This window comes from Puma concolor, chromosome D1 (genome assembly GCF_028749965.1).
Source record: "Puma concolor isolate L17-30 chromosome D1, mPumCon1.1.hap2, whole genome shotgun sequence".
NCBI lineage: Eukaryota > Metazoa > Chordata > Mammalia > Carnivora > Felidae > Puma > Puma concolor.
The window spans coordinates 3,621,111-3,690,826 of record NC_141676.1 but is presented as its reverse complement, the minus strand read 5'-3'; the positions used below and the strand labels follow the sequence as shown (position 1 = coordinate 3,690,826).

General features: G+C 59.7%; 2 long non-coding RNA genes across 5 annotated transcripts; one reads left to right on the top strand and one right to left on the bottom strand.

Moving 5' to 3' along the window:
* Positions 1 to 12,068: 12,068 nt before the first annotated feature.
* Positions 12,069 to 23,333, bottom strand: LOC147576318 (uncharacterized). The gene is made up of 3 exons (XR_015240662.1): positions 23,225 to 23,333; positions 20,837 to 20,995; positions 12,069 to 12,738 (listed from the first exon to the last, which is right to left on the bottom strand). It is a non-coding gene; the product is annotated as an uncharacterized LOC147576318 (long non-coding RNA).
* LOC147576317 (uncharacterized) lies at positions 18,695 to 24,273 on the top strand. 4 transcript variants are annotated; one of them, XR_015240659.1, is made up of 6 exons: positions 18,695 to 19,021; positions 19,118 to 19,275; positions 19,440 to 19,534; positions 19,886 to 20,058; positions 20,180 to 23,531; positions 24,148 to 24,273. It is a non-coding gene; the product is annotated as an uncharacterized LOC147576317 (long non-coding RNA). The 4 variants fall into 4 exon arrangements; XR_015240660.1 differs by having other exon boundaries at positions 18,695 to 18,977; positions 19,118 to 19,534; XR_015240661.1 differs by having other exon boundaries at positions 19,146 to 19,534.
* The last annotated feature ends 45,443 nt before the right edge of the window (positions 24,274 to 69,716 follow it).

The following is a 69,716-nucleotide window of genomic DNA, read 5'->3' as shown; positions in this document are numbered from 1 at the left end:
AGGCTCTGAGTTGCATTCTCTTCCTAGAGATGTCGGGGTTTTTATTAGAACGAGTTCCATTTGTATGGCCTTGACTGCCCGTAAAGCTGACACGTTAAAAGAACAGAGCTTGCGTTGACCTCGGCAGGGCCCCCGGAGGGTCCGGGTGCTGGGTGGCCCCTCTTACCTCGCTCCACACCGCCCCTTCCCTGGGGCCGGGCATCCCCGGGCATGCACTGTCTCACGCGGGAGACGGGCTTGAGAAAAAATAGACTGAATCCCCTCACAGGTGACGGATAGGACCCGTGCCCACTGGGTGGTAATGATTCGAGAGGCTTCACTAAACCCGAGCTCAGCTGCTTTATCTACACTCGCACGTGGGACAGGCCACCTCGAGCCTGGTCGCCATCCCCCTCTGGGGCCCGGACGAAAGGCTGCTCAGTCATGTACATACTCTCCCATGTGTGAGCAGCTACTGGAAACTTCCCCCTGATGATTGCGAACTTCGGACTTAGAACTTAGGAGAAGGAGCTTTGGGAGACATTGCCGGTGGCTGGCCCACGAGGCAGGCCTTTCGCAAGGAGCTGCTGGGTGGCGTGTCCCCAGGCCTGCCTGCAGACCAGGGCAGGAAAGGGGTCCAGGCAGGGCCAGGCCACAGGGCAATGGCCAGATGTGGGAGGCTCTGTGCGAGCCATCTACTGTGTGGGTTTGGGGGGGGTGGGGCACAGATACATCCCATGCCCGGGCCCTGGTGGCACTCTCTCAGGGACATCCTGGGAGAGAGGTCCCTGCCCACCCCTGGGTGCCTGGGTCACTCTCACTTCTGCCCAGGAGAGGAGCTGGGGATGTGGAAACTTTCTCACCCAGGTCAGGAAGCGGTCGCCTCTCCTCGCTGCGGGCCCGGGGACGCTCCGGGCCTGTGTGCCCCGGTAGAGCCACGGCTGGCCGTGTGTGACCGCGGGGCCCCTGGAATGTGACTGGTCCACTCTGAGACGAGGTAGGAAAATGCAGGTGTAGCAGGAGAAAGAGAAAGTAAAACGTTTTGTTACTAATCACCATAGTGATTACGCGCTGTGATAATTGTAAGGATACGTTGGCTACGTCGGGTTCCATACGATGTGTGATTAAAATGTATTTAATCGCAGTGTGGCCCTTGGAAGGGTTGAAATTACCTATGAGGCCGGCACCATCTTCCCGGCACCAGGCTGGGGTCCCCGTCTGTACCCCCACGCTGGCGTCCAGGGCAGGCCCAGCTCCCCCGGGGCCCGTCCGCCACAGGGAGCGAGGGGCAAGGAAAGGCTGGCCCGCTGTGAGCCCTGCTGCGTGCGGGGCACTGGGCTGCACGCTTCGCCTGCGTGGCCTCACTCGGGCCGCACAGCAATATCACGAACGGTCCCCACCTCACAGACGAGGAGGCCGGGGCTCGGTGGGGTCAGTAGGCTCACCCAAGGGCACAGTGTCTCCACCCACACAGTGGCCTCTCCCAATACCACCTGCCTCACACGGGGTGGGTGGGGGGCTGAAGCGTGGAGGGGCAGCGGTGGGCATCTTTTGAGAGCGTCCTGCCCCTGGTGTCCAAGTAGAATCCCCTCTGTGGCTCGCTGAGAAGGATTGCCTACTCTGGGTTTGCTGATCAGACACTTCCACAACCAGCCATTTTGGGCTGGAGGCAATGTTGTGCCCTCACTCACCGCCCCGCACGCAGTAGGCCCTCAGCTAATATGCCCTGAAGGCCCGACCCTCACGGCCCCGCACACAGTAGGGTTCTGGCTGATCCAGCATGAAGGACTGACTGACCCTCACAGCCACACACACAGTAGGGCTTCAGCTAATATGCCCTGAAGGACCGACTCTCACAGCCCCGCACACAGTAGGGCTCTGGCTGATCCAGCATGAAGGACTGACCCTCACTCGCCGGCCTGCATGCAGTAGGGCTCTGGCTCATCCAGCATGAAGGACTGACCCTCACTCACCGCCCTGCACACAGTAGGGCTCTGGCTCATCCAGCATGAAGGACTGACTGACCCTCACAGCCACACACACAGTAGGGCTTCAGCTAATATGCCCTGAAGGACCGACTCTCACAGCCCCGCACACAGTAGGGCTCTGGCTCATCCAGCATGAAGGACTGACTGACCCTCACAGCCACACACACAGTAGGGCTTCAGCTAATATGCCCTGAAGGACCGACTCTCACAGCCCCGCACACAGTAGGGCTCTGGCTCATCCAGCATGAAGGACTGACCCTCACTCACCGCCCTGCACACAGTAGGGCTCTGGCTCATCCAGCATGAAGGACTGACCCTCACTCGCCGGCCTGCACGCAGTAGGCCCTCAGCTAATATGCCCTGAAGGACCGACCCTCACCGCCCCGCACACAGTAGGGCTCTGGCTCATCCAGCATGAAGGACTGACCCTCACTCGCCGGCCTGCACGCAGTAGGCCCTCAGCTAATATGCCCTGAAGGACCGACCCTCACCGCCCCGCACACAGTAGGGCTCTGGCTCATCCAGCATGAAGGACTGACCCTCACTCGCCGGCCTGCACGCAGTAGGCCCTCAGCTAATATGCCCTGAAGGACCGACCCTCACCGCCCCGCACACAGTAGGGCTCTGGCTCATCCAGCATGAAGGACTGACCCTCACTCACCGCCCCGCACGCAGTAGGCCCTCAGCTAATATGCCCTGAAGGCCCGACCCTCACAGCCCCGCACACAGTAGGGTTCTGGCTGATCCAGCATGAAGGACTGACTGACCCTCACAGCCACACACACAGTAGGGCTTCAGCTAATATGCCCTGAAGGACCGACTCTCACAGCCCCGCACACAGTAGGGCTCTGGCTCATCCAGCATGAAGGACTGACCCTCACTCGCCGGCCTGCACGCAGTAGGCCCTCAGCTAATATGCCCTGAAGGACCGACCCTCACCGCCCCGCACACAGTAGGGCTCTGGCTCATCCAGCATGAAGGACTGACCCTCACTCACCGCCCTGCACACAGTAGGGCTCTGGCTCATCCAGCATGAAGGACTGACCCTCACTCGCCGGCCTGCACGCAGTAGGCCCTCAGCTAATATGCCCTGAAGGACCGACCCTCACCGCCCCGCACACAGCAGGGCTCTGGCTCATCCAGCATGAAGGACTGACCCTCACAGCCACACACACAGTAGGGCTTCAGCTAATATGCCCTGAAGGATCGACCCTCACTGCCCCGCACACAGTAGGGCTCTGGCTGATCCAGCATGAAGGACTGACCCTCACTCACCGCCCTGCACACAGTAGGGCTCTGGCTCATCCAGCATGAAGGACTGACCCTCACAGCCACACATGCAGTAGGCCCTCAGCCAATATGCCCTGAAGGACCGACCCTCACCGCCCAGCACACAGCAGGGCTCTGGCTCATCCAGCATGAAGGACTGACCCTCACTCACTGCCCCGCACACAGTAGGGCTCTGGCTCATCCAGCATGAAAGCCCAGAGTGAGGCTAGAGCTCTCCTTTGTACTAAGCCCGAGCCAGGCTCCCTCAGCGACGTCAGCCGGCGTTACGCCGGGGGGAGCCGGCTCCCAGGCCAGCACCCCCGTTCCTGACCTTCACAGGGCCCCTTGCCGGCTGGAGGGGGCAAACGAGGTCGCGGAGGGGACCGGGCCGGTTTTCAGGCTCCCGGTGAGGAGTCAAGAGCCAGAGCACAGCCCCAGGACACGTGTCTGTCTGCCCTGGGCTCTGCCTAAAGGACGCGGCCCCAGTTTCCGCCTGACGAGAAAGCCCACGCTTTTCGTAGCTGAGCTGGGTCACTGTAGAGCAGACACTCTGATGTTCCTTCCGCGTTCAGGGATTTCAACGCACGTCCCTCCTAATCCGTGGGCTTCGACCCGTCCCTAAACTGTCGGCCGGGTGTCCACGGGCTGGGACACGCTCCGGGTCGGGCAAGTTCATCTCGGAACGTCCAGAGAAAGTCTGTTCCTCGTCAACAGCAGGCAGTGGTCCAGTCTGGGGCCCTCAGAGCTCCTGTCCTGTCAGGAGCCGGGACACCTGGACGTTTGGGGGGTGGGGGTGGGGGTGGGGTCTCTGGGATTGTGCAGCACAGACTTCCTGAGCCCCCCTCCGTGCGGGCGCTGCCGGCCCTCACGCTGGACCCACACTCTCACTGCCTCTCACAGTGACCCTGGGTGTGGCACTGGCTTTACCCCCGCTTCACAGACGGGGACACTGAGGCATGGAGGGGTCAAGGCGGTGTGTGTCCATGACGGCGGTAAGGACGGGCAGCCTGGCTCCAAGCCGTCCATCCCCGGGGACTCGGGTCCCAGTGACAAGGACCCTCTTCCAGGGAAGGAGCCCTGCCCCCCTCTGGGGGGTCGTGAGGGCCTTGGAGACGTTTCTCAAGCACCTGCTTCACGTTTTGCCAAAAGACGTTCTCCAGCAGCCTCCTTCTCTTGGCCACCCAAACTGGCAGCACTTTCCAGAACCTAATTTGCTTTCGGAGGACAAAGATATGCTTCCTTTCGGATGCAAGAATGTATATGCTTATGTACCCATACGAGTATTTATGTGTGGATGTACGCGTGCGTCTATCTGTGCGCGTCTACGGATGTCTCTGCCTATACGTGCGGGTAATTTGCTTGTCTACACGTCAAATATCTGCCTGGGTGTTCAGGAAACTGATAACATTGGGTTCCCTTCGGGAGGAAATGGTGGGGGGCTGGGGACTGGGCTAGGAGACGTTTTTGTTTTTTTTAAATCATAGATTCTTTTACGCTTTTTGCATTTTAACCCACGCCAATCAACTGTTGCAATGAAAATGGTTTTTTTCATTATTCTTCTTTGAGAAAACTCACAAGCAGGCACAAAGGCAGCTCTGAGCACCTCTTCAGTCTTGGGCCCCTCGTGTCTGAAGTCCTGCTGTAGGCTGGGACCCCAGCTGGCATGACATCCCCCTACGAGGGCAGGTCCCACCAGAAAGGCAGCAGGAAGTGGCCGACCGGGAGGGATGGACGCTGTCCCCCCGCCTCCCAGCCTAGCCCCAGGGACCCTCCCAGTTCTGCAAGGCTGTGATTCTGGGCCGGGTGAGGCCAGACCTGCCGCAAGGCCAAAGCCAACCTCTGCTGAGCCAGACCTGGAATCTCAAAAATGTCCTGTGGTCAGGCCTGAGCTTCGTTAGTGACTCAGCAGAAAGACCCGGCCCCCGCCCCGTGCAGGGCAGGCCGGCCCCGCCCAGGGGTGCAGCTTGAGGCTTTCAGCACCCAGAGCCAAGGCCTGTGGGAATGTGGGCCCAGTGGGCCGGCGGCCACGGCCCAGCCCCGCGTCCCTGCCAGGCAGTGAAGACCGACCGGCCTAGCCGTTGGGGGGTGGGGGGGAGTGGGAGGCTCCTGGTACAACCCGATGGCGGAGGGCTGACCTCGGGCAGGTCCCTTCCCCTCTGGGCCTCAGTTTCTCCTTCCCTTAGAAGGAAGTTCCTGGAACTGACCCCCAGGAACCCCGACACTTGTGGGGTAGCCTCAGGCTCTTTCTACACCTGTATGTGCCATCGAAACACCTGCCCTGTTACAGACCTGATGGTTCCCACGTGCTGATTTGCCTAAGTGGATATGTTTTTACTTTTTTAAATTTTGTAATGTTTATTTATTTTTGAGAGAGAGAGAGAGAGAGAGACAGAGCGTGAGCAGGGGAGGGACAGAGAGAGAGAGAGAGAGAGAGGGAGACACAGAATCGGAAGCGGGCTCCAGGCTCCGAGCTGTCGGCACAGAGCCCGACGCGGGACTCGAACTCACGAACAGTGAGATCGTGACCGGAGCCGAAGTCGGACGCTCAACCGACGGAGCCACCCAGGTGCCCCTAAGTTGATACGTTTTCAAAGGCTGTTTTGGAGCAATGCTGTGCACGGCCCCGTCGAAGTCATTTGCCAAAACCAGATGACGCGGTACAGTTCATGCTTCACGATTCATCTGCGTTCACCTGAGATCAGCCCACACACATCTGGCTCCGGGGACCCATGAGGTGGGACGTCAGGAACAGGTGGGGCAGGTGCGGGGCAGGCGAGCCCCGTGCGTGGAGGGCGACAGGTGCTGGAATCTTGAGGCCGGGCCGTTCTGCGGCTGGTCAGTAACCCCTCTTCTCCTGCACGTATCAATGTCCTGGGGCAGCTGCAGCTTAACAACCACACACCGGGCAGCTAATCACACCAGAAATGTGTTCTCTCCCAGTTGTGGAGCCCAGAAGCCTGAAATCAAGGTGTGTGCAGAGCTGTGCTCTTTCAGAGGCCCTGGGAGAGGACCCTCCTCCAGCCTCCCCTCCGTGGTCACATGGCCTCCTCTCTGTGCGCCTCGTATCTCCTTTTCTTATAAGGACGTGTCTTTGGGGGGCCACCTGGGTGGCTCAGTCGGTTAAGCCGCTGACTCTTGATTTCGGCTCGGGTCATGATCTCACAGTTCATGAGTTCGAGCCCCTCATCTGTCTCCGCGCCGACAGCACAGAGCTTGCTTGGGATTCTCTCTCTCCCTCTCCCTCTCTGCCCGTCCTTGGCGCTCTCTCTCTCTCTCCCTCAAAATAAATAAATAAACAGAAAAAAAGACACGGCTTTGGACAACCTAGGATGAACCCCCCCCGTCTCAAGACCCTTCACTTACATCTCAAAGACCCTTGGTCCAGATAAGACCACGTTCGCAGGTTCTGAAGGTTAAGAGATGGGCATATCTTGGGGGGGGCATTATTCAACCCCCTATCGTCAGGCAGGGCAAGGATTGGGGTGGGGGCAGATGTACAGAAAGGGAAAAGCGCCGGGGATGGCTGTTAGCTCGGGCCGCTGTGACAGAAGGCCACAGGAGGGGCAGTTTATAAACGACAGAAGCTGGGGGGTCGGAGATCAGGGTGCCAGCTCTGTAAGGTGCTGCTGAGAGCCCTTTGGGGTGTGGGGGGTGGGGGTGGGCTGCTGACGTTTCCCGATGTCCCGTGTGGCAGAAAGAGAGCAAGCTAGCTGTCTGGAGTCCCTCCTATAAGGGCACTATCCCATCATTAAGGACGTAATCGCCTCCTAATGTCACGACACAGGGCGTCAGCTTTCAACGTATGAATTTCAGGGGGCCCATAGCGAGCACGACCGGAGCTGTGCCACGTACGAACTGGGGCGTCTCCTGCCCCGGGGTCCAAATCTGGGCAGAGGAAGGAGTCCCCACCTCCCCGAACCCCCACAGACGCAGAAAGACCATCGATTATTCATAGGATGCAAGGAGGCATCCCAGGGGCACCAGCCCGGGGGAGGAGCGGGGGGCCACCTCCCCCGGCCAGTCCATTCTCCCTCCTGACCCCGCGGGCCTGTCTCAGGCCACTTTGGGTCTGAGTTGTCTGACAGGGACACCTCCAGGGCTGCATTAGCCTTAAAAGGGATATTTAAAGCCAAAGAAGAGGCCGCAGAGACCTCCAGGTCATGGAGCCAGGGTGGCAGAAAGGCAGTCGGAAAGGGCACCTGCCCCTTCGACTGTGCCAAACTGGGCGTTTCGGTTTCCTTTCTTAGCGTGTAATTTTCAGAATTCCAGTGGAAATAAGCAAGGGCCATAAGGAGTTGTTACGGTGTCCCTGTTAAAGGGGCAAAATACGTTTTACGATGAGAAAATCAGATGCTGGCGCGGTTGAGGTGAGGCCGGCACTCGCCGCTCCTGCGTTAGACAAGCGCCTACGTGTAAGGCACACAGCAGGTGCCAGCTGGCGTCAGGACCTGAGGACAGGATGCCAGCGGGTGCGAACTAGGAGGGGCCGTGTGGAGAGCGGTCCAGAGATGCGTCCCCACGAGCACACACAGTCCCGGAGCCCGTGATTCGACGCTGACACACTGACCCCGAGGACACAGAACCGCCTGCCCCCGAGCGGCGTAGAGACCCCTGCTGGGGCTTGGCCATCAGCACCCCTGTCCTGTCCCTGCGAGGTCCATCTGTGTCCACCCTGCCCGGCCCGCCGAATCCCACACGGCTCGGGGGCTTTGTGCTTTCTTGGGGCGTCTCCCCGCCGACCTTGGCATCCACCTGCCTCCCCCTAGCATCCTCCCATCTCTGCTGGGATGCCCCCCCCAAAAGGCTGTCCCTGGTCCCTCCATCTGAAGCCCCCACCCCCACCCCAGCACCCCGTCTCCTTTGCCTGAATTACTTCTCTCCAGGGACGGGCTGCACCGAACATCCGTGTAATTTTTTGGTTGTTGTTTATCTCCCTGAACCACAGAATGTCAGCTCCCCGGGAGAGGGGGCTGTTTTGTTCATGTTACGTCCCCAGCACCTGAGAGTATCCTAGGGGGGCGCCCGGGGGGGCTCAGTCAGGTAAGCATCCGGCTCTTGACTTCAGCTCAGGTCACGATCTCAAGGTTTCGAGAGGTCAAGCCCAGAGTCGGGCTCTGTGCTGACGGCTCGGAGCCCACTTGAGCTTCTCCCTCGCTCTCTGCCCCTCCCCCGCTCGCACTCTCTCTGTCTCTCTCAAAATAAATAGACTTTAAAACAAAAAAAATAAAAGAGGGGCGCCTGGGTGGCTCAGTCGGTTGAGCGTCCGACTTCGGTTCTGGTCACGATCTCACAGTCCGTGAGTTCGAGCCCCGCGTCGGACTCTGGGCTGATGGCTCGGAGCCTGGAGCCTGCTTCTGATTCTGTGTCTCCTTCTCTCTGCCTCTGCTCCTCCCCCACTTGTGCTCTCTCTCTCTCTCTCTCTCAGAAATGAATAAACATTAAAAATTTTTTTTTAGGGGCGCCTGGGTGGCGCAGTCGGTTAAGCGTCCGACTTCAGCCAGGTCACGATCTCACGGTCCGTGAGTTCGAGCCCCGCGTCGGGCTCTGGGCTGATGGCTCAGAGCCTGGAGCCTGTTTCCGATTCTGAGTCTCCCTCTCTCTCTGCCCCTCTCCCGTTCATGCTCTGTCTCTCTCTGTCCCAAAAATAAATAAACGTTGAAAAAAAAAATTTTTTTTTTAAAAATGAGAGCGTCCTGGGGCGCCTGGGTGGCGCAGTCGGTTAAGCGTCCGACTTCAGCCAGGTCACAATCTCGCGGTCCGTGAGTTCGAGCCCCGCGTCGGGCTCTGGGCTGACGGCTCAGAGCCTGGAGCCTGCTTCCCATTCTGTGTCTACCTCTCTCTCTGCCCCTCGCCCGTTCATGCTCTGTCTCTCTCTGTCCCAAAAATAAATTAAAAAAAAAAAAAAAACGTTGAAAAAAAAAAAAATGAGAGCGTCCTGGTACACAGGGAATGCTCAGTCAACATTCGTGGAATGAATAAATGAACCTAGCGACAAATGATGCTAAAAACAACAACAGTCCAAACGTGTGGACCAAGTTAGGGTGCAGACCCTCGACCCCCAGAGGACGGATTACTCCAAACACCGCGGGAAGGTGGCCAGTCGCAGAGAGAAAACCGGGTACAAAACCACACTCGTGGTGATGATTCCGAACCGCGTCAACGTGTTTGTGGACGGGAGCCGGCTCGGAGCAGAGGCCGAGGGCAGCAGCTTCATCCGTGGGCGCGTGAGGAGAGTGGGCACATTTTCCCTGCCTCTCGGGACAACCTGCAAAGGCTAAGGGGAGCCGCTCAGACGGCAGAGCCGGGAAACAAAACCTAGCCGCCCAGATGCTGCTTCTACGCTGGAAGAGGGCCCGGGCCCGCGTCTGGTCGGCCACTGTCGGCAAAACCCTGCCAGCGGCCCAGCGCGCAGCTCCCTGCTCCCGGTGACGACCACGTGTGCCTGCGTGGGCGCGGGCCATGCGACGCCCCAGTCTCTCCGCGCGGGACGGGATGCCGTCCAAATAAAGTGCTTTCCGTGCCCAACCGGGTCCATCAGGCTTGGCACCTTCCCGGGGTGGGGAGTGAGGCGGCCAGGGCGGGACGGAGGCGGTGGCGTGGGGCCGACCGGGTCCCTCTGCCAGCTGGACGCCGAGGGGACCCCGGCCCAGCCCTGGCGTCACTCCTCGAACGGAGACACCCCACGGGCCGGGCTCCCCCAGGGATCGTGTCTGGAGACAGCTGACCTGGGGCCGGAGCGGGGACAGAGGGGGGGAGGCGGGGGGGAGGGGGGATCCGGCTGGAGACAGGGGCCGGAGCGGGGATGGGGTGGGGGTGGGGGGTCGTGCCTGGAACAGGAGGCAGGCCACCGTTGGGGGGGTCTGGGCGGCAACCTTGGGAAGCCACGCCCACTTTGGAATGGCGTGCTGAGGCCCGAGCAAAGCGGACCGCGGGGGGCGGGCAGCGCCACACTGGGGACTCGCCCGACGCTCTGGGACCATCAGATCGCCGTGCTTGCGCCATCACCACCTCTGAGCCACCCTGGCCCCGCCGGACACCCCTTTAGGTGCTGGGGACGTAGCACGAGCAGACCTCTTAATCTGGTGGTGGGATGTGGGCCGGAAGGGAAGAATGGGGTGGTCCCTTCCGGGGGCACTTCTCCAGAGAGGGGCACAGGGGCGTCTCCCTGTGGCTCCTTCTCGGGCCCGGGGCACGGCCGGGCTCCGCAGCAACGTGCCAAGGGCGAGAGCAGCCCGTTAGGGCCTGTGCACCTGACTTCAGGGTTCTCCCGCCTCCTCGGAGGTGAGGACACGCACTGACACACACACGGAAGCCTCCCAAACTGCAAACGAGCCACGTGGCCTTGCGCCGGGCGATGGGTGAGTGGATGGCGTCCACTCAATGAAACGCTACCCGACCGTCAAAAGAAACAGACCCTGACACGGACGGCTGCAGGGCTGAGCCTGACATGCGTCGTAGGGGCCAGCCTCCGAGTCGACATCCCATCGCGTGATGTTCCAGAAAAAAAAAAATTTTTTTAACGTTTATTTTTGACAGACAGAGAGAGACAGAGAGCAAGCAGGGGAGGAACAGAGAGAGGGAGGGAGACCCAGAATCCGAAGCAGGCGCCAGGCTCCGGGCCGTCGGCACAGAGCCCGACGCGGAGCTGGAACTCACGAGCTGTGAGATCATGACCTGAGCCGAAGTCGGACGCCCGACCGACGGAGCCACCCAGGCGCCCCGTGGTTCATGTGGAAGGTGGCGAGTTGCTATGCAACCGTAGAAAATCGACACGACAAATAATTTTCCTGACCCAGGTGCAGAGTTTGCTCCAGAAAAGCTCGCAATCTAGAGGTGCGGAAAGAAGCTGTGCTCACTGCTTCCGTCATTGGCCCGTTTGCCGTTGGTCCAGCACGTGGTGCTGGGGGCGGGGTGGGCACCTGCCATGTGCTGGGCACGGGGGGGGGGGGGGGGGCCTCTGAAATGCATCAGCGCAGCACGTGAAGTGGGGACTCGGGCAGATCCCCAAGGACGCCCCCGCAGAGCCCGGGCTGTGTCTCCCGGCCGAGGCCCCGCGGGACTGGCCGCCAGCGGAGAGGGCCCGGGGGGGAGGGGGCTGGGCCCGGCTGGCCCTGGGCGAGGCGCTTGCCCTCCTCCCCGAGCTCTGTGGCAGGCTTTGGGCTCCCCCCTACCCCGATCATCCCCACCCCCCTGGGGGCCGGTGCTACCTCTCTGTCCTCTCAAACTGCCCCTGTGTGACCAGTCAGGTGAGTGACCAGGGCCTTGTTATTCTGTCCCAGGACCATCCAAAGGACCGCCCGCCCACGCCGTTTGGACAGCTTTGTGGCCAGGAGGCACTGCCCTGGGCTCTCCTGTGGTTAAACATGACCCCTGCCCCTGCCCACTGCGCTCAACACACACAACCCTTCAGGGCCCGGGCCCCGCTGCCTGCTGTGGCCTCCCCGCTTGTCCAGCTGACCCGTACTCAGCGGGCCTCAAGCCCGGAGCCAGCCAGCCTCCCAGGCTCCCTCCCGCCTTCCTGGGCTCAGGGGCCCCAGGGACGCCGAGACCCCGTCACCTGCTGCCTCCCCGCGCTGAGCCCTTCACAGTTGGCCCGGAGCTCCCCACCAGCGATCGCACGCCGACTGTCCAGGGCCTCCTGGGTCAGGCAGACTCAGGACACGGCTCGCAGAGGAGAATCCAAGGCTCCGATGGGGATGCCACTGGCCCAAGGGCACTCCGGGAAACAGTGGAAGGGGCAGATCAGAACCCGGGTGCCAGGCATGGTTCTTTCTCCAACAGCTGAAAAACACACCACCCCGCCCCCCACCCCCCGACCCCCACTCCCAAATGTCAAGGCCTTTCCTTGCCATTTCCCTGCCGGAAGGCACCGGGTCATTTCCGGTTTGGGGCTGTTACAAATAAAGCTGCCACAAACGTTTGTGCACAAGGCTTTAGGAGGCCGTCTCCTTCCATGTCCCTTCGGTAAATTCCCGGGAAGGGTGGCCGGGTCACATGGCAGACGCACGTACGCTTAGCTTTAGGAGAATCCGCCGGAAGGTTTTCCAGAGCGGACGGACGCTCTGACCCGCTCCCCCACACCGTGGGGGAGTGCCGGTCGCCCGCACCCTCACCGGCACGGAGAGTGGGGAGTCTTTTCCATTTTAGATCTTCTAAAGGGCAAGTGGTGACATCTCGTGCGGTTCGCCAGGGACCCCGACCGCACGCGTGTCGGGCAGCCCGATGTTGTGCCAGAACGCGCCGGCGCTCGGTGCTCCCTCACCTGCCTTCTGTTCCTCCTCTTTTGCATTTTGGAGAATTTCTACCGCTATGTCTTCAGGTTCATATTCTTTTTTTCTGTAATATCTAATCTGCCACGAGTCCCCGCAGGGTTGTTTTTGGCTTAGACCTGGTTTTCCTTGCTGGAGGCTCATTGCGTGTGTTTGGTTCTTCTGTCTCGTCCTGCCTGGGCAGGTGCCACGGCCTCTCCTTCTACTCACGTCCCCTTTCCAGTCCATTCTCCCTACAGAAGACAGATTTTTGTTGGCTTGTTTTTTAATCTCAGGGGAATCCCTATAAGGACTCCTTTGCATTTTGTTTTTTTTTATTAAATTTTTTTTAACGTTTATTTATTTTTGAGAGAGAGACAGAGTGTGAGCAGAGGAGGGGCAGAGAGAGAGGGAGACACAGAATCCGAAGTGGGCTCCAGGCTCTGAGCCGTCAGCCCAGAGCCTGACGCGGGGCTTGAACTCACAGACCGCGAGATCGTGACCCGAGCCGAAGTCGGACGCTCAAGCGACTGAGCCACCCAGGCGCCCCTCCTTTGCATTTTAAATAAAGCCAAGCTCTTTATCGTGCTCACAGCATTTCACAGCCTGGCCTCAACTTGCCTCTTCCTCCTCCTCAAGCCCCAATGCCCCCATCTTGTTTTTGCCCGTAGAGCACATCCCCCCAACGTTCTCCTGCCTCAGAGCTTCTGCTCACACTTGTCCCTCTGCTGGGAATGTACACACACACACACACTCACACACACACACACACACACACACCCTCCCTCATACACACAAGCATGCACGTACACACACAGATACCCAAACACACACACAGTCACATGCACATTCACACGGACACATGTGCACATGCATGCACTCACACGTGCACAGGAACACACAGAGACACAAACACATATACACAGGAACACACGTGTGCATATGCCCCTTTACATGCCAGCTACTTCTCTTCCAGGTGACCCCTGATCATTTTTGTAATTGTATCATTTACTTGTCTGACTAATCTGGATGTTTTTTCCTTCCTCCCTCCCAGAATGTGACCCTCGTAAAGGCAGAGATTCTTCCTCTTTTGTCCTCTGTTTTACTCCTATCACCTAGCATAGGCCCCAACACTAAGGGCATAGTAGGGGCATAGCAGGTGCTTAGTGAATGGATGAATGAGTAAATGGTTGAATGGATGGATGGATAGGTGGATGGATGGGTAGGTGGATGGATGGATGAGTGGATGGGTGGGTGGATGGATGAATGGATGGGCATGTGGGTAGGTGGATGGATGGATGATGGATGGATAGATGGATGAGTGGATGGATGGTTGGATGGGTAGATGGATGGGTAGGTGGATGGATGGATGGATGAATGGATGATGGATGGATACATGGATGAGTGGGTGGATAGATGGATGGATGGATAGATGGATGGGTAGATGGATGGTTGGATGGGTAGGTGGATGGATGGGTGGATGGCTGAATGGATGGATGAATGGATGGATAGGTGGATGGGTGGGTGGATAGATGGATGGGTGGATGAATGGGCATGTGGGTAGGTGGATGGATGGATGAATGGATGGGTGGGTGGATAGATGAATGGGTGGATGAATGGGCATGTGGGTAGGTGGATGGATGGATGGATGGATGGATGGATGGATGGATGGATAGATGGATGGGTAGGTGGATGAGTGAATGGATGCATGGACAGCTGGATGGATGGACAGAGGGTAAATGGCTTTGAACCCTGGCCCTTCCCCCTTTATTGTGTGACCATCGGCAAGTCAATTACCCTTGTAGAACCTCTGCTTCTCATTGGTAGAATAAATGGGTGCAGTGCAACCCAGCAAGCAGGGCTTTGTTTACTGTCTGTCTTTCCCCTGGACAGCACAGCCTTTAGTCCTGTCAGCATTGCTCCCAGCACCTGGTGTAGGAACCATCTCACAGTAGATGCTCAATAAATATCCTGTTGGAAGAAAGAATACCCTAAAAGTTGAAGTCGTGGCAGGAATGGCCCACTTGTCCAGTTCCCTCCCTCTTGCTCGTACCTTCTCGCTCCTTACTTCAGGTTCTGTTTGCTCCCTTTCTCTGCGAACGAGCTGGAAGCCACCCTCCCCTGCACCCTGGGCTAGAAGACAGCTGTGCTTTGAGTGCCCTGAGAAAGCAGCAGGAGGAAGGTTGGGATGAGGATGTGGTCTGAAGGGTCCCTGGGGGGCTGGACAGCCTCTCACTCCCTGGTAGTGGCTGGGGAAGCCGTGTGAGGCCTGCAGGGCCCTAGCTCTGTGGAGGTGGACCTTGTTGGGTGGTGGTCCCCTGGAGAACTCTGCTGTGTCCCAGGCAGGCCCCCAGGAGGGACAAGGGCAGGACAGAGAGGAAGTGCAGAGCTGGGACGCTCAGGGTCTGTGGATGAATTCCTGAGAGTGGACACGGAAGGGAAGAAGCCAGGAGAGCGTAGAAGCTTCTGGATGCAGCGAGTGGAGGGTTTGCTGAGATGGGGAAGACGGGGTGGATGGGAGTGGCTGGGAAAGAACTGGGGAGAAAATCCAAAAGTCCAGTTCGGCCGTGATCTATCTGACATGCCTGGGAGACCCCAAAGGAGATGCCGAGCGGCCAGCCGGATATGTGGGTCGAAGCTCGTAGAAGAGGTCACAGCTACAGAGACAAATTTGGAAGTCATCAGCTTAAGGATATTTAAATCCATGGGAACTGATGACATCACCAGGAAGAAGGGCAGTGAGAAGAGAAGCAGGCGTGCACCAAACCAGAGGACCGGGCAATCCCACGGGACCAAAAGCCCCAGAGGTCAGGGGCGTGTGTTCCAGACTCCGCGGTATCCCCAGCCCCACCTTGGTACCTGGCTCGAGACAGGCCCCCGCCAAAGCCTTGCCGCCGTGGGGTCTGGAGAGGGCCAGTACGGAAGCAAAAGGAGGAGAGGGGAGCAGGGAGAAGCCAAGAGAAGAATATGCTGGAAGGAGGGAGTGGCCGCCGGGGTGGACTCCCAGCCTCCAGGAAAGTGAGGAACTTGGAAGAGGCCTCTGGATCTGCCAGCATAGAGGCGGCTGTCACCACTGACGAGGGCCCTTCCGGTGGGGCCGGTGGCCCGGGGCTTAGGCTGCAGCGGGGAGGGGAAGCAGTGGTGAGCAGAGAAGCAGGGCAGGTGGAGGGGTGAGGCGGTGAAAAACCGGCTCTCACCCGGGAGGTGACTGGGTGGGTTGTGGGCCAAGGGGGACTGGTCCACAGAGAGTGCGGCCTACAGATGCTGGACAGGTGGGTCCGAGGGGCAGGAAGTGCGTGGGGGGGGGGGGTGCATGGGAAGAGGAGCCCCCTCTCCCCCCCACCCCATGCCAGGTCTGAAACACGGGAGACAGAGGCATAGCGGGGAGGCACAGCCGGGGAGGGGTTGCCCTTTGCACCCTGCTTGGCCTCTAAGACCCCTGTGGGGCTCTGGCAATCCCACACTAGGGTGGGCCTCTCTCCTTTCTGGGTTTTCTACGTTTCCCATTCGGAAACCTCTTGGCCTCTGACGTTCTGATTTGAAAATTAAATGCTCAGATCCGCAAAGAAACGAACCCAGGGCCCATGCCCCCCAACCCAGCACTGCCCCGGTGGACAGCCCCCTGCCCAGACCTTCTACTGCCGCGTCCAGGCCTCTAACATGAGGCCCTGGGGGAGCAGGCCCCAGGATGAATTCCAGAGGGTGGGAATACCCACCTTCTGGGAGGTCACTGGTTCCAGAATTGGAAGGATCCTCCCGGCAAGAGATGAAACCTGAGACCCGCAGAAAAAAGGCCGGGGAGGCCTGTGAAACTCAAGGACAGACAAAGGCGCCCAGCAGGAGGCCTGGGCTCAGGAATGGGGCGAAGGTGGGGGCTCCCAGGAGGGGGGGCCTCTGGCCTCCTGCTTCCTGATCACAAATGCCCAGCCTCCGTGGCAACCCCCCCCCCCACCCCCAGGGCCCAAATACACCCTCCGTGACTCTCCCCGGAGGGAGGGCGCGCAGGGAACCGGAATCAGACCCCACGCCAGAATTCAGGGCCTGGAGGCTGCTGGTCACGGGGTGGGGGGAAGACCCCAGAGGCGGAGAGCCCTGTATTGAATGGGGAGCCCCTGCGGACCAGACCCTCCCAGGCAGGGATCGCCTGCCTGGGATCTCGCAGGAAATACAGGCATCAGGTAGCCCCAGACACTTGAATGGCCGCTGTGTGACCACAGGCAAACGCTCACCCTCCCTGAGTCCCCTGCCTGCCAACCCCAGGTTCCGGGAACGAAGGCACCTGGCAGGGGCCAGGTCCCGCCACCCCCTTGAGAATTCCCATGGGGTGGGCAGCGGGCAGGTGCATTCCTGAGGGTTTTTGTTTTTTTTTACACTTGTCCTTCCCCTTTTGTGTCCATCCCTCTCTTCTGCCTCCAAATTAGCTAAACACTGGGGCAGCGACAGGACAGCGTTTGGAGACTCTTAGGCCGTTAATCTGATCTTCTGAATTCGAAGGAAGAGATAAAGGCTTTGTCCCCTGGGCAGTGCCTCCAGGCCACGTCAGGAGTCCTTAAATAGCCCCAAATTCCCTGGCAAACCCCTTTTCATAAGCCACTGGAGCCTGCCAGACAAAGGCTTTTGGGAAGTAAATTTGGGGAATGGGTAACCGTGAAAGAAGGGGTCCCTGGGAGACGGAAATGGGGCCAAAGCTGTTCATTTGGGCGGGTGTCGTCAGTTTATCTGGTGTCAGCTCTCAGGGCCAAAACATGCAGAGGCTTTACAGGGAATGTGGCCTGGGTGCCCTGCCGCCCTGTGGCCTCTGGGTCTTTGTCGGTGTGGGGTCGTCTGGGCCTCCAGACTGCCTTCCACCCACTCAGAGGGTGGCCAGGGGCTGCGGTGCCCGAGTCACCAAGTGACCAAGGGGCTTTCGAAACCTTGGCCGCCCCACCAGCGTGTGTCTTGCGTCGTGCCTCTGCAGACCATATCATATGCTCGTCGTAGAACATTGAATCCTATCATACGATACAGTTCAGCGACCGTCTGCTAACTCTCTAAAGTGAGCCAGCACCACAGGAATTGCGGAAGCACCTGTCCTCGTGAGGCCGACGTTCTGGCGGGGGAGACGGACCACGAAACCGGACAGATGCACGGATCACGTCAAGTCCAGAAAGCTTTTCTGGAATGTTCTTCCACCATAGCTGTGGGACTGAGGGCCACGGGACCCTCTCTCTGGGTTTTAAACCCAGACGACAATCCTCACGCATCAGCACCCCCGACACGTCCTCCCCGCCCCCCCCCCGCCCCTCCCCCCATCTCTGGGGCTGATAGCCCAGTCTATGGCCCCTGGTGTCCTTAGCCCCTCAACACTAATATTACTGTTATCTGTCTTTCTCTCTTCTGCAGGGCAGAAGTCCTGGGGTTAGCTGGGTTGGACAAGCTCCACAAACTGAGTTGGGGCCAGACACACTTTAGGCCCGACACCACACGGGCCGTGCTCGCCACAGTCCTGGGGCTTCATGGGAGGGCAAAGGACAGACCCTGGCTGCCCTCACAGGCCCTACCTCTAGACCGCACGCGCAGCCGGGGTGGGGGCGGGGGGCTCCACCATCATGACCTCCACTTCCCGGGAAGAAACTGAGGCTCCCGGGGGCGGGGGGCGGGGGGAGTCACTTGAATGAGCCCCATAGGGCCGCACCGGACTCTGGAGGCAGTGCCCACCCCTCCCTCGATCCAGTCACCCGCCTCATGGGGGTGGGGGGGTGGGCAGTGTCACCAGTCCACGACTTGGCCCCAGAGCTGCCTAGTCCCTGGGGCGGTTCTCACAGCCAAGAGGGGCTAACAGGTGTAGACAAATGGCCGCCCAGCCCTCCAGGCCTGGCATCCCAAGAATGTGATAAGCCACCCATGCTGCTGACCCCCACGGTGGGGGGAGGGAGGGGGGCTTGTTATGTTTGCCCCGGGCCCTCCTGCCCTTCCCTCCAGCCCCTCAGCCGCTGGGTTCCCAGGGCCATGGCATTCACTGTTAATTAACCAGGGGAATGAATAAAGCCGCGGCCCAGGTCCCTGCGGAGGGGCCCGTGCTTCCCAGAGCTCCCCATTCAAAGGAACTGGAGGTGGCTGTTCTGCACTCAGAGGCAAAGGGAACATTTGCAGAGACAGGAGGAGAGACGGAAAGCCAGAGGGAGAGGGAGAGAGGCAGAGAGGGAGGGAGAGGGAGGGACGCACAGAGACACAGAGACCGAAAGAGAACTCTGCAGCCCAGACATCCTGTTCCAGTTTCAAGCTCGGCCTGGCGGGCCCCAGGGGCAGCTGTTTCGTTAGTGACAAGCTCCCCAAAGCCGTCCAGAGGACTGTGGGTGCTCTCGGCACCCTGTCTCGCGAGGGCCCGTTGCTAGCGGAACCCTGGCTTTGGGCAGAGGCCTCAGAGGAGAGGAGACAGAGTCAGAGTGAAACAACCCTGACGGGGCCGGAAGCAACCAGGCCTCTTATCACAGGCCCCAGAGGGGCCCTGGTGGTGGGTCTGGGATCTGAGAGCAGGGGCACAGCCTTCCTTTGAAGGTGAGGCCATGCAGGGTGGGAGGCGGGGCCTCACCTGGAAGGAGCCTGCTTCCCTCTGAATACCACGTCCCTCCCCTTCCCCACACTGGGGTCCAGGCGGGCCCCCTTTCCTCGCACAACCCAGAATGTACGGCCTGATCGACCGGAGAGGGCCAGGGAGAGCTTCAAGTGAAGGGTAGTGCTGCAGCCCCACCACGAAGGCAGATGGCCCCGTTCCACCCATGGAAAACCGAGTCAGGGATTCAAGGACTAGGGTAAGGCCAACAGCTTGCAGGGGTGGGCTCAGTCCCCCTCCTCTGTGCACCCCGTCCCTTTGGGGACACTGAATGCAACACTGCGCCTGTGCTGCGAAATCCCCGTGCTGTCCACGCGGGTGTGGCGTGGGGTCAGCTGGCCGTCCCCCTCCGGGGCAACGCAGGTGTGGCCGGCTGTGCAAACCTCAGCCTTTCCAGAGCGAGGAGCTGAAGGCCCCTCTTGTTCCCTGATGCGCCAGAAATTGGCTCCGGAACCAAGGTGAGGTCCTGGCAGCGTCTGGACGGCCCGCGGCCCCGACGGCCCAGTGGTGCTGGGGGGGGGAGAGGGGGCAGGTATTTGGGACCTGGAGGGGTGCCCGCGGGACAGACGAGCTGTGGGGGGCGTGGGAGCCCCAGGGAGGTCCCGGCAGGCCGAGCGCAGCCGGGCCTGGACACAAAGACAAGCGTACAAACGAAATCAGCTTCCATACCCACCGCTGATGCCTGGGCAGACCGGGCACTGACTCGGGGAAGACACGTGTCCCTCGGGGCCGCCTCTTCAGGAGCACAGCGAAGCAGACAAACTGAAATTCATGCTGCATTCTCGGTGGACATTTCAAGCTGCCCCCAGGATCTTCCCAGGGCGCCAGCATCCCTGTCCACTCCCCTTCCGCCCGGCAGCGTGCCTCCCCTCCAGACCCTGCTCGTCACCCTCTCCTCTGGCAAGCCTTCCGGTTGTCCCCGGGCAGTGCCCCTGCCTCTTCCAGTCAAACAGGGGCCTCCTCCCTTCCCCCCTCCGCAAAGGTATGTCCGCCCGGAACCTGGGAACGTGACCTCATTTGGGAAAAGGGTCTTTGCGGATGTGATTAACATAAGGATCTCAAGGTGAGATCATCCAGGATTCGGGCGGGCCCTACGTCCACAGCGACGAGTGTCCTGAGAAGAAGAAGACGGGACGAGGGGAGTCCGGAGACGGCCACGTGAGGACAGACGCGGAGGCTGGAGCTGTGCCTCGGCCGGCAGAGGAAGCCCAGGGTCACTGGCAGCCACCAGCAGCTGCGGGAGGGACCTGGGACCCGCACAGCCTCAGAGGGAACCCACCTTGCCGACACCTTGATCTTGATCTTGGACTTTTGACCTCCCGGAGACAATAAACGGCTGTCGTATTAAGTCACTCAGCGTGTGACGATTTGTTACGGCTGCCCAGGACGCATACGAGCCCTTCTTCCCGCCCCCCTTCCCCCCCTCCCCCCACCAGCTGCCCTCTTTTCCAGAAGTTCAGGCTCAGGAGCAGGAGTGCAGCTTCCTTCAGGACAGTAATATCTCAATAAATGAAAATCAGAGGAGTTCAAGAATGACGGGCCAGGTTCTTCTAGAAACCTCCGCCCTGTGAAGTGGCCGCATGGCGCCCACGACTCACACAAGCTTCCCTCCCCCTCCCGGCCATCCTCGTACCGCGTCACATCTGAAGAAGGAATAGGAAGGCAGCCCGGCTTCTCACGGGCAGAAAGGCCTGCAGGCTTGTTCCTCCATCGAGAGGGACCCAACTCCACCCCTTCTGGGACATGCCTCACCTCCTTACCTGGTCCTTCCTTCTTCCCTAGGTGCCCGTCTGACTTGTGCAGCTCTGGGACCGTCCCCTGAGCGCTGTCTGCTGTCCTGCAGTCTGCCGGGGGGCTGCCGGATGTGTACGACCTGATCCCAGCTCCCAGGAACTTCGGTCCCGGAGGTGAGCAAAAACCTGGTGAGACAAAGAGAGAACCATGCTCGGTTTCCAAGGGGCAGATCCCAAATCCCACTTCAGGCCCTCATTTTGCCGTTCCCACCACCTGGATGGCTCTTTCTCATCATGATCAGATGCCCAGGTCCTGCCCATCCTTCAGGATTCAGATCGGATACTCCCCCCCTCCATGAGCTTGTTTGCAGATTCAAGGTTCCCTTCAGGTCACCCCACCCAGCCTCTTCAAGAGAATACAGATGGCCATTAGCAGAGTCTGATCCTTTCTGCCAAAGGCATCCTGGGCACCCACAGGCCCTCCCAGGGTTTTCTGATATGCTTAAGAGAGGCTTAAGCCTCACATCCCACCCATCCTTCCCCTGCCCTCCTTTGGCAAGAAGGCCGCTAGAAGGCACATTATAGGACCATACTGGTTTTTGTTTATAAAAACCAACTCTTGGGAGCCCTTACTAACTTGCACACTAGTAAATACCTAGCAATTTCCCTTAAAAGTACCGGCTCAGTGGGGCGCCCGGGTGGCTCAGTTGGTTAAGCGTCTGACTCTCGATTTTGGCTCAGGTCATGATCTCCTGGTTTCTGAGACGGAGCCCCAAGTTGGGCTCTGCACTGACAATGCTGAGGCTGCTTCGGGTTCTCTGTCTTCCTCTCTCTTCCCCTTCTTCCCTCCTTTCCTCTTTCTCTCTCTGTCTCTCAAAATAGATAAATAAACTTAAAAAAAAAAAAAAAAGTACCACATCAGCATTCTCTGTGTCCACAAATAACCTGTGTGCTGGTATAGGGTGACTCTGTTCTTCCAGAAACACAAAGGCCATCCATCTGCCAGGCAAACCCCGCTGGTCTGGGGGTTGTATATGTGTACTAGGCCTTGGATCTCTCACCCTGTGACCTGCCGCTTCGGGCTCCCACAGTGTCCCTCAGCCCCAAGAGACAAATGGAACTGTTTCTATTCTGACGTCCAACTGGGCGACAGCCTCTCAGGCTATGGCCTCACCTCCATAAGCCACCCTCCTCGGCCTCTCGCAAACCTCTCGAGGAGAGCAAAGAGTGGGGGAAGTGAGCCCTGGGAAAAAATCAAAGGTGCACCCAGGTCCCTGGCTCCCCACTGAGCCCCAAAGCCAGTTTCATGCAACGGAGCCCGCTGTCGCTGTGGTTCCTTGTTCCACCAACCCGTGCTTCTAGCTCAAGCCCCAAGCCCTCCCGAGGATGTGTTTCCCACCGACAGAAAGCTCATCCACCTGGCAAATATCGTGAAATCAGAAAGCCCAAGGCTCGGGCCCAGATGTGTAAAAATGATCGATGTACCGATCAGGACGCAAATTAGGCTAGTGTGGTAAGAAAGTCCCCAACGCCGTAGCTTACAGCGGGCGGTTGATTTCTCCTTCCCAGAGGAACCCAGGTAAGCCATCTGGGACAAATGGGGAGGTCTGACGGAACTAGTGACCCGGGCTCCCCGACCTCTAAGGGGCTGCCCTTGGTCTACAAGCTCTGAGTTGACCTGCGTCCTTGGCTATATCCCAGCCTGTGGGAGGGGTCACTGCTTTCCTTTCACAGGCGGGACGTGGCCCTTGCTCACAGAGCGATCATGCCGCACTTGTCCAGGCCGCTCTAGTCTCGTGTGCTCCATATGAACGGCACCCCCGAGACACCATGGGGCCGGCTCACAGCCCGCTGGCCAGGCTGTCACAGGGCCAGGCCCAGCCACAAGGAAGCCAGGCAGCCTGGGACTTCTCCCTACAAACCAAAACAGCGGTTCTCCAAATGTGTGTGGGGGAGGTCTGAGAGGTCAACATCATTCTCATGGTAACACTGAGACGTTAGCTGCCTCTTTCCCTCTCATTCTTTCTTGCGCATATAACGGAGTTTCCCAGAGACGGCATGCATTTATGACATCGTCACCATGATGGCTAATGGAGTGTGTGCTTATATACTTTTGTGGTTTTACGTTGTTTTCCTTCATTTTAATTTCTAAGGCAGTAAATATCTGTGGATGAAACCCATACCGACAAAATCGCTTTGGGGTCCTTGAAAACTTTTAAAAATGCAAGTGGACCCGGAGACTAAAAAGTTTAGGAACTGTCCAATAGAAGGTGAAAACAGATGCTTATAATGCAGAACCTGCAAGAATCCCTCGGGCCCGGCCCCGCCTCTCCCCACCCCCGTGGCCTTGTGCAGCCGCCACCTGGGAATTTGGAGTCTGGCTCCTAGAAATGAGGGAACAGACACATCTCTCACCAGGTAGGACCCCAGTCGCTGCAGCCGTGAGTCTGCACCAAGCCTGGAAGCTCAGGGCCCTGCCGGAATTTTGTGGTTCGACGCTCACGTCCGTTCTGTGGCAGTGAGGTTCCCCGTGCTTCCGTGAACAATGGAGGAATGCTTCACCTCCAGCTTGAGGGTTCACGCTCCGGGCTTGCCGCTTCAATTGTGCCCCGCTCTTTGCAGATTACTCTGAACCCGTTTTGTCTTCTTTAAAAATGCAGGCTAGTTCCAAGAAGTTCCAGAAAGCCGTTTGCATAGTTCCAACGCTGCAGCTCCTGAAATGGTGAGCCGCAGCCAGGCACGGGGTAGGTGGTAGGTGGACCGACAGAGAAGCCCCTGGAGAAGGAAGCAGCACCCCCTCTCTGGCTGGCCAACTTTCCAGACCTCCCCAGGACTCACTCTGGCACTCAAGGCCCTCCTTACGTGGCCTCAGCCCACCTCACGAGAGAGTTCCCTGTATCACTTTTGAATTCAGCTGAGTCTGCTTTTCCTGGGCAAGGGGGTCTTTCCATTCAGAGCGCCCGCCCCCTCCGTCAACCAGACAATCCTTCTCTGGGAAGGGGAGGCCGGAAGTGGGCCTGTTCACCAGGCTCTCCCCAATGAGCATTTGTAAACACATGCCTTCTTTCTAACATCAGCAAACAGAACATGTTTTCCTACTTAACAGGAAATGCAGCTAACGGCTGGCTTCCCCAGACGGCCCCAGCCCTCACATGCACGCAGCATATGCAGCTAGGACAGGGCCAGGGACCAAGGGGTGGGGTGGGGTGGGGGGGCTGACCAAGCCCCTCCGGGTTGCAGGAGAAGCTCCCAGCGGTTTGCACGTGCCAGGAACCCCTCGCGCCGGTGGGAAAAGGGGGCCCACCTCTTCCCAACCCCTTGACTTTGTCCCCTGGCAGCCCGCCTTTCCCTGGAAGTGGAGTCAGGCCGGATCCTAGGCAAAGCAATGAATTTCTAACCACCCAAGCCCTTGCCCTGTCACAAGATCTTGGATGACAACCCGGCAGGGAAGCCCGAGGGCTATTGTCAGGAGCGGCGGCCAAGCCTCGGAATGACACAATCGTACCAGAGCCCTGAGCAGTCTGAGGAATTAAAAAAAAAAAAAAAAAAAATCCTCTCCTCCTCCTCCTCTCGCCGCTGGGGGAGGGGGGTCCGCTGGGGAGGCCAGGGGTTGGGGGGAGGCGCGGTGGCCGTGGCAGCCCAGGCAGCTCCATTCACGCTTGCGGGGACCGAGGCCCCAAGCGGAGCCTCCGGCGCTCCGCAGCCGCTGATTGGGCCGCGCTCCCGGCGGCTCAGCCAATCGGCTGTCTGGGAAGCTGAGCCATTCATGAAAGCGGCCGCGGAGAGGAAGCTCGGGGGCGGGGTGCGCCGGGTTATCTCCGAGCCTCGCGGTCCTTGTTGGGGCCACCGCTCTTCCGTCCTGTTCTCGATTCCTGGCCCTCCCGCTGCACGCAGGGGCCTTGCAGGGAAGGCCCGGGTTGGGGGCTGGGGCTGGGGGCTGGGGGGGTGGTGTGTGCTGAGGAGCAGGACGGGGTTTCTGGAAGCGCCTCCCGGGCAGGGCCTGGCCGCCAAACTCTGCCTCCCTCAGTCAACTGTGGCCATGAAGTCATTTTTTTACCCCCGCTGATTGAAATCATCTGTTTTCAGTTCCCCGACAAATTCATTGAGTTCCCTCTGAGGCTGGGGCCCCTCGGCTGCACGGTCTGAATCTGTAGCCGTGGCCCAGACCGGCACGATGTCGTCTCCTTGGATCTGCACGGGCTCCGGTTTCCAGAGCCCCGGTGGAAAACGCATGTGTGTGGGCGAGGCCGGTGGGCTTTTAGCAGGGCCGGCAGGGATGCTTCGAAAGGGCTGTTTGCCGGCCTGGCCGTAGTCCCCCAGCCCTGGCTCTCTGATCGTCAGATTCCGGGGGCCCCAATGGCAGTGTGGCCGAAGAAAGGCACAGAACCCCACACATCTGCTCTCCTAGAGGGGAAATGGCCAAGCAGAATGCTGGCCTCATCTCTGCAGGATAAGCCCCTCATTTCCTCTTGTGATACAGCGAGTGGCTTAAAAAACACACTCCTGGGGCCCATGTGGACTTATATTTTGGGAGTGGCTGTTCAATCAGGAGGAGGGGCGGTGTCTGCTTTTGCAATGACCCATTGCAGAAGCATGCTAATGGGTGCCCTCACTCCACCGCCTTGCCTCCTCTCTGAGCCTCAGTGTCCTCCTCTATAAAATGGGCATAAGGACACCTGGCCCTCAGTCATGTGAGCATCCGCTAAAACGAGGGATTTGAGGCCCAGCCCTCTGCCTGCCACATGGTGAGAACCCTGTCTGACATCGGTTGTTGGTGGTGAGGTCAGCAGCGACGGGCCTAGAGGACAAAAGGGAGGGTCACGTGCCATTTCCGGGCAGCAGGATCACGGCACGCGGCCAGCAGAGAGAGCAGTGGGCTCGGGAGCCTCGGGGACACCCTTTCTCAAGCTGCTGAACGCCCACCCCCTCAGCAACATGCCGGAACCACTGGGGGCATGAGCACCAGGGGAATTTTTCTCAATGGAAAGATTTCTTCATAGCAAGTGTTTCGCAAACCCCTCCTGGGCTGTTGATAATGAACCTTGGCTTCTTGACTTCCAAGTGTGTTACATAAGCCTAAGAGTTTGGTTTTAAAAAAAAAAAAAAGTATGAAGTATGGGACTAGAGATAGCAGGTGGGCGGGTCCAAACCTGTAGCTGTTCAACCTTTGGGCCACCTTCCAGGCTGCAAGGACTCCCTGCTCCCAGGCCTGTCGGAACCACGCCGGGGAAGGCGAGGGTGAAATCCGAGAAGAGGTGCCGAAGAAGCCAGGGCTGCAGAACGGCGGGGTGGGTGCCCCCTCTCACAGCCAGGCAGGACCCCGTTTCCTTCCAGCAGCTTCTGTGTCTGGGTTGGGCAGAGAAGGGTGCCCCCAACCCTGTGCCCATCGTGGTTGGCTCTGCAACACGCACGAGGTAAAAGGGTGCGTGTGCGGAGATGGGGAAACCAAGGCCCAGGTATGGGCAGGGCCACAGTGGCCTTGCACCGCTGCTCCCTCCAGAGGCCGTGGGATCCTGGGAGGTGGGGAGCGTGGGGAGCAAATATAGGAAGCAGAAGAGGAGCAGGCCGAGTAGGGAAGCCAGATGTCACCCCTTCTCACTTCTGCTCTGGGGTGATTGGCCTTCTCTTTTCATTGGTTTTCTTAAAGGTGTTGCCGGGAGGTGGGGGGGAGGGGGGCGTGGGTTTCCTAACGTGGCTCTGTGTGCTACCTTCGGCAATGCAGATACAACTGAAGAATCCTCAGTGCCCCATTTCAATGCGGGGTCGGGGTCCTGCTGAAGCTCTGCAGGTGGCTGCAGACCGGTCACGTGCCTCCCTGGGCCCTCCTTCCCCGCGTGCAGGGCGGAGACGGCAATGGATGCTCAGAAACCAGGAAGTGGAGGCAGGATGCGGTAGCTTTGCACGCTGTGCAAAATATAGGGTCTTGTAAATTGTTAGAGCACATGACACGGCAGTGAGAAGCTGTGAGCATAATTAGAAAGTGTGTCGGTCAGAGCCAGCTAGGTCACGCTACGGTAACAAACAGTCCCCCAGAGCTGGATGCCGTAAAGCAGGGTCAGCAAACGGCTTCTGTGAAAAGCCAGAGAGTAAATGTTTCAGGTTTCACGGGCCACGTGGTGTCTGTTGCAACTCCCCAACGATTACTGTGGCACAAAAGCAGCTTCAGACAGAGCAGAAACGAAGGGGCTGTGTTCCAGTAAAAGTTTATTTACATAAACAGGTGGTGAGCCACATTTGACCCACGGGCTGCGGGTTGTTGGCCCTGAGTCATCTCCAGGGGTGCTCCTACCATCCCGGAGACCAGACCCTTAACACTTCTGCTCACAAGTGAGCTGAGTCCCTCTGCTCCTGTGTCACTGGCCGACGGAGTCGTGCGGCCACGCCCGACTCCAAGAAGGATGAGCAGAACGGCCCGACCTGTTGCCCAGGAAGCGGAAAGCTGGAAATCTTTGTCAACAGTGTGTAGTCTCTGACAAACCCCCGACTGGAAGGTCCCCTCCCTGGCCACCAGCTGACTCTGTGAGCCTAGCAGGTCCTACAACTCCTCTGGCCCCTAGTTCTCCATGTGTAAAAAGAGAGGCATGTCTTCTAGATTCTTCTCGCGTCTGGGAGCAGCATTACTGTCCTGGATCCCACTTTCCCTAGCAAGGGACAATGATTTAATTCCATCGCACATCCGTGGAGCAAAGGCCGGGAGTCACTCAAGGTGTTTCTGTCCCACCCCCACCACCAAATGCCTATGTTGAAGCCCTACCCCCCCAACGCAACAGTGTCAGGACCTGGGCCTCCGGGAGGTGGTTAGGGTCAGGTCCGGTCATGAGAGTGGGCCCCATGGTGTCATCAGTGCCCGTCTAAGAAGAGGAAGGACCAGAACCCTCCCCGTGTGCATGCACTGAGGAAGGCCGTGGGGGGACATGACCAGGAAGAGTCCAACCAAGCTGGCACCTTGATCTTGGACTTACGGCCTCCAGAACCGTGAGAAATAACCACAGCCAAGGGGGCAGTGTGGCAGCAGCCCCGATCGGTTGACGGCAGGATTTAGAATTTCTTCCAGACACCCCGAGTTGGGAGTTTCCACTTTCACCCGTCACTCTAGGGCTGGTGCGGCGGGGTCGCTGGCCACGGGTGACTCTGGGCAGCTGGAGCCAGGCTTGGGTCAGGTTGGGGCCGGGTGACTCGGGGAGGGAGGCGGGAAGCTGGCTTTCCGATGAGGGGTGGCGTGAACCGGGGAAGATAGGCTTACCGTCCGGGCCCACGGGGAGCCTGCTGCACCTCTGGCCACCGCTCAGGGCCACTCGGTCCACCAGGATGGAGAGCGAGGGGACTTCTGCGCTGATTGGGGGTCCACGTCCTTGCCTTTACCGGGACGGCTCAGATGTCCGGTCTCCACGGGGCTTGCGCTGGTTGACCTTCGTGTGCCCGAGCCTCCTCCTTCTGACTTGCGTCCACTCTCACCCCCCAGAGGCCTCCGCTGACCGCCTTTCTGACATCACGGGCCTTGCCCGCCCCCACCGGGCTCCCCTCCCATGCCTCCGGCTCGTTCTCAGCCCACAGCTCTGGTCCTTCCAGAGAACCTCGGCGTTTTGTCTTCTGTCTCCACTTTTAAATATGAGCCCCGCTAGGGCCAGCATTTTTGCCCGCTTTGTTCTCGGCATCACCCTTCCCCCTCACATTTGGACAGGTGCCTGGCACACAGTAGGTCCTCAATATGTGTTTGCCAAGTGGGGGAAGTCATGTCACTGAAGCGAGGCAGCCACACCTGGGGAACAGGAGACCCTCCGGCAGGGTCCCTTTGCCTCCAAAGAAGCATCTTCTGGTTTCGTGGGCTCGCGAAGGCCTCCAGGGTCGCCTGCGCCCTGCGGGCATTGCCATGCAGTCCCCCCCCCCCCCATAGACGGCATCATGGGACATCAACCTGTGGTTCAAAATGGAGGAGAATGATAAAGAAAACGCCTTGTGAGGTTTGAAAAGATTTCTCATTTCCAGGAGGGAAATTTGGACTTGGGAGACAGGGTGCGAGAAGAAACACAAGCACCAATACCTCGGAGGGGCCTTCTTCCCAGATACGCTCTGTCATAAAGAGGAAAGTCTTTGCAAGTGGAAAGTGGCCATGCTAAACATAGAAGCCGGGACGTAGGGAAGTGAAATCTTTCCTCATATCCTTCAGAGCTCGCGGTTTTCTCCCCCAGCTCAACCCCATCCCTTTGGCTCCTGACTTCGGGGGGGCGGGTGTGGAAGGCACAGGAGGCGGGAGAGTGGTCAGAACAATAGAAGCTGAATCGTTTTCAGCATGAACCAAAAATGCAGCCTTATACAGACGGCCCCGAGTTCAGACCCCCGGGGTGGCAGGCAGGTGGCCCAGTGGCCCGGGAGGACTGGGACCTGGCCGGGGTCTGTGCAAAGGCCCGGCTGCCTGTTTCCTCATGTTGGGCTCCCAACAGCCTGGGCCACGATGCCTGAGCCCTATGTGTCACTCTAGACATGGGGAGATGGACTGTCCCCAGCCCAAACCGGGCTTGTGGCCTTCAGGAAGAGTGGGGCTGTCTCGTGATGCCCGTCAGTCTGGCACTGAGGCCCCGGCACACAGGGACACATTCACCGACGGCAGCGGAGGAGACGCCCGAGGCCCGCACGAACGAGGCTGACCCCACAGTTACGACCACGGTGATCTTGTGGTCTCCGTGCCCGGGGCCCCGCCTGCCACCAGAGGCAGAATTCTGCATGCCTCCAAGTCAGGCGTTTCCGACAGTTTTTCCTGCCCGAGTCAGAGGGCAGGATGGGATGGGGTCATCTGAGCCCCAGCTTCTAAGGCTTGCCTCCAAAAATAGGCCTTTCTTCCTGTGTCCAGAGCTCCGCCACGGGCCCTGCAGGAAAACGCACGTTTCCAAGGCGGACATCTGGGAGTTCCAGCCGGCCACACACTCGGGAGCCAGGCCACAGCCAAGTGTCACGGGACCCTGGGTGACACCTGCCCCCCCACCCCCCGCCCCGTGGCTCCCATCCCCTTCCTTGGGTAAACGGTGCACATTTTTAGATCCTGAGTCAGGGAAGAACCTGGGCATGTTGGGACCAGCAGGTGGGTACTCCAGGGATGGCTCCTCCTGCCATGACCCCGGCAAACTTTCCAGAACTTTCTCTTCCCCCCACTCTGGAAACCTGTGGCCACCCAGCCCGGCGATGGAGCCTGGGCCGCTGCCCCGGGAAGGCCGTCCCCGCTGCTGTCCGGCTGCCCGGGCATGAGTCACAGCCTGGTCTCAGCAGCGCCCTGCGGACTCAGAAGCTCGAGCCGCTTCCTGCAGATAAGTGATGATAAGTGTGGGGCAGACCTGGGGGGGCGGGGGGGGGGGCGCACTGGGAGAGAGCCCTTCCTTCAGAACCCCGGAGTGCTAATGAACAATTCCAAGCATTAGCTCCAGCAGCATTTAGGGATTTCCTCATCAGAGTAAACTTCCTCCCGTGTTATCTTCATTTTTGGCATCTGATAGGGTCCTTTTCTGGTCTCGTTTATTTATTTTTTTCCGCTCCAAGACACAGGCTGAGCAGCGCTTAGCCCCTGCGGGTGGATGGGCAGGTGAGGACGCAGGCCTGTTTGAAGCGCGGCCAACCGGCCCCCGAGGCCCACCTTCGCAGGGGCTGCCTCGGTTTCTCTTCCTGCGCCTGTCCCCGGGGCGGTGGCGGGGGCAACGGCTGCGGGGCGCCCACCGGGTTCTGCCGCGAGTCCTCCCGACTCCCGGACCCGGGCTCCCCCCCCCCCCGCCGTCCACCCTGCGAGGCCGAGTTCCCGGGGTTCCCCGAGCCTGAGGCCAAAGCACGAACCACAAGGGCGATCACGGCGCGTGCCCTCTGGGGCCGAGGCCCTGGGCGCACGTCCCCCGAGCGGGGCAGCGAGGCCTGCTTTGTGCACCGCAGCTCCAGGCCTCCCGGCCGCGGCTTCCTGCGGCTCAGCACTGGCCTTGGAAGGCGAATTTTGGCCGCGCTAGGTGATTTCCTGGAGGGCCGACCGCTGCCTGGAGCGGACAGGCCTCTCCCGGCCAGCGATGAAACTAGATAACACAAGTTTTGTTTGGGGCTGGACCATTGGTCAGGAAATGAGGTAGAGGTTGAAGACGGAACTGGTGTCACCGGGTTATTCTGGGGGAAGCTGTCCCTGGAAGGCCCCGTCAGCCCTTGTAAGGACGGCGGAGAGGGCCCAGCGGGACCTCTCACAGGGATAGGCTGCCCGCTGCAGGCGATGCCAGCCAGGGGGCATTTGGGGCCCTCTCTCCAAGGACGGCTGTCCACGCGGGAGCCCTGTGCCCTCAGCGGGGAGCCGGGGAGGCTGTGCCTGCGTCTGTGTGAGCAGAACTGACCCAGCACCTGCCCGAGTGCAGCCCAGAGTCCCAGACCTCACAGCCTGGCAGGTGGCAAATGGGGAAAGATAGAAGAAAGGGCAGACGGACAGACAGACTGAGAGGTGGATGGACAAGCAGAGGAGAGCACGGGTTGGAGGGAGGGAGGAGGGAGGGAGGGGTGAGGGATGGAGGGAGGAAGGGAGGGAGGAGAGAAGGAGGGAGGGAGGAAGGAAGGAGGGAAGGAGGGAGGGAGGGAGGGAGGAGGGATGGAGAAGGGAGGGAGGAGGGAGGGAGGGCAGGCACCAGTGGTTTCGACGGCACAGTTTTGTAGGGCACTTTCTGTCTTTTTTCTGAGAGGAAGAAACCACGTAAAAGTAATTCTAGAGCCCCTTGGGCTGCTGCACTTGGGCCAGCGGTATAGACGGCCGGTTTCTCCGGCAGACAGAGAGGCCAGCCCGTGCCGAGGGGCAGAGGCCTCAGGAGATGTCCACAGGGCTGTGCTCTGTCTCCACCTCCTGGATGGCCTCCTGGCCTGGCCCTGGCTGCTGCCCCGCCCCAGCCTGCCTCCTGGCCCTCGCACAACCCCAACGACACAACAGGAACGACAGCGAGAGCCGGAAGGCTGTCGTGCACCAGACCCTGGGCAGAGCCCCCTCGCTTCCCGAGAGGGGGAGGAATATGGGCCCTGAGGCAGAAATGCAGGCTGCAGGGCCTGGGGAGGGGGAGGGGGCAGCCGTTTGTGGGGAGCAACTTTGAGGGAAAAGGGACCGTCTATGGGACGAACCGCCCACCCGATGTCTCTCCCGTTGAGGACAGAACACAGCTTCAGTCCAGGACGGGCATGGCGACCAGGGGAAACGCTCCACTTCCCAGCTTCTCTGGAAGTCGGAGCGGACAACCAAATGCCAGCGGGTCCTGAGAAGTTCCAGGGGTCCCCCAACCAGGCATCTCCCCCCACCCCTTCCACAATTTCCTTCCCACAGGGAAAGCTGGAATCACAGCTGGAGGCACAGCAGCCGTGTTGCAGCCATGAGGACAAAGCCACGTGCCCAGGGCTGGGAGGCAGGAAGGCAGAAGGAGCTTGGGCCCCTGGAGGCACAGAGGTCCTGCCATGCCAGCCCGAAACTGCCCGCCTGATAGATAAATGGACCACATCTTCAAGTCGCAATGGTATGATTTTCTGTGGCCTGCGTCCAACGATCCCTCTATGGCACGGCCGTCGGTGAGAAGCCACCAGACAACGTTATGATTCCTCCAGATGAACCAGTGTCAGGCCACCCCCAAATCACAAAAGCCTCAGGGGCAGAGGGTCCCTCTCCCCAGCAGCTCCCTGACTGGGGGGCTCCTCAGGGAAGGCCAGAGGCAGCGATCGCCACGCACGGTTGTAGGAATGTTGACATCTGGGCGGCGGGCAGAGCTGAGCTGTTGTCCGCAAGACCACCTGCCCGAGGGGTACAAGAGCGGGGCCCTGAGAGGGGCACCGTCTCCCTCCCCCAGGGGGAAGACCCAGCTCCAAGCACCAGGAATGAGCCTGACACTTAGAGAACATTCCAGAGAGAGAGGACCAGTTCTGTTCCAATAGGTTCATTCTTCCCTCCTGGGTAGTTTTGAGGGACAGCACTTTGGGGAAGGAACCCGAGTCTATGGCTGCCTGCAACCTTGTGTCTTGTGGCCTGCAGAATGCCCACGAGTGCCTTTGCAAAGGCTGGGACAGCTAGGAGGTGCCCCCAGGACACGGCAGAAGCAGATGGAGCTAGGATGCGCTCAGGCCGACCGGATCAGCTTCCCGCAGCCGCGGCTCCGCGGCCCCACGTCCCCACAACCTGGGTTATTTTCTCAGTCTAGAGGCTAGACGTCCAGTCTCACTGGGCCGAGATCAAGGAGTCTGGGGCGCTCCGGTGCTCCTGGGCCGTGGCTCTGTGGTCACGCGACCTCTCCCCTGTCTGTGTCACATCTCACCCATCCCCCTCTGCCTGTCTCTTAAAAGGACACAGGTGATGGAATTCGGGGCCCACGGGATAACCCAGGGAGGCCACCTCATCTCAAAGCCCTGAAGTCAATCACATCCGCAAAGACTGTTCCTTCCAATGAGGTCATGTTGATGGTCTCCAGGGATTCGGAGGCGACTATCTTCGGAGGAGTCATTACTCAGCCGCCCACAGTGACGCTGCCTCTCGGAGGGCTGGGTTGCAGACCCCGAGCGGGGGTGGTGGGCCCAGAGCAGCCCCCTACACCCTGGGCTTCCTGGGGCTCCCCGTGCCCAGCCGCGGGCCGCAACTGCCCCTTGCAGAACATCGCCAGCGTGGACCGAGGACCCGGGCGCCTCCAGCCCTGATTCCGGAAGCAAGAGGACGGGATGGAAAGCAAGCCCTGGGTCCCCATCTCCCCCACTCCGTGGCTTTGGGCCGGTTTTTCCTTTCTGAACCTCTCTGAACACTAATTTCCTCGTATAGGGTACGAACACCCACCCCGTGGGATTTGAACGGAACGGTTAGGCACCTAGTGGGCACGGACGCTTGGGGTAGCCGTGATGGGTGCGGCCGGGGCCAGCGTCACGATCCCGTACCATTTCAAGCTATGCCCGCATCGCTTGGCACAGGAAGGGTCCACGCTGACTCGGGGCGCTGAGCCCCCCTCTCCCAGGAGGCTTCTCACCCCGTGAGGCTGTGACCTCAGTGGGCGGGCTCCCCTGCTCCCCAGCAGAGCTGAGGACACGGCCAGGGCCTTCAGAGCAGCCAACGTGAGAAAAGCCATCTCTGCTGGTGTGCTCGCACCAACCTGGGCACCCAGCTGCTCGGAGCAGGTACCCCCAGGTCCCGCCTTCCTGTCTGGGTCTCCCGTCCTCCGGCCCCGTGCCTGGGTGCCCCCAGCTGGCCCGCCTCTTGGCCTTCCTCTCTGTCCCCTGGCGGGGCTTACCCTCCGACTTGGCCACAGTGGCTTCCCTTGCTGGCCTCTAGCCAGGGTTGAACCTTCTCTTCTGTCCGTGCCCCCACGTGGCCCTCTGCCGCAGACAGCCTGCGACCCTGGAGCTGGCTCCAGAGCCCGCCTTTGACTGGTCCCCCTCGCGAGCAGCCCCAGCAATGCCAGCAGGGCCAGCAGGCCCGAGAGACCCTCCTCGAGGGGGATCCTCCCGAGCGCCCAGTTTCTTGGCTATCACAGAACTCGGCTCTGAGTTTTATCTGACTCTGGAGGTCACCTCGACCTGTCCCCTGCTTTCTGCATGAGGGTGCCCTACCTGGGGACTTGGAATCAGATGCATGGGATCACCCCAGCTCTCCTTCCCGACGCCCCCAGGAACCTTCGGAAGCGATCCGCCCACACAGGTGTGCACGGACGTGCACACGAGCACACGCACCCGGTCCCACCTGGGACAATGGTCTCTGCAGCGGGGACAAAGCGACTGCTGGCCTGCACAATGTGCCCTCCTTTGTAACGTTATTTACCCGTGAACCATGCTTCCCAAGTCCTATGGAAATGCATTCTCTGAGCCGGTCATCTCCTCGGCCGTCTATACACTTGTTGATCTACTGCGCGGGTTTTTGCTAATAGAGCAAAGGAAATTCAGTACTCCTTGGCCAAACGATCCTCGGGCGCGGGGCTTGAACCCGTGAACCATGAGATCATGACCTGAGGCGAAACCAGGAGTTGGATGCTTAACCAACTGAGCCACCGGGCGCCCCGCCCCGGGGCTCCTTTAACCTGGGGGGTCTGATGCAGCGGGTGGGAGCAGGGCCCGGAGTTTGCGTTTCCAGCAAATTCCCAGCCGCTGGCCCAGGACACCCCTCCCGTAGCCCTGCGTGGAGACGGTGTCTTGTGTGCAGTTTGGAAATTGGCTAATTCAGGCATAGGTGAGCCCTACGCACAGGGCACGTTCCCGGCAGGGTGGGTTGAGTCAGGTCTCACCTTCGAGCACGGCACGCAGGCCTGGTGCAGACAAGTGCTACTAAATATCAGCTCAAGGGACGTCAGTGTTGGTGGCATTGGAGTTGGGTGTCCCAAGGCCAAGGTGACCCCTCACCGGTCAGAAGGGCATCCCCAGGCACACTACGGGTGAGCAGTGGAGAGGGGACCCTTGCCCCTGGGGCTCCTCCCCCAGCAGTGTCAGGGGACGAGACGGACCCTATCCCTGCCCTTTCCCGGAAGAGGAAGCTGTCCTAAGCAGACCACACAGCCAGACACACGCACACCAGTTCCCCCCGACTATTCCCGGAGTAGACGGAGAGCTGTGTCGCGAACGTCCATCTGCCAGACCCGCTGGCCACGTCTCCTTGCAGACACAGAGTTCAGGGAAAAGCAAAACCCACGCTGATTCTCCACCACTGAGGCAGGGCCCGGGAACACCGGGTCTGCCTTGCTTATTTCTCTGAGAGGCTGGCAAGGAAGGAAGCCAGGTCAGTCCACGGCCCAACGGCACCACCTCCCCGGGCCCAGGATCTGGCCGGGGTTAAGGGACCGCTTGTGCCTGCCTCAGTTTCCTATTCTGTCGTGTGGGAATCATTGTACCACCCACCACCCAGGCTTGTTCTCAGGGTCGGACGTAGTGACATATTGACCGTAACGCAGGAGAATCTAGCAGAGGCCAAAACAGACATGGACCCCCGCCCTCCAAGTTGGTGCTCCCCACGCTGGTGATGAGTGCAGGTCCCCTGGTCCCACCCCTGCTGCGTGGGAAAGTGTGCATTTTTACGAAACACCCAGACGATTTGTATGAGAAGGGAATTTCGGGAAATGCTGTCCCGACTCAGCCAACCAGAGGAAAAGCAGAGCCTGATGTATCCACCAGCCTGGACTGAGCACAAAACAAGACAAGGTGTTGGGCATTTTGAGGGTGAGTGGTCTCCTATGGGGATAAGATGGCACTCAGACGCCAGGAGGCAGGTGTCCTGGGCCCCCTTCCCAGCAGGCCCAGAGGACAGCAGAGGTCCAAGGCTAACATGTGAATACAGATGGGCAGATTGCTTTCAGGCCGTCTGAAGGGAGCAGCGAAGGGAAAATGGGCCTTGAACTCGGGCGGACCTTTGTTTAAAACCTGTCACTCACAGCTGTGTGGCAAATCCAGGACCTCTCACGGCTCCAAGTGGGGTCCTCTGGTAAGCAGCATCCGCATCACGGGGGGCTTGTTAGAAACGCAGGATCCCAGGCTCTGCCCCAGACCGCCGGAATTAGCTTCTGCGTTTTGGCAAGCTCTCTGGGGAGTCCTGGGCCCTTGAGAGTTTGGTAAGCTTTGTCTTCGCCTCCTGGAACCTCGATGTCCTCATTCGCCAAATGGGAGAACACAGCATATCATGAAGGATCCTCGTGGCTCCCACTAACACAAAGGTCAAGCAAAATAGCATAAACAGCCGGGAAATGTGATGGCCGCTGAACCTGGCAGCCCAGGGTCAGGCAGGTGTCAGGGTCAACGTAGCCCAGTTCACTCCGAAGGCCCCTCTGGAGGTGTCCTGGCAATGCCCTGCTCTGTCTGTGGTTTTATGCTTAGCCTGGGAGCAAGCTGCTGTCACATTTTTTACTGTGAAGTTTGTCTTCTCCTTTTAACACCCACAGGATCTGCAGTGATAGTCTCTCTTTTTTAAAAAAACATTTTATTGTTTATTTTTGAGAGAGAGACAGAGAGCAAGCAAGGGAGGCAGAGAGAGAGAGAGAGAGAGAGAAAGAAAGAGAGGGAGACACAGAATCTGAAGCAGGCTCCAGGCTCTGAGGCATCAGCACAGAGCCTGATGCGGGGCTCGAACTCACAGATCGTGAGATCATGAGCTGAGCTGAAGTCGGGCGCTTAACCGACTGAGCCACCCAGGAGCCCCAGTTTTTAGTTTTGTTGATCTCCTCCATTATCTCTGTTTTGCATCTCTTTGGCTTCTGCTCGTATCTTTATTACTTCCTTCCTTTTGTTTACCTCGGCTTTACGTTGCTTTTTCTTCTCCAGGCTGGGTTTGGAGGAGCTTAGGTCCAAATTGATTCTGGGCTTTTCTTTTTTCCAATGTCAGCATTTATATAAATTTTTTTTTTAAATTTTTTTTTCAACGTTTATTTATTTTTGGGACAGAGAGAGACAGAGCATGAACAGGGGAGGGGCAGAGAGAGAGGGAGACACAGAATCGGAAACAGGCTCCAGGCTCTGAGCCATCAGCCCAGAGCCCGACGCGGGGCTCGAACTCACGGACCGCGAGATCGTGACCTGGCTGAAGTCGGACGCTTAACCGACTGCGCCACCCAGGCGCCCCTCCAATGTCAGCATTTAAAGGTATGCGTTTCCCTTTAAGCACTACTCTAGCTACACCCCACATATTTTGAAATGTCTTGTCATCATTCAGGATTTCAATATTTTAAAGAAGTATCAGTTTATCGATCAGGATGATTAGTCCTGTTTTTCAACCCCCTATATATTTAAGGATTGTTTTGGGTCTAGTTCCATCAATTACTGAGAGAGAAAGTTGAATATTTTCCTATGATTGTGGCTTATTTCTCCTTTAATTCTGTCGATCTTTGTTCGTGCATTTTGAGGTTTTAATATTAAGTCCATACGCATTTAAACTTGTTGTGACTTCCTGATAAATTGTCCTTTTCGTTATTATCTCAATATCTTCTCTGATATTGATAAGGTCACTCTAGCTTTCCTATGCTTACCATTTACATGGGATACCTTTCCCATTCATTTACTTTCATTCTGTGTCTCTATTTAAAGTATATATCTGGGTCCCCTGGGTGACTCAGTCAGTTAAGTGTCCGACTTTGGCTCAGGTCATGATCTCCTGGTCTGTGAGTTTGAGCCCTGCATTAGGCTCTGTGCTGACAGCTCAGAGCCCGGAGCCTGCTTCCAATTCTGTGTCTCCCTCTCTCTCTGCCCCTCCCCCACTCGCACTCTGTCTCTCTCTCTCTCTCTCTCTCTCAAAAATAAACATTAAAAAAATTTAAAGTACATCTCTTGTAGGCATATGATTGCGCATATGGTTGAGTCTTGCTTGTTTATTCAGTCAGACAACCCTTTCCTTTTAATTGAACTCTTTATACCATTCATATTTAGTGCAATTATTAATACGGCTGGATTTAGGCCTATCGTGTTATTATTTATTTTCTATTTGTTCCCTCTATTTCTTTCTCTTCCATTTCCCCCTTTTTGCTCTCTTTTGGACTATTTGGATGTTTTTTAGAATCCCATGTGCCAGTTCTAAGATTTCCTTTTGGCTCATTTTTATATTTCTTTCTTCTCTGCTGAGATTTATAATTTTTTCATTCATTCTTGGTGTATTTTCTTTCCCCTCACTGAGCATAATTATAATAGTTCTTTTAAAGTCCTTGTCTGATAATTCCAATATCTGGATCATTTGGGGATCGGTATCTGTTGATTGTTAATGGGTCACATCTTTCTGGGTCTTTGAATGTTGAGTAATTTTGAATTATATCCTGGACATTGTGAATATTATGTTATGCTGACTCTGGGTTTTACTATAGTCCACTGAAGAATGTTGATGTTTTAGATTTTGCTGGAGACTTACCTGGTTAGACTCACGTCGTAAATGCTGCCTTTCCATCTGTGGATGGTGGTGGAGATCTCAGTTCAATTCTTTAAGCCTTTGCTCTGCTGTTCTAAGCCTCTCCTCTGCACGTGTGGTTCTGGGTAGCCTGGGACTTCTGTGATGTCACACCCAGAATTCTTCTCCATCTCAGTCCTCTCTGGTGGCAGCTGTGGCTTCTCAGGTTCCTTTCTCTGGTTCCTCCAGCTAACAAAAGATGGAGAAGATCCTTCTGGCATCTTAGACACACTGCTCTGAGCTTGCAGCCTGCCCAGGAGGAAAAGCCATAAAAGGTGGAGAACTTGCCTCCGTGCCACCACCACTTCAGGTTTTGACTCCCTTCAACAATCTTCCTACATGTGTTTACTTTTCAGAATTTTCAAGTAGTTTTATTTTGTGACCAGAGTTCACTGTTGTTATCCGTGGGAGAGCTAGTCTGGGGAGGAGTCCAACCACCGTACCAGAAGCCAGCTCTCTAGACACAGTGCTGGCAGTGCTGATGGGCTTACTCCTGCTGCCCGTGATAAAGTGGGAGAGCAGAGACAAGCAAAAAACAAAAAACAAAAAGGTCCGCTAAATATAAAGGAGCCAAGACTTGCTACAGTTGCATATCAAACCATTTCTCAATGCCCACTTCTCTGATATTCCCAGATTAAGAAAAGGCTTTGGAGCAAAGATCAAATTCAGGTTCAAATCGTAAGAGCCTTTTTTTCAGATCTCGGAAAGCTCTAAGCTGGTTGCCTCGCGGGTCCTCGCCATGAAATAACAAGCTCTTCATAATCTTTGGAGAGACTCCCCACAGCACCGTCATGGGAAGCCCAGGGAAGAAGAGAGCTTACCTTGAAGAGAGTCATCTTGTCTTGCCTTGCCTAGCAGAATGGATTAAAACTGATTCATTAAAAAACAATCCATTAAGTTGTTAAAGAATTGTAACAACTCACACTAAAAGACATAGAGACAGCTGAAAATAAAAAGAGGCCTTTGGGGGCACCTGGGTGGCTTAGTCGGTTCAGCGTCTGACTCTAGATTTTGGCTCAGGTCATGATCTCACTGTCGTGAGATCGAGCCCCGCGTGGGGCTCTGTGCTGATGGCACAGAACCTGCTTGGGATTCTCTGTCTCTCCCCCACTCATGCCATCTCCCTCTTTCTGTCTCTCTCAAAAATAAATAAATAAACACTTACATAAAATAAAAATAAAAAGAAGCCTTTGGACCCCTCAACTTCTATGGGCAGGAAACATACTGGGAAAAGGGCTTAATGGTAAGCATGGGAGGTTTTGTCTGGAAGAGGAAGTCTGGCTCAGAGGGCCAAACCCAGAGCCCAGAGCCCAGAGCCACAGGGACTCATTCCCAAGGAGTAGGACTGAGCCCCACACAGGGTACCGACGACACGTGCCCAGCTGGGTCTCAAAATCGCTATGGACTTAACGGCTGCCATTTTTACACACTGGAATTTCAATTGGGATTCCCGTGGCGGCTCTCTTTCTGTGTCACCACTGCATTTGGGTGTGAGGGCCAGGTAACTTGTCTCTGGTTCATGGTTGCCACTCAGGGAGCTATGGAGGAGCTGTGCTCAAGAACCCGCATCTGAAGACCACTGTTCACCTGCAGCTGACAGAGAGCAAGGGATCCTAGACCCTGAGCTCAAGCTGTGATGGGATAAGAGTTGGGCGAGGGGGAACTATAGGGAAAAGCAGGGGGATACTTTGCCCGCGGGAGGGATGTGAATTGTTGAGGCCAGAGGGCAGCCTGTGGTAGGGTTTTCCAAACGCGACCACCGCCATCTTCCCAGAACCCACTTGCCCCCCCCAGCACAAGGCAGAGTCCGTTTCCACTTCAACCTATGACTGTCTCTTGAACACACTGTGGCCCGTAGTGAGGCTGTGGGATTTCCAGGTCATAAAAGTCAATCTATCCCGTCCCCCAGTCAGCGCTCACCCCTGGAATCCAGCCACCATGTTGTGGGGGCGTCCGAGCCCCACACGCAGGCCACATGGGGGTGCTCCAGCCAACAACCCCAGCTGAGGACTTGGCCGAGAGCCCCACGTGAACTGCAGGACCTGAGGGTGAGCGAGCCTTCCCTGCTCTGCCCTGTCCACATCCCTGATCCACAGAATCTGTGAGCACAGCAGACGGTGGGTTTGCACCACGGAGTTTGGGGCGGCTTATACACGACCGCGGTGACCAGAGCAATGGTTTTGCAACGGATTCCCAGAGGCCGGATATGGTCACACTTCTCACCCTGGAAAGGGGACCGGGCCTCGGGATAAAGGGCCCGGCGTAACGTGCAGGACAAGGCCGTACGCAGTCCTGGGAAAGGGGTGAATGCTTTCAGGGGAACACACAGCACCCTCTGTTTGCGTCCCTTGCACCAAATGCAATTTGAAACCGCAGGGAAGGGGGGCGCCTGGGTGGCGCAGTCGGTTAAGCGTCCGACTTCAGCCAGGTCACGATCTCGCGCTCCGTGAGTTCGAGCCCCGCGTCGGGCTCTGGGCTGACGGCTCAGAGCCTGGAGCCTGTTTCCGATTCTGTGTCTCCCTCTCTCTCTGCCCCTCCCCCGTTCATGCTCTGTCTCTCTCTGTCCCAAAAATAAATAAACGTTGAAAAAAAGAAACCGCAGGGAAGGAGCAAGGTCCGGCAAACTTCCGGGAAGGTGAAGGAGAAGGGGCTGCAGGTCTCTGTTGCTGTCCCTTCCCTCTTCGGCAGAGAACGGAAGGGCATTTCTTAGCCGCTTGGATCACATCAGAATCTGAGCCTGGGGTTCAGTGCCCTCTTTCTTCCATTCTTTCTCTTGGATCCCTTTGCCTCTGAGGCATTATCTGACTGTTACCGGCATCGTCTGTGGCCCTCCGCCCAGCAGCACCGCGCGGCCAGGCAGCCGGCTGGAAGAGTCGGGTCCCGGCTCGACCCGAGCTCGCTAGGTTAGAATGAGCGAGGCTCCCCAGGAGACGCACAGACCCCCAGGAACTTGACGAAGGCCGCTCTACCCTGACTCATCGGCAAATCCAGATCCCGAGACAGCAGAGGGACCCTCGCCCCTGGGGCGTGTTTAGCCCATACAGCAGGGCCGCTCGCCACTGGAGTGGTGCCAGCCCGCACCCCCGGGGGCTGGTGCACCCCGCTGCTGGAGGGAGCCTCGCGCAGCGCCTAGCGCGGGGATGGGGAAGGGGTTTCGTGTCGCATTGCACCACGTGCACACCTGGCTGGTGGGTCCTTGGCCCCAGGAGCTGGGCTGAGGATGTTTCGGGAAGGGGAGCCTAGCATCTGCAGGAGAGAGTGCTGTGATCAGTTAGCGATGTCTGCCAGGGCTGAGAGGGGTTGGTGCCCGGGGTGAAACTTACTCCCCTCGAGCCTGGAGCAAACCGACTTTTCCTGCCCTTTAAAAGCCTTCTTCCCCTCCCTCCCGGCTGGAAGATCTTACTAGAGTTGTTACAGCCCACAAGCCCGTCTCTGCACCTGCCCGTCAACCATCCGGAGCTCCATGTTCACGTGGATGGGGTGGATGTGGGTCCGTGGCATCTGGCCGGGGCCTGGCTTCCAGCCCTCCGTGGCCATCCTGGGAGCTGGGGGGCCGAGGAGTCTTGCCCCCCAGCCCGTAAGACTCACCCTTTGACTCCCTCCCGATGGCAGTCAGACACTACCTAACTGTCCGCTGGGTAAGGTGCCCAGGTCCGGGTAGTAAGTCTGTTTCCAGTTACTTTCCAAGCTTAAAAGCAAGACCTGCTACGTGTCTCAGATCTGGGGACACCCCTTATCCCCAGGGGCCTGGTCCCTCTGGGAAAATGCCTCGCCCCTCAGGAGGGGCAGCTGTCCTGCTTTTCAGAGCCCAGACCTTCCTGCCTGACCCCAAGCTGGGCAGGAGCACTGTCCCCATTTTATAGATAAGTGACCTGAGTCGTGGGTGACACAGCTGATCCGAGGCGGAGCCCGGGGTGAGCTAATTACAGCAGCCGCAGCCCCAGGTCCTGGCCTCAGACCGAAGGCTCGCACGGGGCACCAAGTGCCAGCAGCAGGCTGGGAACGGGCACCTTCGCCGGCGGAAAACCTCCGCCAGCCGCTCTTAAGGTCTATTCCCTCCCACAGGAGCTCTTTGGAAGCATGCCTGATGACCTGGGCACATTTTTTCCAAACACACCCTTCTTCCCTCTCCCGAAATCTCAGTGTCTCTGGCCCATTTCCCTGCAGAGAGGCCAAGGCAGGCCCCAGGGCTGTACAAGGGGCTCCTTCCCCGGCCACTGTCCCGGCCCGCTCGGCGGGGTCGCTCTGCAGAGACCCTAGGCGGAGAAGCCACAAACAATTTCGCCGTGGAGGAGAACGCCAGTGTGGGTCTGCACCGCTGTGGGCTCTGGAGTCGGGGCCAGGCCAGCCCCGCCTCCAGTGAGAGCAGAGACGGGTCCACTCCGGCCGTGGGGACTCCAGAATCTCCTGGGTGGGAGCGGGGACCTCGGAGACACGGAGGCCGGGCCGGGAGATCTTGGACACTCACCAGCCGCGGGGCGAGAGGGACGCGTCCAAGATCCCAGAGCAAACCCCTCAGGCCGCCGTCACATCAGTCCGCTGTGTGTGGGGTATGGCCCGTCTGTTCCCGGCTCAGCGTTGCCGCCCCACTGCGGCCCCATCAGGCACATGGGCAACAGAGGCCCCGCGGCAACTGGTGGCTCGCCTTGGAGCACCTGCTTCCAGAGCGTGTCTGTTCCCTCTCGGTCCAAGACTCCTCCCCGCTCCTGGGGTGCGGGACCCCCAGGGGCCGCTTCCTGGGGGGACTCTACGGAGGAGCGGAGGGGTGTCAGCCCCCGGGGGGGCTCCCCAGGGCAACAGGGGTCACGTCTCCCGACAGGCCCATGGTGCTGTTTCCGCCCCATCCCATCCGCTCCCCTGTGTTCTCGTCTTACCCACTCTGTTTATGAGCGAAGGGGGGCTCAGGGAGGGGAAGAGAGTCGCCCAGGGGTCACACAGCTCCCGAGTAGCGAGGCCCACGCACAAGCCAGGGTGACTCCTGGACCGTGACAAAGATGTCCCAGCAGTGGCCATGTAGACAGGGTCATGACTCCCCTCCGAGGGCTCCTCCGAGCCTGTGATGCCAGAGTCAAGGTGATGCAGGGTGTCCACAGCCCCCCACGCCGGGAAAAGCAGAACTCCAGGGGATGCAGGGTCTCTGGGACCCGGGGGCCTGGGACCAGGCCCTGCAGGCGGCCCCCGGTGTCCCCGGGCATCCAGGAATGCAGAGAGAAGCAGGAGCGGGTTGCTGCCATCTGGGACCCAGCGTCTCGGGCAGGCGGGGGGTTGTGTGGGCAAACGGACACCAAGTCACGAAACGTCACCACGAGACCCTGAAAGTTTCAACCAGCAGCCGGGAGCACCAGGGAAGTTTCCCCGAGGAGGGAGGCTGCGTGGAGGGGGCGGGGGTGGGGGGTGGGGAGGGAGGCTAGGGACAGAGCGGGGTGGGGCCCAAGGTGTGCTGGGACTGACGGCGGTCACCGTGGGAGGAGGCCAGGCCGGGGGCGGGGGTAATGCAGTGCCAACACATACGCACAAGGAAGTGGCTGTCCCTGCGCGTGGGTGACAGACTGGGCAGGTGGCTGAGCGCAGGTGACGGCTGGGGCTGGAGCGTGGACAGTGCTCAAAGAAAGAGGAGCCACCGGGTCTGCATCCGATGGTCAACTAGAGGAAAAAGAGCCCGTGTCTCCCACTTGTTTGTTGTGGCTCATGTCCCTACTTTGTCACAAAAAAAAAGGCGGGGGGTATTTGAGGTGGTTTACAATATGCGATTTTTAGTGAGAAGAAACTAAGGGGAAGAGACCAAAGAGGCAGAGGCAGTGGTCAAATATATGCCATAAGGTCCTCTCTGCATGCTGTTTGGTGTGGCAATGCATGTGATGCTGAGTTCCCTGGCAGCCAATGCAAAAAGGAAAACACGTTCTGCCAATCAGTCGCAAGCTGCTGGGAGGTGTTGGGCTCCAGCTACTTCTGGACAAGAAGACGAATGTCATGTCCAGATCGTGCGGACTTGTACGCATGCACGATGCGTGCACTTGTAAGCCTCCCTGGGGACGGGCGTACAGCTCAGGCCTCGTACGAGGGATGAGCCTCGGCAGACAGGATTGCTGCAACCTGGTGGCTGGGCTTCTTCGAGCTGTGCCCGAGTGCAGCTTCCCACCAGGAGTGAGAAGCATCCGAACTCAAAGCTTGCAACTGCCCACACCCACAAGATTCTGCAAAGTCCCCACCCCCCTTACAGATGGGACCAAACCACAGCGCTGGGGGGGGGGGGGGGGCGGGGCGGGCGACAGGCACCACCCCACCTTGGAAGCCAGTGTTCGATCTTGGCTGTGCGCTGGAATCACCCGGGAGCTTTAAAGACTCTGGTCCCTTGGGGCGCCTGGGTGGCTCGGTCGGTTAAGCGTCCGACTTCAGCTCAGGTCACGATCTCACGGCCTGGGAGTTCGAGCCCCACATCGGGCTCTGTGCTGACAGCTCAGAGCCTGGAGCCCGTTTCGGATTCTGTGTCTCCCTCTCTCTCTGCCCCTCCCCTGTTCATGCTCTGTCTCTCTCTGTCTCAAAAATAAATAAAAACGTTGAAAAAAAATTAAAAAAAAAAAAAAGACTCTGGTCCCCGGCCCCACCCCCAGTTCTGATCTCATCTGCTCTGGGTGTGGTCCAGGCGTGAGGGTTTTTAAAGTTCCCAGGTGATCCTCACGTCCAGCCAAGTTGAGAACCGAGACTCCGGGAGAGCTGGATTACCGGTCCTCTGTGCCAGCTCGCAGTTTGGCAAGCGTCCAGCGGCAGAGAATTGGGGTGGTGACCCGAGGGCCCAGTCCCCAGGGAATGATGGGGAGGGAGGGTGGCCCCGGCAAACCCCAGGCCTGAAGGGAGGGCCACCCACCTTGATGTGGAGGTTAATCAATGGCCATGGAGATCCTCCAAAAATAACTTGGGCCCTGCTCCAAGGTCCTATCAAGTGGGTGACGGGGCCCCCAGTTTTACTCCTGGGATAAGCTTTTCCCAAAGGGTGTTGCCCCACACGATACATACGACATTATGGAGGAAAACATCCACAGGCAAAGAGGTTAAGAAATCTACGCACCAACTCCAGCAGGTCCCCCTCGGGTCCTGATTGCCATTTCCCAAGGGCCCCAGGGTCCCCCACTCTGGCCATACAACTCTGTTTCCCCGTCTAGCGTTCTCAGGATTCGGCTCTCGGAGCTGGTTCTACCGCACACGCGCTGGGAAAAGCTACCGTCATCATCCCAGCCGAGTCCGGTCGTTAAAAAAATAATAATTTATTAAAGAACTCAGAGGGCCAGCACACGTACGGCACCCAGCTTGGAGCACGGAAGCTGCCCGGTGAGGCTCCCGAGATAAAGCAGCAGAGACATGTACCCACAGGTACGCGGGCAAGTTGAAACTGACTTGTCAGCACTTGGCTAAACATTGGCAGAGGTGTGCCGAGAACAGCCTTTCGGGTTTGGGGACCGCTTCCTGACAGTAGTTACGTACTGGCTCCGATCACCTTTTAAGGAGATTTCCAGCTGGTGACACAACAATCACGCTGGTAGCAGGGTTAATATATTTAACACACCAACAGCTCCGAAAAACGAATGAGGGGGGAAGATGCTATAAATCAACAGACAATGACAAGGGGCAAGAAAAAAGTCATCGAAGAAGTAAGAACTGACTTCTAACCGATGCACGATCCAGTAACAAACATCCCCAAGCCTTCAGCGGCTTGTAACTGTGGCAGTTTGTTTCTTTAAGTGGAACAACGTTTCTGTTCGTTGCTCAGTCAAGAACGCGGGGTCTTGGATGCTCAGCGTCAGCACAGGCTTCTGGGGTTCTTGCTGGGAGAAGGTATGACACGGCAGGATGTGTAGACACTGCATCCCGGGGAACCTCTACCCTCCCCCGAGCCCGGGAGGAGATGCTGCTGTTTGTGGACGGCCCGAAGATCTGCCACCGTGAAAAATAGTCTCCTTGTCAGCTAAAAAAACGAAAAGCGAATCTGAGCAACGGAGAGACGTGATGCGATCCTACTTGCCGCCTCCTGTTAGGCAAATGCTTATCTGGTTTTGAGTGCAGGTGCTGCTTTATTCTAAATCGGGAGACGAACTATCACCCACGGGGCAAGTCTGTTCCCTGTTTTTGCACAGCTGTGAGCCAAGATCGGCGTTCAAATAACTTTTCGTGATTAAATACTTTTTCAAAAATTTTCGAGTCATTGAAACAGCTCGAAAGACGAATAGTATTTTGTGACCCGTGACAGTTACAGAAGAGTCCTCTTTCAGTGCACATTTGCTTACAGATCCTTACCGCAAAGGCAGAGCGGAGCGGTTGTGACAGAGACCACGTGTGGCCCCCAAAGTCTAAAATACCTACAGTCTGGGAGTGAATGTTCACCTTCTTAGTCTTTTGGTGGAGGGAAGGGAGGGGGCTGGGGATGAGTGGTGAGAATCCAGCTCAGCACCGGGGAAGGTGGGAGCATTGGTGAAGGGTGGGGCAGCACCCATGCCAAAGGCAGCCAAGTCAAGTAGGAAATGGGGAAAAAGATCAAATTAGAGGGTCCTGGTGATCTCGGCAAGAGGGGGTTTATAGAAGTAGCCAGGAGAGGCAGAGAACTGCTTTTGGTGAGAGTAGTTTTATGAACTTCTCAATGGGTAATCGACAAGCATTGACAGCATTTGTCAAATATCATCCACCTTGCTGGTTACTGGGGAAGTGATTTATCCATCCATCCATCCATCCCTCCCTCCATCTTCCGTTCATCCATCATTCCTCCCTCTATGCATCCACCCATCCCTCCATTCACCCATCCATCCATCCCTCCATCCCTCCATCCCTGCATCCATCCATCCTTCCATCCATCCATCCGTCCACCCATCCATCCGTCCCTCCCTCCACCTATCCATCCATCCATCCATCCATCCATCCATCCATCCATCTCTCCCTCCCTCCCTCCATCCACTCATCCATCCATCCCTCCGTCCCTCCATCCCTGCATCCATCCATCCTTCCATCTATCCATCTGTCCACCCACCCGTCCATCTGTCCCTCCCTCCCTCCCTGCACCCATCCATTCATCCATCCATCCATCTCTCCCTCCCTCCCTCCATCCCTCCATCCCTGCATCCATCCATCCTTCCATCCATTCATCCATCCATCCATCTCTCCCTCCCTCCCTCCATCCACTCATCCATCCATCCCTCCGTCCGTCCATCCCTGCACCCATCCATCCTTCCATCTATCCATCTGTCCATCCACCCGTCCATCTGTCCCTCCCTCCCTCCCTCCACCCATCCATTCATCCATCCATCCATCTCTCCCTCCCTCCCTCCATCCACTCATCCATCCATCCCTCCGTCCCTCCGTCCCTGCACCCATCCATCCTTCCATCTATCCATCTGTCCATCCACCCGTCCATCTGTCCCTCCCTCCCTCCCTCCACCCATCCATTCATCCATCCATCCATCTCTCCCTCCCTCCCTCCATCCACTCATCCATCCATCCCTCCGTCCCTCCATCCCTGCATCCATCCATCCTTCCATCTATCCATCTGTCCATCCACCCGTCCATCTGTCCCTCCCTCCCTCCCTCCCTCCCTCCCTCCATCCACTCACCCATCCATCCCTCCGTCCCTCCATCCCTGCATCCATCCATCCATCCATCTATCCATCCGTCCACCCATCCATCCATCCATCTATCCATTCACTCACTCATTTAACAAGTGTTTTCCGCGTGTCCACTGTGGGCGGGGCCCAGTGGCACGTGCTGGGAAAACAGCAGCAAATGAGATCAACAAGGTGCCTGCTCTCAAGGCTCTTGTTCGAATATGGGAAGCAGACAAGAAACACATAAACAGAGAGTGTTAGATGCTGTAGAAAAAATCAGACACAGACGTGAGGTCCAGGTGACAGGCTGGGAAGGGAGCAGTAGCAGGTGCATTGGCCAAACCTGAGCTCAGTAACTCGCTCGTATTAATACCATTTGAATCCTCCCGAGAGAGGGAAATGCACGTGCACAAATGCATACATGTGCACGCACACACCACACCCAAAGCGTGATCTGGCCCACGGTGAGAAACGGACACCAGGGAAGTCCACGAGAACCACCCACAAGGGGGACGGCTGAGCCGCTCCCTGACGGAAGAAAGAAAGTTCCAGAGTGAGCGAGGGTGCGGACAAGACGCCGAGGAGGAAACACGAGCCAAAAACTATGATGTCTGGTGTCAGAAATCACAGACTGGAGAGGGGGGCGGAGAACTTTGGGGTGCCTGGAGCCCGGGGAGACGCAGGGAGGGCCTTCCGGGGGGCCATTAGGACCTCGCCAGCGAATGAGCCGTGGCCCGCCGGGGGCAGTGACAACACCAGTAGTTGAGGCAAAGCACAGCGGGCCCTCTCGCTCCTACCACCGTGGACACGGCGTTCGCTGGGGCGTCCCACACCACCCCCCACCCCACGGCCCCAGGCCCGGGGCTCCAAGCACCCCCGTGTCTCTGCTCTCCGTTCTTTAATTAGAGGGGCGGGCAAGCCTCTCACTCCTCATTCTCCTCTTTTCGGGGTGGAGATCACAGCCTTTCTGGAGCCTCGATTCCCACGGGGGGGGGGGGCGGCCCCGGGAGCACCCCCTCGCCGTCCGGGCAGCCCGAGCCGGCCGCGGGCAGTGCGGGCCGCGGGGCCCCAGCGCTCAGCGTCTGCGCTCACACCCCGGGGTGGGGAGGGATTTCCATGGGGCTTATGGTGATTTATAATGGGAAACCTCCGCCTTCCCCCCACATTGTTCTCCGTGACAGAGGGAAGAAAGAAGGCACTAAATCTCCTCTCATCATAAGGAATGATGAAGCCGGCCGCCCCGGCCCCATGCCCAGTGCCCTCCACCGCGACAAAGTGCTCTATTGTCATCGGTACCATTTTTCTCAAAAAACCTTCAGCCGCGCACAAGGCCAGCGCCATATCCTTAACTGGATCTTCCTCATTGTCTGCGCCCGAGGGAAATGGAATGTGTCAGTCTGAGTGATGCCCCTTCAATACTTTTCAGGAGCCCGCGCTCGGGGCTTTGGCCCGGATAAAGCCGCCCCCACGCTTTCTCAGGCTCCGCGGCCCGGATGAAAGCCGGCCCGCCGGCCACAGCCACCGCGCCACCTGGCCCACGGGGACGGTGGGCTCGCCTCCCGGGCCGGTGGCCGCCCCCGTGTCCCCAAGTCGGCTCGGGGGTTACCGGGGGCGGGGGGGGGCTCGGGCAGGGTGGCGCTGGGCCAGCGGGCCGGGGGAGGGGCTGGGGAGGAGGCCGGGGGGTGGGGGGGTGGGGGATCCCGAGGCCCCGCCAGCCGTCAGATGGGGCCCTGCCCCAGCCGTGCCCCCGGCCCAGCTAGGGGGCCGCGGTTCCCACCTGTTGGAGTCTCGGAGACTTTCAAGAGATCACTTCCTTCACTTGCAAGTTCAAGGCCTGCAAAACCACATCTGGCCAAGCGCGTTCATCCACTCGTTCGTTTGTTTGCTTCACTTTGCCAAGGGCGGGGGGGGGGGGGATGCTGTTACCTGTACCTCCCAGAGGTCAGGGAGGGGCGTCGGCCAGCAGCTTGGGTCCCCCCGACCCCACGCTCACAGCAGTAAATGGAGGGCCCCAGTGCAGGATGAAAACGTGACCTCGTTCAAGACGAGGGAGACGTTGAGACCTGGGGCGTGGGGTGGTGGCAGGTGGGGGGCAGGCGGGGGGGGCGACCAGTGCAGACGATGGCATGCTCGGCCCTGGGAGAGGCTGTCCTGCTCTCAGCACCCCTCCACTCTTTGAGGCCCCGGGTCAGGGCCCTCCTCGCAAGGCCCCTGCCCAACCCGCACAGACTCGCCTCTCCCCGGCCACGTGAGCCCTCAGAGCAGCTGGGGGGGGGGCCACCGGAGAGCCCCGGGGCGCCTGGTGCACCTCCAGCCTGCCTGTGCTGTGCTGTCACTCCCCGACTGTTGGCGGCTCTTGGTCTCCAGCCCCTCGTCGGTCACTGCAGGGCTCAGTGAGGGCTCCCGGTGGGAAGGGCCTCCCCCAACCCCTCTGTCATCTACATGGGGAAACCGAGGCCCGCGGACAGGCTCTGTCACCCTCGTGAGCTTTATGTCCCCGGAGAAACAGCAGGGCGGGACCCCGGCAGCCCTGGGAGATTGATGGGTCGTGGGGCAAAGTCGGGAGGAGGTGTGCCAGCCCAGGTCTGGAGACGGGAGAGGCAGGGCAAGATCAGCACAGCCCTTCTGCCCCCCGCTCCGGTCCGCAGCTGACAGCGGGCACAGGGTGAGCCCGGCCGGCCCAGACGGTCGCCAAACCGTGCCCAGCCTCACTGCCAACGCACAGGCTCGGTGGCTGCTTGAGGTCCTGTGTCCCAGGGTGCTGGCTACACAGATCTTCATTGCAGCTACAGCGCCCGGCAGCGAGGGGGTCAATGTCCACGTGGTTTCCGTGCTTCCCTCTTTTCTCCAGAGCCGGGCCGATTCTGTGCCCCCAGAGGCCCAGCCCAGGCGCCCTCCCCGGAAGCCTGTCCTGATGGACCAGTCTGCAGGTGAGATGTCCCGGAAGGAGCCCTGCCCTGTGGGCCGGGGTGCGAAATCCTGCTTCGCTGCATCATGCAGCCGCGGCGGGATGGGGCCGGGGGCTGGGAGGGTGTCAGGGTAGGATGGCCCGAGGCTTTGCTGGCCTCCACGAGGACTTTGGAGTTTGTCCCGAAAGCAAACGGGAAACCCCGAGGATGCTGTGGTGGTTTGTCCCCCGACCCCCAAATCTCCCTCTCCTTTGCCACGCGGCTCTGCGTTTCCGCCCACGGGGGGGCCGAGAGTGCCTGCCCGCCCCGCGAGGCCGGACTTGGCCATGAGATGCACGGAGGTTTGCAATGTCCCCGTGCAATGTTTCTGCCAATGCACGAGAAGGTGGCCGGTGTCCCACTGGCCCGGGGAGAATGAGGGGCCTCGAGCCGACCCGGAGCCCAGCCTGCGGGGCCCAGCCCACTCGCCAGCCCCCAGGCCCCCTCACCCGCCATGCTTGCTGGGCTCACTTCCCAAATAAAGCTCCTTCTTCGTCCGTGCAGCCTGCTGGACCGGAACCCCGTGGACTGGAGGTGTGAAACAGCAAGCATCGGTTTCTCCCGGTGCCGGGGGCGGGAAGTGCAAGTTGCTGGCAGACGGAATGCCTGGGGAGGCTCTGCTCCCTGGCTGGCGGACGGTCATTGTGTCACGGGGCAGGGAGCAGAGAGAGAAGCGACTTCTCCGGTGACTTTTCCCGTAAGGGCACTGATCCCGTGCTGGGGGCCCCGCCTTCATGACGCGTGGGTCCCCCTAGGGCCCCACCTCCTAACCTGGGCTGTGGGGACGGTGTTTCTGCCTCCTCCTGAGGGACAGGTAAGGACAAAGAGGGGACACGTGTCATGTGCCTGCCAGCCGGTAGGTGCTCACAGGGTGTAGTTAAGATGCCACAGCCCAAACCTGCGAACATTTCTGGCAGTGATTTCAGGCGGGGGACAGCCCTGAGCTACCCCGCTCCCTCCCCTGGGTGGGGGGTGGGGGGCAGCCCCTGGGCTCCTCTCCGGGTCCTCCCGGGAGCCCAGCCTGGGACAGCAGACACTTCCTGCTGGGGGGTTGGAGCATGTGCCCAGGGCAGGGGGCGGGGAGCAGCCTCCTGGCCACGCGCTGATCTGAGCAACAGCCCCCTCCCCCCAGACCTGCCGCAGGGCTGCCCAAGGCTGTGGCCGTGGCCCCTTCTTCACCCTGCGCCTCCCGCTCGGCCGCCACCCCCTCCCTCCACCCAGACCTCCGGGGAGAGCCGCTTGGGGAGAAGGCCGTCTCTGACGTGGTCCTTCCATACAGAGGGTGGTGGGCCTGTCAGATTGGGCACCCGAATCCAGGGTGATGATAAAACCTGTCCCTCCAAATTAGGCCAGAGCCCCCAGAGCCCTGCTGATTACAGCCAATGCACACCGCGGACAAAGGCCCCAAGCAGGTCCCTGGAGGGTCATTAATACGGATTGAGGCCCATTGTTTCCTCAAATTAGGCCACGGGGGTGCTCCTTGGGGAAGCACAGAGCGGGCAGTCGCACATCCACGGGCTCCTGGGTTCTGGCCTGCGGTCCTCCGGCTGCTGATAAAGACACCAGGCCGTTCCCGGGCTCGAGGCCCTGCTGCAGGGGCGCGGGATGGAAAAGTGACCGTGCCGGCCAGTCAGAATTCCTGACTCCTGTGGAGGGTTTCCACCTGCCGCACCCCTTGGGCCGCGGGCCGCACTGTTTACGGTTTATAACGCAGCCTTCGTCCGTTCTCTCCTTTGAGCTTTGCAACGGGTCATTTGGGTCCCGTGACGTTCAGTGACGACTTGCCCCAAGTCACGCAGCCTATGAGAGGCAGGTGAGCCCGGAACCGCCCCCAGGACGCAATGCCCAGGACCCCGAACCAGGACCCGGACGCGTGGACCTAACTCACGCGGTGTGTCCACGGCAAGAGCTCGAGTCAAGGTTGGAAGGATGACCCCGGCCCCGCCCTCACCTAGCTTCTGGTGCCGCGGGGTCAGAAAGACGTGTAGCTAGCACGCCAGCCCCCAGCCGGCTGAACCCAGGCCGGGTGAGGGATCTCAGATTGGGGGGGGGGGGGGTTGCCCAGAGGAGCTGGCCCTCAAAGCTGCCCCGGAGACTTAACGGGCAGGATGTGGGGACAGCAGGGTACCTCCATCTTCTGTGGGGCCCAGTGCACCATGAAAATGCAGGCTGCTTGCTCCAAAGTGATCAGAGCATTAAACCAAAGGTAGGGCCTTTCTGAGCGTGGGGCCCTGGTGCCCTGGTGAGGGGTGGGGGGGGTGGGGGTACATCAGTGCTCATTCAACACGGGTCTGAATGCACCTGCTTCAGGCCGGATACAATCCCTAAGCCCCTGGAGCTCTGACCCGACGAGCTGTGTGTGGCTCTCGGCAAACAAATACCGAATGCTTACAGATGGTGCAACCGCCCTGAAGGAAATGACCTCCCAGGTGAGGTAGGTGGCCACTGGGGGCGGGGCTCTGAGGGTGACCCTGAGAGCCGGCCTGACACTAAAGCCTGGATGCCCCCTTCACCCCCGAGCGCTGTTATGCGAGTTTAGCCACGCTCACTGCCCCAAGAGGGGTCCCTGGCTGCCCCTCTCCCAGAGGCGGGCAGAGGAGGGGACTAGAAGGTGACTTAGTGTGCCAGGCCACGCGGTGAGCGAGGCTGGAACCAGCAGCGGGTTCACACCGCTGGCTCAGGCCCTTCCCCGGGCCCAACCCTGACCTCGTCCCAGGACCCTGCGGGCTTCCGCAGGAGTCTACACCGGCCTGGAGAGGAGCTCAGGTCCCCTGGGTAGGCGGCTGCAGGCTTCAGGGGCACCTAGAGCCCTTGACACGCTGGAAAGAAGCTCCTCGGTCAGCTCTGCAGGGATCCTCTCGGACTGTCTGTCTCCCTTTCTCTGAATCTCTGAGTCTGGGGCAAATTCAAAGTCCCCTGAAAGCCTCCCACCCTCGGGCCTCAGCTAAGGCTGAGTCGGGCGCCCTAAACACGCTTCACAGTGAGACAGCTAGGAAGGGGTGTGCATCTGGCCACTCCCACTGGACTCCCAGGTCCCGCCAGGGCCACCACCCCCGACACTGACCCCAGCCAGGCTGGGAGAGAAACGGGTCTGCTGTGCGACCTACGGCGACACCACGGTGAGTGTGCATCGGCCCCCTTTTACAGAATGAGCTTGGAGAGGTCAGGGTCGTCAAGGCACCGCTGGTGCCTGCAGTAGCATTGAGTCTAGCGTTCCCAGGGGAGCCACCCGGCCCAGGAGACGGCCAGGTCCTCGGGGCGCCCGTGTGCCTCGTGCGGGTGGCCCAGGGTCCGGTGCCTGACAGCCTCCAGCATGCCCATGCTGAGCACAGCTTCGGCTCCTACAGTCCTCTGAGAGTCCCATTTTATGGGTGGGGAAACTGAGGCAGAAGGGGGCTGTCACTCATCCAAGGCCACAACGTATGCCACAGGCAGTCAGTCAGGCTCCAGGATCTGCTGTCCGTGCTGTGCTGCCTCTTCTGGTGGGGTTTGCAATGATTTTCTCGGCTCATTTTGGGAGCTCAGAGGTCACGCCCTGGGTGAGAGGCCAAGAACCGAAAAGTCCATAGCCCCCCTCGCCCCTCGTGGCCCCCTGGTCACCCCAAGAGGCCGATGCAGCTCACAGAGGCCAAGGAGCTATTCTGAACCAGCCCTGTGTGGGCTGAGGGGCCCACAGATACAGAGGCCCATGGGGGCAGGTGGCAGGAACAGACCCAGAAGCTCCTGTCTCGTGACTCTAATGCCTGTGACAGTGCTGGTCCCTACAGGGGAACCAAGCCCAGAGGGGCTGCAGAGAACTCTGTAGAGGGGGCCCCCCAGGGCATCCCTGGGCACCTGCTGGCTGAGGCGCTCAGAAGGAGGCCCTGGGGCCGGCTGTGGGGGGGGGGTCCCTACAGCGGGAAGGGCTGGACCAGACACAACATCCACACCAAGTGAGGTTGCTGTTGGCTCTGAGGTTCTAAGTTCTTTAGATACAGAGGGAGGGAGGAAGAAGGGCAGGCAGATGAGAGGTAGAAAGAAGGGAAGGGAGAGAGGAAGGCAATGGTTGGAGGGATAGGTGGATGGATGGATGGATGGATGGATGGATGGATGCATGGATGCATGGATGCATGGATGGATGGATGGGCATGTGGATGGATGGATGGATGGATGGATGGATGGATGGATGAATGGATGAATGGATGGGCATGTGGATGGATGGATGGATGGATGGGCATGTGGATGGATGGATGGATGGATGGATGGATGGATGGATGAATGGATGGGCATGTGGATGGATGGATGGATGGATGGGCATGTGGATGCATGGATGGATGGATGGGCATGTGGATGCATGGATGGATGGATGGATGGATGGATGGATGAATGGATGGATGGATGGGCATGTGGATGGATGGATGGATGGATGGATGGGCATGTGGATGGATGGATGGATGGATGGATGGATGGATGGATGAATGGATGGATGGGCATGTGGATGGATGGATGGATGGATGGATGGATGGATGATGAATGGGTAGATGAATAGAGAGAAGGAAGAAGGAAGGAAGGAGGGAGGGAGGAAAACAGATAAATTGATTGATTATATAGTTTAAGTTCTCAATACTTTCAAAAGGGGCAAATTGGTTGGTGCCTCAAACAACATGCGCTCAACAAACTTTCGTGGAATGGAGAAATCCCTGTTTGTGCCACATTGTATCTGCACCAAAAAAAATACATGAATAAGCCTGATGTCAGTTCTTTAGAGAACTCCCCACCCCCACCCCACCCCACCGCCTGGAACGGCGAGAGAAACGCGGTCCAGCAACGCTCGCTCTGGCTGAACGGACCTGAAGACGCGCCCCACCCTGGAACGACACCAGACTGTCCCCACCCTGCCCCCCCCCCCCCGCTCTGAAGGTCACCCCTCAATCCCATGAGTCTCCGTCCACCTTTCTCCTTCTGTGAGAATACTGGTCACACTGGACCCTGTCTCTGAATAAGGTCATGTTTGGGGGCACCAGGGGTTAGGAATCCACCGTACGCATGGGGGTGGGGGAACACAACCAATTCCGCCCGTCACCCTCAGCTGTCACAAACCTCCCCCAGATCCGTGGACGGAAGGAGCCTGGGTACCGCCTGTGTCCGCGAGTCGGAGAGACCCAGAGCCTGTCCTCAGGCCCGTGTGAGGGCGGCCCGCTGTGAGGCCATGGGTGGGAGCGCCCTTCATCCCTGCATCAGCGCTCTGGGTCACCCGCCCCTCCAGCCCCTCTGCCCAAGCGACCCTCTGGCGAGACAGGCCCTCTGGTGCCCGCAGCCTGGGGTAGAAGCCCAGCCCCTCCACTCGCCAGCTGTGTGTCCTTGGGCCCATGACTTAACCTCTCTGTGCCTCAGTACACTTCTCTATAGAACGGGGTGATGATAGCCCCTACCTTGTAGGGTTTTGTGGGGATAAAAAGGCGACCGTTTGCCAGAGGCCGAGAAAGCACTAAGTCAGGGCCAGGCCGTTGCAGGGGGAGGGTCCTTGGGTTCTCGCTCTCCAGGACCGGCCGTGGTTCTCGCTCTCCAGGAACAACCCGCGAGGCCGAGAGCGGACTGGCCTCGGGCCTCGTCATCGGCCTCGGCCCCCGGGGGGCCCGCGGGCTCCAGAGGCAGGGGAGAGCCCGCGGGTCAGACTGAGGTCTGGAGGGGGCTGCCCCGGGCTCCTCAGCGTGGCGGGCACTCGGCAGGCAGCCCGGGCGCCCCCCGTTTGATGCATATTAGAGAGAAATCCAAGCGTGATGGTCTGTGATTGTTCCGTTTGCTTGCAGCATTTGTTCAAGCAGATTTCTGGCAAGGACGTGCACAATCAGCCAAGGCCCAGCAGCCCCACTGGCGGGTAGCACATGGGGACAGCTGCCGCCGGGCGGGGGCTTCCCGGGGCTGGGGCGGAAACCGGGGGCTCTGTCTGAGGCCTTCAAAGGAGGGCCTTTGTCTGGGGCAGCCGAGCCCAGGGCCCCTCGGGGGCAGGCGGGCTGGGGCTCTGGGCGCCGCAGACTGGCTCGGGGACCCCACACCGGCGGCTGCCTCTCTCTGGGCCTCAGTTTCCCAAGCCCGCGGTGAGGGGGAGAAACTTGGGAGCCGGGTGCCCGCTGTGACCGAGCCCTCTCGGGGTACGGCCCGACTCCCCAAGGCCTGTGTTCGTTCTGCAACCTTGGAGGCGAGGAGGAAAGGTTCCAAATGGTGCACGTGCAGCCCCCGGAGGGTTGGGTCCCCCACGGTCAGGGCTGTCCCTCCAGCCGCCTGGTGACGGGGACCCTGAGGCACCGAGAAGAGAGGGAATGGGCCCAGGGCCGCATCTTCCCTGTCCTCTGGGCCATGCTCCTGATGCCACGGGGGCCCGCACCCCGACCTCGGTCCACAGCCCCACCACCCACTTGCCATCCACTCCCAAAACGGTTTTGCTGTCTGCACATTTGCTGGGAAACGAACACATGAATGAATGAATGAGTGAATGAATGAGCCAACCGATCAAGCAATATGTTGACAAATCAATCAATGAAAGAATTATTGGGGGCACCTGGGTGGCTCCGTCGGCTGAGCGTCCGACTTCGGCTCCGGTCACGATCTGCCAGTTCACGAGTTCGAGCCCCACGTCAGGCTCTGTGCTGACAGTTCGGAGCCTGGAACCTGCTTTGGATTCTGTCTCCCTTTCTCTCTGCCCCTCCCTTGCTCGTGCTCGCCCTCTCTCAATCTCTCTCTCTCTTTCAAAAATAAATGAAAACATTTAAAAAAATTTTTTTTAAAAACAAAGAATGATTGGGCTTGTGCCCACCCCAGTCCCCCAAGGGTATTTCCTGAAGGCATTTTCATGGAGGCCTCCTCACCATGGAACACTTCTTAAGGATCTCCGTGGAGGACGCGAGTGTTTCAGGCAAGAGGAAAGGCCTGGCAACTTCTAGAAAGAGAAGAGGGCACCTGCTCCATTTCTGCCAGGTGGACGGGTCCCTCAAGGTCAGTCCCTGGGACCCGGAGGTGAGCAGCGTGTGGGGCGTGTGGCCGGGAGCTGGTCCCAGGGCTCCTGTGGCCTCTTCGGTCTGTGTTCTCTCTGTCCTCAACCTGCTGGGTCAAACCTTGGACCCAGGGCCGCCTCCAGGCCACCTCTTCCTGGAGCTGTCCACAGTCCCAGAAGGCACCGCTGGTTGGTTGTTCTTTCTGAGGGACAAGAATCTGCTGTGTGATAGGGACAGGGATTTGTCTCTTATTCCCCATCGTGTATGGCAGCTACTTGAGGAAGAGAATTGTACCCAAATCCCTAACATCCTCCCCCCCCCCCCCCCCCCGCTTGTCCTGGGCCAAGTATGGGACACCGATTGCAGGAGAGGCACCCAGGGCCAGCAAGGAGGCACTTGTGGGCAGTCCCCTGAGGTCGGCACTGTTCACACCGGACCCTGGGTCTTACTTGACCTCGAGGCAAATAGGAGATAGGATGCCCGGTTCACAGATGAAAAGACAGAGGGTCAGAGAGGCAGAGGGCCTCTCCCAAGGGCCCACAGAACATGATGCGGCCAGGGGTGTGACCAGACCCATCAAGGTCAGTAGGACGACGGGATGAGTAATGAGCTGGGGGCTCCGGAGTGGGGGCTGGAGGTGTCGCTGCCTGGCCGGACTTACACATTCGTCCAGATATTGATCCTGGACGCCGGAGGAGCCAGGAGAGGCCCTGCCCCTTGTCCCCCGTCCCTGCGGATGAGGTAGCACCCTCGGAGGGGTCAGCGGGCCCCCAGGGCCGGGAGGTAGTCAGGCATGCTCTGCTCTGCAAACCCTGGCCTGCCGCAAAGGTGTCCCCCCACCCCCGTTCCACTGGGGAGCACAAAGTGGGGATGGGGGGCTGGCCTCTGTGGCACTCTCCCGGTGACTCAGCAGCAGACTGGCCGGCGCCCGCTGCCCGGCCCTCACCGCTGACCCCTCCACCTGCCAGAGACAATATTTGAGGTCAGGAGGCAAACACAGTGTCTGTGAGCTGGCCACGGGCTGGCGGGGTCCCCCTCTGGGACCCTCTGCTGCCGCTCTGCTCTCCAAAGTCAGCCGCGACTTCCGGACCAGCCTGCGGGGCGCGGGGTGGCAGGAACCCCTTCCTCTTACCTCCGCCTGGGGTCCCTTTCTTAGCCACACGGGCGGGCGGGACAGTGATGGTCCTCCCACGTGACAGATGGGGAAACTGAGGCCCAGAGAGAGGGCGAGCTCTGCCCACAGCGTGCGGCCCAAGGCCTCCCAGGGGAGTAGCTCCCTCGGGAACCGCTGACCACCCCAGTCTGCTGCCGAGGATGCGGCCGCCACCCCCGGTGATGGCACAGTTTTGGGAAGAAATCCCGGCCGTGGCAGGGCCCGTGCCCCCACCGCACCTGCTGGCTTCGAGGTTCTGGGGGGAGACCCGGAGCCCGGCCTCCACTGGCCCAGCCGCTCCTGGCCTCAGCCTCCAAGTTCTGTCTGAGTTTGGCCAGCGCTCCAATGTCCACCTGCACGGGCCTTCCCCTCCAGGGACAGCCTGAGCCTGGCCTGTGTTCTCGAGACCAGCCAATGTCCCTTAAAGCCACACCCCTGCCTCCAGGGGCTCCCAGGCCAGGAACAGATGGGGCCCAGCGTGCTCTCTTGGGACACCGGATGCCCCAGGGGCCCAAAGGGCATCTGCCCTCCCTCAGCCGTCCCGGGAAGCTTTCTGAGGATGGGGACAGAGGGCACAGCCTGTAAGGACAGAGACAGCAGACTGCCCTAGACCTCTGAGGAGACTGGCAAGGACCCCCGTGCCGGGTGAGAGGCCGGGGGCTCCCTGGCGGGGCCCTTGACCCAGCGGGCCCGGGGCCTCGGCCCTGCTGTGTCCCCTGGCCCAGGCGCCCGGCCCCGCCCTGCTGTCCCCGGAGCTGGGAGCCGCAGCAGGAAAATGTGAGTGTCAGTGCTGCGCCCGCCGCATTCCTGAGGTCTCCCTCCTGGCCTGGGAGCCGCGCCTTCCCCTCTGTTAACCCGAAAAGCCCGTGCTCGTGGGTCCTGGCCCTGTCCCGCCGCCTCTGAGCTCCCAGCAGCTTCCATCCCGGGAACACCCTCCTGCCAGCCGCTGGTTTGGCGGCCCTGAGGGCCCGGCCAAGCCAAGGCTTTCAAGTGTGTTCCCAGGGGGCCCCCAGGGCTGTCGCCGCCTCCAGCGGGCTGGGTATTTTGGGGGACGTCCCCTAAGTGAAAACAGGGCAGGAATGCTGGAGGCCGGCACCACGTGCCTGAGGCTTGGGTGCGGTGCTTTGAGCCGGGCCGAGAAGGGAGAGGGCGAGGCCAGCAGAGGAGCAGAGACAGAGACCAGGGGGGACCTGCGGGCACCCATGGGAGAGGCAGGGGGAGCGACGGCGGGAGGAGCGGGCCCGCAAGGGGCTCGCGGGCCATCAGAGCCCTCTCGAGCTGCCGTCCACATCGCTCAGCAAAGCCTCTCGCCCTAGACACCCTCCTCCTCTCTGCTCCGGGATGGGACGCGATGTTTCGAGACGTCCATGGCCCGGGGCCAGGTTGAAGGCTGATGGGGGTGCTGGCCTTGCCTCCCTCCCCAGGCTCGAGCCTTCCTAGCCTCGTCCTCCAGAAGGAGCTGCCTGTGTGCGCCAGCCCTGGCCGTCTCCTCCCTGCCCGCTGCCTCCCTGTGTGCCCTGCGGGGGTCCGTGTGGCCCAGGAGGAGCCGGGGACAGAAATCCAGGTCCGGAGGAATCTTGCCAGAGGCCTGCTACCCCTGAGCAGCTCTGAAGACCTCGTCCTCTGCAGAGACAGCGGGGCAAGCCCGCCCCCCAGGGCCCTGTGGGGGTCAGGACGGACGCGCCCCGGAGACCAGCATTCGGCAGAGGGAGACGCTGAGGCATGGACGTGAAGGGCGTCTGCCTGTGGCCTTCCGGGCCTGGGCTCCAGACCGCACCGAGTCCCAGGGTGAGGGGCCCCTGCCCTGCGGATGTGGGCGAACGGCACTGGCCTCTGCCCCCACCCTGCCCTGCCCTGGTCCCAGCCGGGGCCCCTGTCGGGAAGCTTCGCTTGTTCCCCTCCACACCTGCAAACATCACAGTACGTCCTGCCCCCTGCGTGTCCCCCGCCTCGAGGGCTTTCCCGGGCACGACCGCTCACAAGACCCCACGGACCTGCCCCTCGACGGGGGCCGGGGAGTGCTCCCTGAGCCTCAGGGGGGCCAGCAGAGCCGGGGCCGCCCGGCCAGAGGGCCCTGAAGCCACCTTTCTTCCCAGCCTTTGGGCTGCAGCTGCTCATGGGAGCCCCGAGGTGGGCATCTTACCCATGGCCTCTCCCAGGGCAGCCGCCGAGCACAGAGAAGGGGCCTTTGTCCAGGCCTGCGGAAGGGCCCAGAGACCTCACAGAGCTGCCCACTGGGCCACCCCGGGCACAGGCAGTTAATGAACCCGCCCCAACTGGGCCCAACACAATGGCACGTTGTGCGGCCTGTCGGGGCGATGATAACGCTCACCCATCAGGGCTGTCTCTGGGAACATGAGGCTAATGGGCGCAAACCCCCAGTGGCGGGCACCGTGGGCCACCTCGGGGGGACGCGGCCCTGGGACCTCCCGTCTGAGAGCACAATGTCCCTCAGTCAGCAGCCGGTGCTGGGGACGCCCCTGACGCCGGGGCGATGGGACAGGTGGCTGCTGCCCTGCCTAGCCCCTCGCAGCTGTGACCTTGAGCTGACCCCTCATGGCCTCGGTCTTCTCATCCCTACAATGGAGCCATAGCCCACTCTGCCTCTCCGCCCCCAGGCTTGCGGGGGAAAGCGTGTGAAATACAGGAGGGAAAAGTCGCCCAAACGCACTGCAGCTCACCGAGAACATCAGGTTGGATCTGGGAAGCAAGGAGCCCCCTCCAAACACCCCTTGGTCAGGGGAGAGCCGGACCAGGCCGCCCGCAGAGGGGGGCCGCCCGGGACCCCCACGGCAGACCCTCACTTTACCTCTGGGAGCTGGTTCCCTCGGCTTTGCGGGAAGGGGGTCAAAGCTCCCAGGCTCTGCCGGTCCCCCCCCCCCCACCCCGGCCGAGACTGATGGTCACTACGGTCGGCGCCACAGGCTCCGGAGTGGACAGGAAGGCCCGGCGTGGGCTGAGCGGGGCCTCGGCAGTTCAGGGGCGCTCGCCCTCCCTGCCCCGGCGCACGCAGGGACCCAGAGGCAGCTCTCACCCACAGAAATAGCCCGAGGCAGCTTCCCACAGGCCTTCGGAGGTGGTATTTTTAGTCCAAGAGCCCGAGGCTCAGCATGTTAAGAATAACCTCGGGCAGTGGGAAAGCGCCCGGCCGTGGGGGTGGGCAGCGCGGAGGCAGCTCCAGGGGCCCCCAGAGATCCTCTCCTGCGGCCTCCCCCCGGGGCCAGGGTGGGCAGTCCGTGGACAAAGCCAAACCGGCAAAATCCAACTCGAGTTTTCCGTGACTGTTCCCCAGAGGGGCCGCCGTCAGGAAAGAGGCTGGCTGGCCTCAGAGTGCCCCGGTGGCCCCAGGCCTCCTGGCTTTCCACCTGGCCCTCTGCACTCACGGGGCCCCACGGGCTCAGCGAGGGACAGGGTGTGCTCCCCCAGGGCAGCAGCTGCGGCGGCCGGAGGGTGACAGTGCATTGATGCCCCCCGGGGGGCTCGCGCCCAGCGTGGGGGCTGCCCTTCCCAGCTCACCCAATGGGGACCCTCTGCGGGAGGGCCACCTCCAGCTCCCTGGGAGTGTCAGGCATTTCTGCTCCAGGCCAGAGACACCCCCGCACCGGTCAGAAGTGCACCAAGAGTTTGGCCTATACAGCCCTCTTCCCCACCCCACCCCCCCCTTCTTCCACTTCCCTGGGTATTCTATAAAGGCTCAGGGGCGGACTGAGGTGGCCCTACCCTCACCCTGACCCCCCCCCTCCCCCCGGCTCCGTCCCAAACTCTGAGCCTCATTCACCCAGGTTCCAGTGATAACCCTGCCAACTGGCCTTTGTCCCAGAGCTGAACCTCCGGGGAGAGGGGGGCAGGGCTCTAGGGCTCGGACGCACACAGTCAGCACTCAGCAGAGACAAAGAGCCCGCACGGGCCGAGAGTCACAGGGATGGCCTTTCGTCCAGGCCCCCCTCAGCTCTGAAACCGCCCCCCCCCCACGCCGTGGGCCCCTGGGACCCTGCAGGGGGCTGGAAAGGCTGGTAGGGGATGAATCTGTGACTCCTCCCAGGTGACACTCACCTGGGAGAATAAAGAAGTTGAAGCAGATGATTGCCGAGTGACCCCAACTGTGGGCGAGTTGGGGGGCCTGGCGGTGGCGCTAATAACCGCTTCTCGACCCCGAGTGGCAGAGGACGGGACGCGGTCCAGAGGCCTGTGGGGCCACCCACCGCGAACCCCGCTTCCACTGATTGCTAGGGGTTCCCTCGCACACCGGACGCCCGCAGGGACCCGGCCGGAGGGTAGATGGACGGATGCGGGACGGCCCTGAACACGGCATCCCTCCTTCCCAAGCCGATCTCAGGAGACTTTGCAGTCGGCTGGGAGGAGGGGCTCTGCGGCCCTCAGCCCCCTTCTCCTCAGCCGACTCTCCCCGGGCTGGGCCTCCCCCTGGAATTCATTCATTCATCAGCTCATTATTCAGCCAGCCACTCACCCGTTTTCTCATCCACGTTTTCGGAGCACCTGCTGTGTGCCAGCTGCTGGGCACAGGAAGACACTGAGGACCCTGGGACTTGGCCTCCAGGAACCCCCGGTCTGGTGGGAGACAACTGAGTAGACAGACCCGTGGGAGTTGAGATTCAAGGTCCAAGAGACGAGCTGGCAGGGCCGGGTTGATTGCTTGAGGGGTGGGGGTGGGGGTGGGGGACACGGCCCGGGGGGCGGAGGGGAGGGGGTGTCCCTGCAGCTAGGACACCTGGACGGCAGCACCTGTGGGGTGCTGACAACGCACGAGGTGCCCAGTTCCTGCAGCCGGGACCATTTCCGCCTGGGTCTCACAGCAAGCCCGCCTCCCAACGTAAACTTGCTCTCTCAAAGCACCTTCCCAAAACGATAAATAAATAAATAAAAAATAAAAAATAAAAAATAATAAAAGCATCTTCCTCATCCCAGAATCCAAAGACCGTGGACCAGCCAGCCCTCGGTGGACGTCGTGGCGTGAACGAATAATTTGCTCCGGAAGTCTCCTTCCTTGGTGGGGGGAGTTGGCCCAGGGCGAGTTTGGAGCAGGAGGGTGGACGGGGGGGTTCTGACCTCCTGGGAGCTGGGGCGGGGTCTCCCCACTCTGGGTCAAAGACCCCCAAGAGGCACCCACCTCAGGGCTCTGTTCCTCTCTCGGCTCTAGTCCAGGGCCACCTGGGTAAGCAAAGCCAACAGGACCCCTGCCCTGCATCCCTCCAGTGGGAGGAGACAGGATGGAAGAAATGAGGGTATGATGGAGTCTTTCAGGAAGTGACGGGCGATGGGGCAAGACGCGAGCAGAGCTGGAGAGAGCTGGAGAGACCCGGAGCTTTGGGAAGCCCTTCGGGAAGAGATCAGGGGGAAAGGATGCCCAGCAGAGGAAAAGGTCGGTGCAAAGGTCCTGAGGCAGGGGCATATCTGGTGTGTTAGAGCAACAGAAAAGAGCCCCAGGGGGCTGGATCAGGGGAAGGCAAGGGGATGGGCAGGCCATGCTGGGCCCTGCTCGGCTGCTGAGAGGACTCAATGTTGCTCTGAGTGGGGCCAGAACCCTAGGAGATCTGGGCCTCATGTCTTTGCAGGACCAGCTTGGCCACTGGGTTGAGAATGAGCTGGAAGGGGCAAGGTTAGCAGCCAGGAGGCCAGGGCAGTCCTGGGAGGCTGGGGCGCCCGCCTGGCTCCTCTGTGGGCTGTGACAGGGGCCAGGAGCAGAGCGTCCGGGGCCACATTGCGTCCACGCCCAGGGCAGGCACGCCCAGCAGGCTGCGGGGCCGGGTCCCCGGTTGTAAAGCAGAGAAAGCGGCCGGTCAGAGAAGCCACACCCCAGACAGTCCAGACAGTTCCCCACTCACATCGGGCTCAGTATCGCCGAGCACACGTGTGTGCTTTGTCGGCTGGTTGTGGTTCGAGGGCTGTGTTGGAATTATAAGCATAGGAGTGTATCCCACGTTTATATTTGCACCGTTTCTGTGACATTAGAGTAAATGGGATTTCAGCAACACCTGGGAATCCACGGGAATCTCCTTCCGGGGAGTCTTAAGGAGCACGGTCGTCAGGCTAGGCATGGGGTGGGTCCCGATTCATTTTAATTCATCGACTTTTTTTTTAAATTTTTTTAACGTTTATTTTCATTTTTGAGATGGGAGGGGAGGGGCAGAGAGAGAGAGGGAGGCACAGGATCCGAAGCAGGCTCCAGGCTCCGAGCCGTCGGCACAGAGCCCGACGCGGGGCTCGAATCCATGCACCGCGAGACCGTGACCCGGGCCCGAGGTCAGACGCTTCACTGGCTCGGCCACCCAGGCGCCCCAACAGTTGTTATTTCTTAGAGCAGTTTCAGGTCTGCAAAGAAGTTGAACAGAAAGTACGGAGTTTCCCCCTCCCCCCCTCTCCCTCCCCCCCGTCCGTATCTTGAATTCGTGTGATAACGTTTGTCCCAAGTGGCGAACCGCTGCTGACATGTTATGATGCACCGAAGTCCGTGGTTTCCGTCAGGGTTCAGGCTTAGCGTTGCACGTTCTGTGGATTTTGCCAAACGCGTAAGGTCCGCGTCCGGACGACAGCGTCATACCCAGTAGTTTCCTTGCCCTGAAAACCCTCCACCTGTGCATCCCCCTCCCCACCCCCCCCCCCCCGGCCACCCCACCGCCGCCCTGGCCGCCACTGATCTCTTTGCTGCCTCCTCCGTTCTGCTTTTTCCAGAATGTCACATTCTTGCAATCACACGGTATGCAGCCTTTCCGACTGACGTCTTCCGTTCAGTAAGATGCATCTGGAGGCTCCTCCGTGACCTGACGCGGCTTGAGTGCTCACGTCGCTTTAGTGCCGAATAGCCCTTCTGTCGTCCGGACGGACCACAGTGTATTTATCCATCCACCTACTGGGGAGCATCCTGGTTGCTTCCAATTTTGGGCAAATATGAACAAAGCTGCTATAAACAGACCTACATCATGCCTAAATACTGTTCTGGTGGCGAGGGGGTGGGGGGAGAGTTCTTTCACCATCAGAGGGCATTTGTGGAGAAGAGAGTTAGGTGGCCCCTGGGCCTCCGGGGCAGCGTGAGACCCGGGGGTCCAGAGAGCTCTCTGAGAAGGGGAGGTGTCCAGCAGTAGGGGGACAGGGGCAGTCCGCACATCCCAAGGAAGCTCTCCCTGACATCCTGTCCTCCCCTCCCCCACGAGGTCCGGGCAGAGGCCAGAGAGACATGATGGAGACACTGGTTGGGAGTTTTTTGCTCTGGGGAGAGGGCCGGAGACCCCCAGTGTTCCAGGACCCTGGAGCACCGCAGCACCCCTCCCGTGGAAGAAGCCGCTCCTCCAGCCCGTGCTGCAGAGAGCACAGCTGTTCAGGAGCCATGGTCACCAGCCCATGTGACACCTGATGGGCGGCCCCGGGGCAAGGGGTGAGACCCCTTCATCCAGGGCCGCGCGGAGCAGGTGCGGGGTGAGTCTGCAACGCTGACAGAGAGGGGCCCTCAGCCACACCCCGCGTCCGTACCCACACAGCCAGCGGCTTTGCCCGCTAGCCCCGGCCCGGTGTGGAGGGGAGCAGGAGACGACGACGCGGGTGGGCGTGGGCGAAGTTACCCTGGGCCTGGCCGGCCGCCTCTCCTGTCAGAGGACCACACCCCCCCCCCCCCCCCCCGGCAGGCTGATCTGTGCCCGTCTGAGTCAGCCACTCGCGAAAACAGGAAGAGCTGGGACAAGATCCTTCACCTTCCTTCCATTGTCATCGTCCAATTGTTCTCCCCACCGCGACGCCATCCGGCTGCTTCACTGGCGCTCCTGTGCCACCGCCAGGCCGGGCCACCCCCTCGGCGGAGTCTCGGGAGCCGGGGAGGCCGCACGCTGCCAGATGCGTGGAAAGACCTGGACGGCCACCTGGTCCCTCAGGGCAAACGCGGGGCGGGGCGGGGGGCGCTTTCCAAGGCTGCGGGCAGGGGGAGAGGATGGGGGCATGGAAACGTGCCCTCGAAACACCTCCAACCTGCAGCGTGACAGCAGCAGCTGTGGGACACAGGGGAACCACCCTGACAGAATGACGGTGACCCTTGGCAAGTGGGGCTGCGCAGAGCAAAATGGCCAGAAGACCCCCGGGTCCCGGCCCTTCTGAGAGCAGCTGAGTGAGATGGGGTGATGGGGCACCTGGGCCCTGGGATCGCCGCACTCGCGGGAGAGACGCGTGGAGAGACAGGGGGCCTCCCGGGGTCCCCGGGGTCCCCGCCTCCAGAGGCAAACCGTGGAAAGGAAACACTTAGCGCCGGACTGGTGCTCAGTGGGGAAGGTTTCCCGACCCCGCAGTGGAGCAGTGAGAACTATGCAGCCCACTGCTGTCCCCACCAGCTCTCTCCTCGACCCCGGGGGTGGGAGGAGGCCCTTCGGGACGCCCTGGAAGGTGGAAGCATCTCTCCCCCACCTTGCCGACCCCCACTGGACACGCACGCACGTGTACTCACACGGGTGCACACTCATGCATTCATATGTATACACACACGTACACAAACACGTACGTGCATTTTTGCGTCCCACACAGAGGCGGCTCAGGGCCGTCTTCCCTGAGAGGTGAGCGTGTCCCCACCTCCTGCAGAATTTACGGGACCAACTTGGGCCGGTTGGGCTCGGCACATTTTCCCCACCTGCAAAGGTGACCTCCAGAGCTGCTGGTGACAATTTGATGTTTCCAAAACCTGCCTGCCAGACATTGTGCCCCCACTGGGCATCTTCTCCTGGGACCTCACTGCCCACACCTCCACCCGCGGGCCTCCAGGGGTTCCCCCGATGTCCAGACGAACGCATGGCCGGGGGGCTGGGGCTTGTGGATCCTGCACTCCAGACGTCTCAAAGGGTCTGGGCTCCAGTCCCAGCTCTGATGTCTTTATTCTCACTTCTCTGCACCTGCCATACGGGCACGAGGACCCCATCCCTGAGGACTTCCTGGGGATGCTGGGGACTCAGGGAAGGAAAGAGAAGAGGCAGGACTCGGTGACCAGGACACCTGGGCAACAGGAGAGGTTGGGACGATGAGGCTGTCTGTCGGCCTCAGGGGATGAGACGCCTGGCCCTGCCCCTGTCCCCAGGGCCCTGACAACACCTAGCAAGCCGGATCGAGTTTTGGTGGCCGTGACTTCCCAAGCCACTGCAACATCAGCCAATTCTTTTCCTGGCTGACCAAGGGGGGCTACTGCTGGGTGGAGAAGGGGGCCGGTCCAGAGTCTTTCAACAGCAAGTGACAGCACATCATATCAAACTGGCTGCAACCGGAAGGGGGCGACTGGGGCAGAATAGCTTCAGGCACAGCTGGTTCTGGGAGCCCGCCGCCAGAACTTGGTATCTCTCTCCCTCTGTGCCCCGTCTCTGCTTCCCTCCGTGTCGGTGCCACTCCCGGGCAGGCTCCACTCTCTTTTCCTTCTGGTCTGAGCAAAGGAGAGGTTATTGCTCCTAAGAGTTTGAACCCAAATCCTGGGCTGCCCCTCCTCGGCCCTTAGCGCCCTGGCATGGGTCAAGCGTCCATCTCTGGACCTAGGGGCAGAGTCAGCCCCACTGAACTCCGGAACTGAGTGTAGGGTAGGGGGAATGGCTGCCCCCATGGAAGTCAGGGTGCCATGGTCAGAAGAAGCCGGAACAGATCTGGGCAGGCCAACGTCGTGGGCACCCACGTCTACGGAGGCAGACAGATGGGATTCCGGAAGCAAGGTGGAGCAGAATTCTGGCCCCGGCTCGTTCTCTCTGTGGGACTTGAGCCAGTGGCCTGCGTCCCTGCCACAGTCAGATCGTGGACCTGTCCCACCACCCTGGGCTTCCTGCAAGGCTTGTATGCCACAAGACAACCGCCACTGCCCTGTGGCCGTGGATTTGGGCGTCCGTGATGCCCGCCTCTGCTCGGAGTTGTTTGGGCCTCAGCCGAGAAGACCTGAAGAGCCGGGCGTGGAACCCTTTAGAGCCTGGTGCCCAGAGGGGGTGACTCACAGGTACGGCTCAGCTGGGGCGATCGGCTGGGATGACTGCATGTGGCCTCTCCGTGTGGCAACGGCTTCCTCGTGGTGTGGCCGCTTGAGGTGGGGGTGGGGGTGGGGGTCAGACTTGCCACATGGGAACTCAGGATGAGCAAACGAAGAAGCTCATGGCCTCTGACGAGCCACAAATCACGTGGCGATTTCCTCCGCACTTGGTTGAGGTGGCCACAGCCCGCCCGTGTGCAAGAAGAGGGCGGAACCTCCCTCTTCACACGCAGTGTCAGAGAATTCACAACTGCGCTTTTAAAGCATCACAAGGCCCAAAGAGGATGATCCAGTGGCTCCCAACTGGGGGTGAGGGGGGATTTTGCCCCCAGCAGGTACGTGAGAATACCTGTGGCTGTGGTCTGAGGGTTTGTTTCCCCCGCCCCCAAATTCATGTGTTGGAGCC